Below are 72,089 nucleotides of genomic sequence, written 5' to 3' on the forward strand. Positions count from 1 at the left end.
TCCATCTTCTGAGCCCCCTGTGAGTGAGGTTATCAAACCTGTAGAAGTTACACCTTCTAGGAAGATTAGAGTTGATCTTCAAGAGTCTAAACCTAAGACTTCTAATCCTTCTAAGGGCAAGTTGCATGATAGACCTACATGGGTTTGTCATTTTTGTGGAAAGTCTGGGCACATTCGTCCAAACTGTTTCAAGTTGCAAGCTGCTAAGCGAGCAAATAAACCAAAAGTACATGTGCCTCAAGCACAAGATCCTATGGTACTTATTGGTGACTTGGTAAAGACTTTAAACCTTTATTCCAATCCTAGAGTTACTTAGAATTCTAATTTGAATAATAACTCCAATGCTAGAGTTGCATTTAAAAAGCTTTAGATGCAAAAGGCTCGATCTAATTGAGTCTTTCTAACATGGTCCTTATGCTTCATCGCTCATTTCTTTGTGACCATTTTTCTTTGTTTTTTTTGTTTTCTTTGCTTTTCTAGGATTTGCATTGCACAATATTCATGCATTTCATTCTAGGTTCTTTTTGTTATTTTTTAAAAAAATCAAAAAAAAAAAAAAAGGAAAAGGGAAGCAACATGTGTTTTGCATTATTTTTCTTGGATTTGAAATCAAGGTTGGGCATATTATCTTTACATAACATGTTTATGTACCTTGTTTAGCCGAGATGAACTTATTTTATTGCACTTTACTAGTTTGAGCTTTGTAGTGCATGTTGTGTGGGAAGATGTTTATAGTTTTTTATCACATGATCTTGATCTTGAAATCACATGCCTTTGATTGTCGGACTTAAATTTAATGAGAAATGCATAAATAACCATCTTACCACTATTTACTAGCCAATTATGAACACCTTAGTGCATATTGTAAGATTTTGTGCTCGAGAAAGTGTAGCACATGCACAAAAAGAACATAAAGTGTAGTCTCGGTTTAAATGATAAAATTAGTGTGTACATTATTGGACCATAATTAAATCAATCAAATAAAATTGGTGTGTACATTATCCTAGCTAATTCTTAATAAGTTTCTGATCAAATAAAATTGGTGTGTATATTATGAGGCAATTTCAAGAAACTTACATGATTGCAAGCTTTTATTTTAGGAGATGTGGGAGTTATATGATGTAACTCTGGATAGTCTCTTTTAAATGTATGTGATGGATTTTGTAGAAATTTTGCTTGAATTCTATTCACATATCACCTCACATGTATCTCAAGCTTTTGCTAGTTGCACACAATACACAAGCTCCTCTTTGCTAAATTTTGTACATGTTATTGTGTGTGATCTTGGTTTGGCCAACGAAGTTTTGAAATTCCTTGAGTTGTATGCAAAACATGTTTGTTGTTTGGAAGTTTAAGGATAATTGATGGAAACTCTAAATTTTGGGAAAACTAGGATCAAAACAAGTGTTTTTGAAAAGCATTTCATCTCATACTCATGCATTTTATTCATAAAATTCAATGCTTTGAGGATTTTTTGCATAAAATTGTTTTGATTTTCAAAATTTTGTTTTTTCCAAAATTTCGATCGATCAAACCTGTTTTTCGATCGATTGAAATTGCGATTAAAATTTTGGTCAGCCTCTGTCTGTTTCGATCGGTGCTCGATTGGTGCTAGATTAATCGAAAGTTGTATAGAGAGTTTTTATAAAAACCTTTGTTTCTCACGTGTTCAAACACTTTTTCAAACTTTTTAAACCTTTCTCTCTCTATCCGATCGGTCAAGGCTTCCAATCAAGATTTTTGTCGTTTTCCTCCGATCTTTTTGCAATGTTTTTCTCTTCCAAGGCTGGTAAGACCATATTACCCTTCCTTTTTCATTTATTTTCATGTTTCATGCATTTTTGTCATGCATTTTGGGCATATTTCGAACCTAAGTTAATAACCCAAAAGAAATCCCTTATCCCCATCTAATTTTAAATGGAGGAATTTCAAGGATATTTAGAACTCGATAGATTTCGGCAACATGACGGGAAATTGGAATTTTTGATGATTCAAGCGATTTCTTTGGAAATTGATCAATGGGTTTTTGTTGTGAGATGATATACAACTGTTCTTGGTGAATTAATTTGATCAATTTGGTGGTTTGTGAAAAATTGGAAATTCTAAGGCTTGAAATTACCTGTTTTGGGGATTTTGTTCAATTGGATTTAATTGGATGAAATTGGCTTGTTGGATTGATTAATTTGATCATTATAATATATTTTCTATCTTGTTTAATGATCAATTGGTCAATTTCTTGAAAATTGTACAAGTGGTTTTTCAAAATTTTGGGTTTTTGATATAAACTCTATGCTCAAGCCAATTTTGTGTTTTTAAAGTTAAATTGAACTTATTTTCATTGCATTAGATCATGCATCATCTAATTATATTGTTCATGCATCATATATATTGTTATTTTTCTATATTGTTTTGTGCTAACTTGCAACCTGCCCTTGGTCTTTTGTTTTCTTCTCTTTTGTTTTTTTTGTCTGTGTGTCTTGTCCTATCCTTAGAACCATGCCTAGGAAAATTAGAGCCAATAGGAAAGCCTTCTCTTCTTCTACACCTTCTTTTGAGTGTGATAGGTTTTTGAGTGAGAAAAATCAAGAAACGTATGAGACCTTGAACCTTTTTAGGAACATTTGGGCTGAGAGAAAGGTTATTCTAGATGAGGTTGATCCTGAGATTAGGAAAAACTTTGAGCGTAGGGGTTGGTTACCATTGTAGGATATTTCTCATTCCCCTCCGACTACCTTGATTAGAGAGTTCTACTCGAACCTCTCGATCCACTCTTATGATTCCAACACTCTTGGTAGAAGTTGGATACTGGGTCACGAGTACACCATTACTCCTTCAGTAGTGGTTGCTGCTCTTGAGGTGCTAGTGGTCTAGCATCCTGTGTATCCTTACAATGAGTCTCCTCCTCTTGATGACATCATGTCATACAACACTGGTACTTCTATCCAGTGGAGTTCTTATCCTCGTATCACGTCTGCTGAGTTGACTGAGATTCATTATCTTTTCTTCAAGATTGTTTGTCATTCTTTGTGGCCTATCTCTCATTTGCACACAATTCCTATCGCGAGATGTGCATTTTTGTATGCCCTTGTTACCGATGCTCCTATAAGTTTTCCTCATCTTTTCATTCGTTCCTTGATTGAGGTTCATCAGAGTAGTTCTATTTCTCATGCTCTTTTCTTCCCTATTTTTATTCATTGGATTCTTTAACATTTAGGTCTAGAGAACTTTCCCGCGTCTGAGCTTGTTCATATAATCGCTCCTATAGGTGCCACATTTCTTAGACAGAGGGATGCTCAGATGAGAGCAAGCTCTAAACGTCCTAGAATTGAGTCTTCTAGTGTCCCACCTCCTCCTCCTCCCTCCTCTACAGGTGATACTTCTGCTGAGGCGTCTGTCGATCCGACTGCTACTGCTGCTGATGTTCCTCCACCTTCTACTTTAGATGATTCCGACATTCGTAGTATGTTAGAGACTGTCATGACCGTTCAAGCGGCTCATGGTCAGATTTTGGTGGACATGCTTGATGAGCTTCGTGCTTTGTGAGAGGATTTGGAGAGTATTAGACCGCCACCTCCTTTTGATGATGAGTGAGTGCCCTTTGGTAATTCGTCACAAAAAGGGGGAGTACATATGTTGTAGAGAGGTGTTTTTGATGTTAGGGGGAGATAGTTTTTTGTTGCTTTGGAGCTATGATTTGATGTTAGGGGGAGATAGTTTTTTTTATGCTTTGGAGCTATGGAGTTTTGGATTGTATCTAGGTGCTTCATTCTGTATTTACATTTTTTATGGCTCATGATGTATTGTGTATGGGTTATCCATGATAGGGGGAGATACTTTGTTTTTATATGTTTCTTGTTTCACATTGTTTATTGATTTATATTTATGAGGTTATTCATGATATATGTCTTTATTGTGTGTTATGTAAAATCAAGAAGTTATATTTGTGTTACTTTTATTTTCCACACGTGTTCATGTGTTTGTTAAGTGTTACAGAAATATACAGGTTGATTCAGTCGTGCTGCTGTCTACGCTTGCAACTGATGGATAGTAGTTAGATTGAATTTATTTTATTGGGCTATGTTTTTGTATTGGGCTGTTTTTTTGTAACTTTGAGCATTTTGTTTAAGTTTGTGTTTTGTCACGGATTGCCAAATGAGGAGTTTGTTGGGTTCTAAGATTTTAACTTTAAATATATTAGAACTTCAATTTGTAATGTTGGTAAACCATGATCAAAATGTTTAGTCTTATTTTAGACTTGCTCAAAGTATGTTTAAGTTGTAAAATTGGAATCGAGTGTTCTGCAGGATTTACTGTGTAAATCTGCTTGGCTCGATCGATCGAAAATTAGACTCGATCGATCAAAGCTCATGCAGATTATTTTTTTGCAGAATTTTCCAACTCAGCCCAAGTCCATTTTAAGTGTAGGGTTTTATGTTTTGCCCTAGGTATAAAATGGAAAACCCTAGCCACGTTTTAGTAATGCTCTTTATGCTGTGTGCGTGAATCTTTTGTGAGATCTAGAGGTGTTTGCCTTCACATACACTTAGGGTTATCAAGGTCTAGATTGATGCCAAGATCTTGCTGATCAATTCAGTTGCAGATTCAAGAGTTTAAAGATATACAAGCGGGAGTGCTTGTGCTTGCTAGGAATTCAAGAAAGAAGTAATCCATGGACTCGGAGCTGTCACGTGGTCGTGGTAGTAAGTTTCCTACTCAAGGTAGCAATATGATGTTAGTGGTCTAAGTCGCTATTATGTAAACTTCAATTCTTTCATAGTGAATTCAGTTTACCTTGAGGATAGTTAGGTTAAATCCTCCCCAGGTTTTTTACCGGTTTGATTTTCCTAGGTTATCATATTGTTGTGTTCTTTATTTTCTGCACTTTACAATGATATGATTTATACATGTTAACCTAAATCTGCATAATTTATCTAAGTTAATCACTTGGCTAAATAACTAGGTTAATCTAGTTGTGTTTAAGGGGTCTAAAAACGTACAAACGTGACTAGTTTTGTGAATCTGTGAGACCAATTTTTAAGTCATTAGTGAGACCAATTGACCAAAGTCTTTGGTCTGATTATTTTAGTTCTATCAAAAATTTTGTCTTTGTGACTTTGTCACTCTGTGTGCTGTGGCTAATATTAGTAATATATATGAACTTGTGAACTTTGTCTTTGTCACTTTGTATGATATGACTAATATTAGTAATATATATAAACTTGTGCTTGTCTGTTTGTGATTATTTTGGTTTTAGATTTTTTTTTTGTTGAGAAGTCCCTTTTTTTTAGTTGGTGTATAGAACTACGAAATATGGAAATAATGAAACACTTTTTTTTTTTTTTTAATTTGTAGATCATGAGTAAGTCCACTACCATATTAAATTTTTTCAAAAGAAAAAATCTATATAATTCTGAAGCCATAGCTGATGATTTTCTAATGGACTCTATGATTTTGTACATTGAGAAGGAGATAGCTGCAAAATTTAGTACATAATCAATCATAGATGACTTTTGAGACTTAAAAGAGTGTCGAGTTCCATTTTGATAAATGTGTTGAAATGTTTAAAAAACACTTATTTTGTATATTATACTTTATCGACATTTTTATAATATCAAATGTTTAAGAAACACTTACTTTATATGTAGTATTTTGTTAAATATGAAATAGATGTTAGTTTTTATCTTCATAAAAAAAAATGTTTTAAGCTTTGCCCCCCCCCCCCCCAGGTTCAAATCCTGGTTCCGTCCCTATACTTGGAGTTGGAGATGTCATTAAGAGGGATTAAATTGTTTAGATTTTAAACAAAAGAAAAAAAAATTTTCAAAGTGGACTAAGAAGTTTTTATTTTTATTTTTATTTTTATTTTTTTGGATGAGTTTGTTTTGAAGATATGGATTAGTAGGAGAGTGTCTTATTTTGTAGACATTTTAAGTGGAATTGGAGATATATTTTTACTGGATTATCCCCAAGTTTTATCCCTGTTAAACGTAGAGTTTATGGATATTTCTGAACCACATAAAAGTCCAGTCTAAAAAGAGGAATCCTATTATATAGTATAGATAGATAGATGATAACATTGTATTAATACCTTAAAACTACATTAGGTTCTCAACTTAAATGCTTAATATCTTTCCAAAGTTTTCCTTCAATCTTTTTTCCCCTACAACTCGTTTTCATGAGCTAGATTCGGTTCCCACTTGAGTATTTAATTAAAATTCAAGTATGCAATTATTTTTATGAAATTCTAATGTTAAGATGAAGAGTGTGCATCAACGAAATTCAATCCAACACAACACCTCAAGCTGAGTTTCATATGTTGGTGGGTTGGGTTGGGGTGGAATTTTATTTTTGAGCCTTGGGTTTGGTCAGGTTTGAGTTGTTAGTTATTTGACTTTTTCAAACCATCTTACCCAGCATGTCTCATCATGTATATATGTTTAATTTATTATGCTTATTTTGATTTTTTAATTTGATTGATTTTAAATATTTTAAGAATTAGTTTTAATGAATTTGAAAATTTAATTTAAGTATATTATATGAAATGTAATAATTTGGCTTCTTTTTTAGACTACAAGTACTTGTAAGAATCTAGTGTGGATGATTTGTTATGGGATTATTAGTGGAATGTTAATGGAAGAGATAGATATGCTGGGAAAATAAATATTTTAGAATATTTTGTGAAATGAAGTGCGAGATATAATATATCGTTAAAGTGGATAATTAAAATTTTAATAAATATGAAACTTTTTGGAAAAGTAATTAGTAAAAAAGTCAGAGTTAACTATGACTTTTTGCAAATTAAAACGTAACTTTCTAAACATCATGCAATGCATGCACATAGTAATGATGCAAACATGACTTGGTTCTACTTCTAGTCAAAAAATACGCCATGTTACGGGTGTATGTTTTTCTCCACTCACAACTTAATTAGTAAAAAAGTCATAGTTAACTATGACTTTTTGCAAATTAAAACGTAACTTTCTAAACATCATGCAATGCATTCACGCAGCAATGATGCGAACATGACTTGGTTCTATACTTCTAGTCAAGGAGGAAAGTACACCATGTTACGAGTGTATGTTTTTCTTCTCTCACAGATGATGGGACCCACCTGCTGTGGGTTCCACCAGCTTGTGAAAGGAAGGAAGCATACAGGGTATACTTCATCCTAGTCAAGTGCTCTATGTACTAGATCCAATACCATGCGAACACATATCCAATCATTATCATGTGACAGTTTTATATTGGCTCAAGTACTCCTACCCAAGTCTTGGTCTTATTTTTAAAAGTCCATACCTTTACTATTTCTAGTTTACGGTGAACCTAGAAATCACGCCAACAATTTTTTTCAAAAAGTCATGCTTTTCAATGTTAACTAGTTACTAACTCGTGCTATGCATGGGAACCTAACTATATATGAGATAAACTAAAATAATTTTATAAAATTTTAAATTGATTAAGAAACTACACCATTGCATGATTTACTCTTATATGATTTCAATTTTTGTTACAATTTGATGAAGAAGTCATTACTTGAATGTGCAATGGTTTACAAAAAATTTGTTAGGCAGTTTTAGATATTAAAAAAAAAAAAAAACTCAAAATTTCAGATATCAAAATTTTTGAAAGACTAAAAAATATTAAAGAATCAGATGATTCACTGCTTAGAAATTATTGAAGCAAAACAAAATATATATGACTAAAGAATAGAGAAACATAAGAGAAAAATGGGTTACATTCAAAAGAATAATCCATGGCTATAACTATTAAAAGGAATCAAAAGATTTAGAGCCTACAAATTATAGATAATGTGTGTGTATGTGTGTATGTGACTACACAAATTCAGATGTTAAAACTTCAAAAAATGCCAAAAAAGATATACAATTAAGGAATAAGTTATTAAAACAATTCAAAAAAGATATGACTATTCAAAAAAGAAATAGATGATAAAGAAAAAAGTACACTAACCCATAAAGCAATAAGTTTTAAATTTTATCGGGTCTAAACTTTAAACGAACCCTATCAGCATGTGGCCCACGCTAAAAAATGTTGAACCGGAGCCCACATTGAAATAATGAAAACCATACCTCCTCTTAATATATTGCATATAAGCTTTATGCTCAAGAAATTAACATACTTTCATACCGTGATGTGAAGCAAAGACATATGCAATAGCAACAACTTTAAATTTCAATTATTACAAGTTTTTTTATCTTGTAAAAAACGGCTAAAGAGAGTTTGGTGGTTCATGTCAGAAAATTACTTTTTAAAAAATACATGAAAAACCAAAAAATTAAAAAAAAATAATAAAGTAAAGGAGAAGAAAATAACAGAAGAAGAGCTCATACATTTACTCAGCTCAAAAAAAAATATTGAGGTTTGCACTGCTTTTATAGTGTTTATGATTAACCTCGCAAATTTGGAGATTGATTATCAACGTTTGAGTTTGAGTTTAAGTTCAACTTGTTAGAGAAATAGAGTTTCATTCCTTCTTAAATTTGAACTAAACAAAAATAATTTTATTAAAAAAAATGATAATGATGTGACAAGCTTTGGAGAGATCAATAAAAAGTTAAAGGCTTCGGTTTTATATATATATACACACACACACTAGCCGCTAACTTATGCGATGCATAGAAAAGCTATTAAATATGAGTTTTAATAATTTTTGTTAATTTGTTTTGCCATTGACAATTTTTTTTTAAATTGTGGTAGTTTAAAAAATTATTTCAAATATTCATTTCATTATGGTTAGCTGAAATGCTTATAAATAGGAGATGAAATTAATGATATAGTATATGTAGCAATTATGCAAGATACCATTCAAACATGAACATTTATAAAAAATAAATAAACAAATTGTGATCAATTGAAATACAAAATATAGCTAAAGAAGTTTCAGTCACTCAAACTCCTCATTTGTACTCATTTGCTATATAGAATAAGTATATATACTTATTCTCCAAATTTGACATTAAAAAAGGGCATTATCCAGAGCCTATAGGCTATAACTAACGCCATGGCCACTCTATACGCAAGTCTAGTATAATTGAAACATTTTTTCAAGACTCACCGATTGAAAAACTTACAAACTCTTTTCAAGAACATGCATTAAATATGTAACAATTAAAGAGTTTCCTTAAGCTCGAAAAATTCACACCTGTTGAGTTTTAAATGAAGCTCTTGTAATGCTAAAAGCAAAGCCAAAAAACATAATGTAATTAATAGCCTCCAACTCAAATATTCCTTTTTTTGTCAATTCTTATCTAACTAATGTTATTTCTAAAAAAGTTCAAGCTGTGTGAATGAAGATCATATTAAGCATGACACAAATTATGAGCAGCCAAAGAAAAAAAATTAATAATTCTACAAATTCCATCAGTAAAATTCTACCAAACACAACACAAAAAATTCTACTAGTTTTAATACAAATCAAACTTATATTCACATAGTCCTTAGATTAAAGACTATCTAGCAAATATAAAACAAAAGAATTAATCCATCTTAGTAAATCATATCATCTTAGTATATGCATAGGGCATAGATACTGCCTAGTTCTGATTTAGTTCCAAAGGCAAAGAAGCAGATTGGAAAATAAAAATTAGTCCTAGCCCTTTTCCAATTTGGCCCCAACATTTTCTTAAACACTTTGAATGTGATCCAAGGATAAGCTAAAATCTAAACCATATCAGCTATATCACAAGATCAAAGTGAATCCTCTACAGAGATGATTTTTATGCCTCTAAGCAAAATCAATTTTCATCAAACGACTATTGCTATACAAAAGTCCTGCCAAATACTCTTCGCCCTCCCAAATCACTCTTTAAGACCAATATATCCAATCACTTAAATCTTCCCTTACCTGTGACCACTAAAACACTTTGTCCCTTTCACAAACCCTTTCACAGGTCCTTTTTTTTTTTTTTAATGTGAGCTAAAAATAAGAATAATAGTGCAATTGTAACTGATGTAATATATATAAAACAAAAAAGTTCAAAATAACAACAATGCTTAGCAGAAGCAACAGCTTAAGGAAAGATGTTGAAAAAAGTTTATTAATAATAAAATGTCTTACAAAGTATTTCCCACATTTGTTTTTATTCAATACAGTATGCATATGTTGCCACACCTCTCACCTGAGCTTAAGGAAAACAGTAGAATACCAAAAGAAAGACTCTACAACATTAACGGTTGCTCGGATTAGAAGAATCTTAGGCAAGCAAGGAGACTGCTCCGGTGAAAGAGAGTCTAGAGTTTTGGATGGCTATACGTTTGTAGGGTTTTCAATTTATGAATTCATAGATGAAATTTTGTAGTCAAGTTTGGGTTTTCAAAACTTAGCATGTATTTAGTTAAAAAAAATTATATAAATTAAAATGAGGTGAAAAATTATGGAAGCAACAGAGCTTATGTGTCAATATATTATAAAGTCAACAAAAATTCAAAGGCTTCAGTTTTATATAATATATAGATTAAGGTAAATTGCAAGTTACACCCCTAAAGTTTAGGAGTGTTTCAATTTTATATTCCGAAATTTCAGAATTTGGATTTTACACCCTAACATTTCAAAATTTAGATTTTATCCCCTAAAATTTAGGAGTATTTGGATTTTACTCCCTAAAATTTGAGGGTGTTTGGATTTTATATTATAAAGTTTCAGAATTTGGATGTATAAAATCCAAATACCCCCAAACTTTAGAGGCTAAAATTCAAATTCTAAAACGTCAAGTGTAAAATCTAAACATCCCTAAATTTCACGGGGTAAATTTCAAATTCTGAAACTTCAAGATATACGTAAAATCCAAACAATCCTAGACTTTAGGGCTATAATTTATAATTTACCATTTTAACTATTACTTTTTCACAGTGAACGTTGATTTCTAAAAGTAATTATAAATTTTTTTTTTTTAAATCTTTATATACATATCAATAAATTGATATTGATATTCCTCGGACTGATCACAGAAAGTCTATGCAAATTACTAATTCTAATTTCTAAAAGCCATTACCTAAACATAAGTGAACAAAAGTTAACATTTGAAATTTTCAAAAGCTCATATATTGATTGGATATTTAAAAAAAAGTGCTGGGTAAAACAACCTCAAAAACAACCTCTATGAGAATAATGATAATGAAAAATGACTTGCACAACAGATTGAAAGATAATAATGACTAAAAAAGACATTTATTGATTTAAAAATAGGTTTCCCGAGATACAAAAGATAGGATCAAAAAGACTAAAAACTCTTAGACATATTCTCTTGCTACAAATTTCTCTCTCTTGTTATTCTCTAAACCTTTTCTCTCAATTTTTCTGAACCCCATTTCTTATTGCACTTTTCCTCCTTTTAAAGCCATTTCCCTTCCCTCTCTTCCCAGCTGGCCTGTTTCTAGCTAGATTTGGGGGATACTTGTCCCATCACCCCTTTATTCTGCCACTCTTTGATCATGAAAACCGATTTTTGGGGGTGTTTCCACTGTTCTGACTAGTCAATCAGTATTTAATGTGGCAAAGATTAGGTATATATCCTCATTAATGCGGAAGTGACTGCTTTGGTGGTCTTTATCCCTTCTTTGCGCTTCTCGAGGTGAGTTTGATGGAAGGTGGCACCTCGATTCTCGCCCGGGGGGGTTGGTTATCCGTGGTCCTTTCGTTATCCATCATAAGGAGGACTCAGTGCATTACCTCGGCAACAGACCTCAGTAATTGTAGTTAGTTCGGGCTTTCATGGAAATGATCCCGAGAGGTTCCCCTGTGACTACCAGATTACTTCATCCTTATCCATGTCTTTGGGCTGGACGTACCCTTTCAACCATGATCTTATTGGGCTTTTGGCTCTTGGTCCAAGCTCAGATTCATCCCCCCACATATAATATTAATGTAGGGTTATATTAACGAGTGTCCTTAGGACAATTTTTAATAACACCACTTTCATAGGAAATATAAAACAATTGTTAGAAAAATTAATATTGCTTAACATTTTCTAATAAAATGCTTTTAAAAATTATTCTTAAACCAATGCCCTTAGGGCATTTGTCAACATTTCACATTAATATAAAAGCAACATACTATTTTTAACACTAACAAACCAAACATATCCTAATACATAGCATACCAAAGTTTAATACAATTCATTATATATCCTAAAATATAAAGGACCAAACTTAATTACAGTATTTTAGGTGTAATACATTAGGCTCTTCAATTAAATTCAAACACATAGTTGCATTGACCAATAAAACCTATTTGGATTAGGAATTTTAGTGTTATTAGAATTTGATAGGCCAAAAATGTATTGACCCATTGTGATGGATTAAGTTGATTAGTTAGTTAAGTTATTAATTAATCAAATTAACATGCAAAGCGCGTGGTAGCACAAACAAATCACCAATTAAACTAAGTATGTAGCGGAAATTAAATGACACGGTGATTTGTTTACGAATAGGGAAAACCTACACGGCAAAAACTCCACCGGGTGATTTTAAGGTCACCACTCCTGAAATTCTACTATTATCACAACAAGCGGTTACAAGTAAAGGAATCTCAAGTACCTGACCAACCTACAGTTGAACCCTTACCCCAATACCCAATTGGACTTGTTCTGTAGTGACAATTTCTCCTTTCAATGAACGGCTCCCAAGTACGTGACTAACCAATTGCGCGGATCCCAGTACGCGACTTCAATCACCAATTAGAGAAGATTGTTGGCTGCAAAGTTCTTCAATTCATCCACACGATGAAGATCAAGAAGATGCTTGGTTACAAAACCCTACGGTGCACATTACACAGCAACTTCTTCACAAGAGAGATGAACTAGGGCAAGAACTTTGTCTCTGGTCACAACTTGCTTGAACAAGGATTTTTCAATGCTTGTGCAACTTGTGAATACTTTTACGGCCCTTAAAATAATCATTTTATATGTCTAGGGTTAGGAGAAAAGAAGGCTCAAAGACACATCCACGGATTCTAAGAAAATCATATCAGGATTCTGAAATTCGTAATCCTCAACAGATAGAAGCTGTCGAGCACCTGTCGAAAAGCTGTCGAGCCTCGGGGCTGGAACAGCTCTTTAAACCTCGACACATGCTAGCTATCGAGCTTTAATGAACTTGCACTTTTCAGCTTGTTTCTTGGACAGACTTGATGACTTCAACACTTGATCTTGAAACACAGTTTCTTGAAGCATAAAACTCATCCTAAATCTACCCAATTATAAGTAAAGTGTGTTTTGTCAAAGGATTAACCAATTACATAAAAGAATGACATATGTTCTAAACAAGTGAAATACATATGTCCTAACAGAATCCTTTAGAGTTCTAGGCTATCTAAACAACCTTAATTTGAGTTTAATTGGGAATTAAAGTCTTGAGACTAAAGAGATAAGTTTTAGTGAGTCTTAAACTCCAACCCAAGTAGGAAACATACTTAATGTGTAAAGCTGATTTTATTTAATAATACTAACTAGAGTGAGATTGGTCTTCCTAGACTGAATTTGAGTGTTATTTTAGAAGTGTGTATATATATACTGGATCTTTTTAAGTCAATCACGTGAAAGGTAGAGAGAGACTACAAGATTCCGAAAAAAAAGGAAGAGAGAGAGAGAGAGAGAGAGAGAGAAGTCAGTGCTTAGCGTGTAAAGGTTTAGGAGCAAAGAATTAGAGTTTCTCTACATTGAAAAGAATAGAATAACGTGGTACTACTAGAACAGCCAACAAGTTCATATTGTACTGAGGTAAAAATGTAACTATATATGCTTTATTGGAATCATTAAACGCATCTTTGACTTAAGATTTATCATCTCATAGTCGCATGAAAGTCTTAGAAATTAAATTGATATATTCAAGGGAAAATAGGCTATCATGAAAGTATCTATATAAGCGTACATTAGTTTATTGATTTTGAAAGAGATCCTAATATATATGTGGAGTAGTATCACCATTCATCATAAGTTAAGTCTATATAGACATCCATAGGTGGTGTTCAATGGTATATTTATAGGTATAATAGATTGTGGTACTAGGGATTACACTACAATTATATAAAATATAGTATAGACATGATGTATATTAGAAAGCTATGTTAGATTTAATATTGCGAAATCTTCACAATGGCTAAGGAAAAGTTTTATAAGAGGACTTTTTGGTTATTCGAAACTTGCCCTTATTGAGTTATTTGATCCTTAATTAAGTTCTAGTTGATATTATTCTGGACAACTAAAGTGAAGCTTGGTTTAGTCACTAGAGGTAAGTGAACTTTAGAACATGACGTATCTTAAGACGTGTATATTTATATATATTCTTTGGTAAAAATATATTAATATATATACATATTTGCAGAAGTGAAGTTTCAAAAACTTATATCATTGTCAATGCTTTATACACATACCTCTTGTGTGTTATTTTGAAATTGTATATGTTAAGAATGATTCAAAACTATATTTTTGAGAAAGTATTCATTATATGATATATGATTTGTATTGAAAATATTGTAAAAAGAAAGAATGTTTTCAAATAGTCAACTAGACAGTCTGCAACCTTTGTCAACACAGGGTTAAGTGTTGGTCTTCGGCCGATGTAGTGTTATTGTGGTATGGTGCAATGTTATTGTTTGCTCTTTAGAGCCAGTGTTGCCTCTTTGAGGTTAATGTTATTGTTCCTCATGGGAATCATCCATCCAATGTTTAGCAGCTTATGTCTTTGTCTGGCTAATGTTTAATATTTTCCATATCAAACTATTATTTTATCGTTATTGACCTTTATAAGTGGAAAAATTGTTTATTACAATAATATATTATTTCTACCTAATTAGTGTATTTTGACTAACTAAAGTGGTTACGATTTTATTTACTGATTATAGTATTATAGTTAAATGTTTTCTTCCAAACAATTTTATAGAATATATTATATTATTGTTAAAACTATTTGTAAATATTTTGTAAAAATTATATTTTGCCAATGATACTATTGTTTTGTTTAGAAAGACATCATCATGCTGTGTAGTCTCTTATTGAGTTTCTAGCTAACCCCCCCCCCCCCCCCCCTCCTTTCTCCACCCTTTCAGATTAGAGCAATGGAATATCTTTCGGTGGTAGATCATTGGAGCCATAGATTGAAGACTTCTTTTGGAGCTTTGTTAGTTGATGGACTATTTTATTATTTTTTCTTAAGATATTGAGTTTAGTATTTATGAAAATATTTGAGATTGTATTTGGAGACTTTATTCTTAAAGTTTTAGTTTGATAGATTTTATAAAAAATACAGGTCGTGCATCTAAATTCTTGATATGGGTTTGGGGTGTTACAAAGGCAATCGATGATGGTGAATCTTCTGGTTTGATCGTCTCTCTCAACTGAACTCTTGGTTTCTTCCTCCTCTCAACTAGTTCAGTCCTTGCTAATTTTGTATTTTTAAAGTTCACATGAGATGCATGTGAGCATTGCATTTGTGATTTTAACAAGAGATTAACAGATGTGTTGATTTGGTAGTTATGTGAAGTTTATGGAGTAAATTGACCAAAATTAAAGTTTTGTGGGTGTTTTTTTTATACAAGATAGAAACTTTACTCTAGCCTAATCTAAGTGTATATGTGTGTGAAACTCCATCCAAGAGACTTAAACTCCAGCTCTTGTCCCCCACACCCCACAAGCACTTATACTTATAGAGTGAACATTGTACCAAGAGTGTATGATGGTAGTTTAGTGGGTGATGAACATGTAGGGAAATTACCATGAAATTCTCAACCTGTGAGAACAAAATATAGAGAAAAACACACGCCAAAGAAAAATAATCACACGCACAAGACAGTATTTAAGTAGTTCAACAATTTACCTACATTCACAGAGTTGCAGAAATTTTACTATTATCAGGAAAAAATACAAAGTGCAACTACAGTCTTTCTCACTTTAAAAAATGACAACCACAAACCCTAATCACAAAAATAGCGTTTTCTACATCCTGCGCATAGGATTCACAATGAGCGCTCCGGCTTGGGCCTGTTGGCCCAAGCCTCCACTCCATGGACTAAGCCTCAGAAAATCTTCCATTAAAAACCACACAACATTATTCGGGTCAGGTCAGGTCGTCAACCGGATCAAACACAACTAGGCTCCACAAAGCTCAACAGAACACTATCTTAAAGTTAAGGGAGTGTGTGAGCATTTTTTTCTCCTTTTATTTGAGAACCAAATCATGGTTCTTCCATACCCACTATTGATGGCATCAAGGCCTTAACAATATACATACATACATACATACATACATACATACATACATACATACATACATACATACATACATACATATATATATATATATATATATATTTCTTCTACACCAGCCCCAAAAAAGCTCAAACTTGACCCTCTGTCTACCCTTCATCTTTAATTGTTTCTTTAAGGAAATTGACTCTTCCATAATCCCAAAGGCACCTTACCCATCATTTGGTTTCTTAATGAACTTCTAGACTTTTTGTGATTTTGTAATTTTTTGATTTTGTCATTTTTTATAATTATTTTGCTAGTTTATCCCGATTTAACTTCATACCCTTATATCTATTTTGCTAGTACTAAATGATAAAATTAATAATGGCTCAAAATATTGAATTTTCAAAGAGAAAAACATGCCCCAACATACTATATTAACACAATCAATCATTAACATAAACATAAACATAAATATAAATATAGACATAATCTTGATATATCTTTTGGTTCTGATGAACTCTTAGAATTCAGAGTCAAATGGCACCAATGATATCACCAAAAATGAGACATCTAATATGGCATGATGGCCAACAATGGTGAAACTACTCATGATTGCTTCCTATGATCCTCTAAAGGCTTAAAGAGACAATGAGGAGCAAGAAAAGTCTAATACCAATGAAGGAAAACATTGTTCTCAAGTTCTCATCAATCAAATCAAAGTTTTAGACACTAACCTCTTAGTTTCCATAGAAAACCCTCGCCAAAACTTTGTGCAGCTAAAGTGAATGAACTAAATTCCTTCCCACAACTCTTTTTGCCCCACACAACTTTAAAAAGATAGTTAAATTAATTCTATATGTATAAGATATGGCTAGAAAATTGTAACATTCTCAATGCCAAATAATTTGCTACACCTTAGAGGAGTGAAAATATTAATTGACAAAAATTATTATTGCGTTCTCATCATATACCCACTAGTTTTAGACAATAATTGCCTTAAAAGAATATGTTTTCAAAAAAAAAATTTAATTACAACTATATTTGCATTTTAATAGGTGTGATTTAGGCAGTACTTTATTAAAGGGGGAGAAAGATTAATGAGCAATTTCAAGGAAGAAGGCAATGTAAAATTATGAAAGGTATACCAATTTCAATTTATGTATCCGTGTTGTAGTTAGTGACCCTTGTAACAAGTAAAAAAAAATCATATTAATTTATATTTGATTATCTATGTTTAATGTATTTTACTAAATAATTTATGTGTTATTGCTAATTCATGCTGACCCAACTTCACACCCTTATATTTCTTTTGCTCCAGCTCTAATTTTTGTTATTTTAGCTCATTTGGAAAGCTTATTTTAAGGATCACATGATAGGATCAATAATCACTAACATGCCACAACATAAATATATTGAGATTATATAAACAAAAACATGCCGCAACATACTATTTTCATACAATCAATCATTAAAATAAACATAAACATAATAATATATACATAAACATGCAATATTTTTTCTAATATACCTGTCTAAAAAATGTATCATCGGTTCCCATAGACTCCTTGAATTGATGGGAGTTAAGTGGTGCTAGTGGAATCACTGAATAGTTGCTAATAGTGAGAAAGCTAATATGTAATGGGCAACAATGATGAAGCTATGCATGCTTGCTTCCTATGATCTTCTAAAGGCTTAAAGAAACAAGGAGCATGAAAGCACTGGTATCAATATAGCAAAATATTGTTCTCATGTTCTCATACATCAAAATCAAATCTCACTTACTTCTTGATTTCAATAGGAAACCCTAGCCAAAACCTTGTGCTAAAGTGCATAAACCAATTTCCTTCCCACAATTCTTCCAGCCCCTGCACGATTTCAGTGGCACTTCAGAGATAATTTAATTTTATTCCATATGTATAACTATGTATCCGACAACTACAACAATTTTTCCTCCTTATAAAGCACAAGGTGAATTCCACAAAGCTGAGATGCCAACTAACTTACCTCCCTTTTGAGACCTTACGTGTTTGCATTTAAATGTTTCCACAAATTTCCCAACAAAAGCTTCCTATTCCTCCTTGGCCATTAATTGCTTCCAAGATTCAAGCTGTTTTGCAGCATCTTCCGAAGGATACAAGAGTCTTAAGACATTGTATGCATCTGTGACTCTATTATGATAATAGCTTTAAGGATATAGTCAATATTTTAAATGATCTATCACACTTACATTAGTTATGCAGGTATGATATGAACATATAATTTTGAGAGCTCTTTCTTACATTGCAGTCATTGACTCTCATGAACAGCTCTATAAAATGATTATAGCCATGATGATGACCAAGTAGCCATTTTTGGCGTGGTCTCGATGCATGGTTGAATAATGAATACCAGTGAGATTCTTCCAGGATGAAACTAATATAAGGAAAAGGAAGGAGTCTTACTACAACATAAAAGAGGGAATCTATTTGTAACAGTACCATATACTATTTTTTTTTTGAGAAGCAAACTTATAAATAAATAAAAAAATGGCAAAAATAATAATAAATTAACAAATTGCTACGCCAAAGTTGAATATGGTGTTCCTTTAAGGTGGATTTTAACTTCGTTTGTAATACCAGCAGTTTATTAGTAGACGACAAATTGTTACATATATATATATATATATATATATATATATATATATATATATATATATATATATTTTTTTTTTTTAAAAACCTCACACATCATCTTCTTTTTTAAAACTACATATCCCTTCCTTAAATGGGAAGCCGCTCGTAATTTCATAAACAATAAAATCTCATTTCTTCTTCTAACACTCAAATTTTGAGGGACACTTTCCACAAGCCTTCTTCAAACATGGACGGAGCTATATATAGACTTGGGGGCAATGGCCTTCCCCCAAATTTTAAATATATATATATATATATATATATTAGTATATTAGTAGGTACAAAATTTAGCAGTTTTTTATTTTTATATTTAAAATTATACTTTACCCCCTCCCTAACAATGTCATCAATTTTTTAAGAGTAATGTTATAACTACAAACTTTTCCATAACATTTTTAGAAATTATTAAAATAGCAAATTTTTACTGGTTCGCACACTTACATCATTTTTTACTTATCAATAACAACTCACCACATTAGCAATTTGTAAAATTTATGTAGTTTTAGCATTTTTCACCTTTTAAAGGCTATAAAAAAAATTAATAGATTAAATCTAAAACAAAATATACGAGCTCAAAAAAATTAGTCTAACAACAAAAATTACCAATAATAAAGCTAAAACAAATTAAGCTCAATCAACGTATTTTACTCAAAACAAACAACCTAAACCTTTAAAATGTTTTAAACAAAAATCCTTAGTGGTTAAACTGTAGAGTCAAAGGCCGGAACCGACACACATAGCGAATAATAGAACCACCCCTCCTAACTCCAAATCTTAACTCCGTCCCTGTCTTCAAATACATTATGGATTCTTAGTGTAGCTCAATATTTTAACCAGTAAGTATTTCTTAAAGATTACGAGAAGCAGCCTTAATGTCGATTGGCTTTGGACAAAATTTTAACATTGGCGTGATGAAACTTTTTTTAAATGGACCTCTAAGGCAATTAAACATCTTTGATAGCTAACAAAAAAGTTAATGTTGACCTCGATTCTTTAAGCAAAGCATTTTTTTTTTTAAATCCAAAATTATAGGCAAAAAATAATGTGAAAGGAGAAAGCATGGAAGACAAAGATTACTACAATCCAACACTATTGGATAAGAAGTTCTTGCGCATGTATTTGACATCGATGATTGTGACCAAAGACGATTTATAATCAAATTACCGTCTAACATTACAGTCTGTTCATAATCATACGCAGAGTTCAAGGCAAAATGTGTAGATAAAGAAAAAGTGCGCAACATACATGAGCTTAATAATGAAACGTGCTATATATATATATATATATATATATATATAAATTTTGAAGGTGCATTAAAAATGTTTAGTTGCTCGAGACATCAGTTTTATAAATTTTGAAGAGATCCGTGCATGTGATGCCCAGTTTCAGTAGCAGTATATATTTATTGTGACAAAGTCTAGATAGTGTGTGATTCTTGTATTATTTATTGTCTTATGCTGATTCTAGGTCAAGGGTAGCTTGGATTATATGATGTAATGTCACTGCTTGAACAACGATACCTTGGACTGTTCGATAAATGAAAACTTTAATAATTATAAGCAATTTACATCACATGTTATTTAGACCCCACATGATTTTGATTATAAGAAAAAAAGCCCACATGATTTTGCATCGATTCTTGTGATAAATAAAGTAAATATTGTTCTATGTGCGATGAGTAATGAGTTGTGTGAATATATAAAATCTATTGTCATTGACGTTTTCACCAAAATTACATAAAAATTATATTTTCTCGTGTAATTTAACTTCACTTTTCTGTTTTTGGTTAAAAATGTTGTAAAATGTTAAAAGTTACAAAGGACTTATAAACGGGCATGACAATAAATGTTATTGGTGTCATGTAAACAACATAAATAAAGAAATTTCTTAATTACTTTTTGTTTTGTTTTTATAAATTGATACATTAATTAATTTGTAAAACTCTTTTTTTCTTAAGAAAGGTAAGTAAGGTTTTATTGATGAACAAATCAAATTGGAATACATCCTTCAAATCATAGGGTAGCTCTTCTACAATTCTACCCAGACATCAGTGTTAACAGGATGAAATTGCTCGTCTTGCGAGGGCATGGGTAGGCTTGTTGCCCCCTCTCTTTATATGATGGAAACAAGAATAAAATAAATTGGACCGTAGATGTCGAATCTCCCCAATAATTGCAACCACATTAGTAGTTACAAAATCTTGCAAAATACAAAAAGTAGTTCATTTTACACATTTTGATCAAGAAAACACTCATATCAATGGGTGTAAAATTGTGCATAAATGCTACAGTAACCGTGCATGTATACACGGTTATTGTAGTTTTGCATTTAATATTTTACTATTTTTTTCTCTCTCCTTCACCTCACTCTCTCTTTTTCTCTCTGGTGCTTCTCACTCTCACCTCTCTCTCTTTTTATCTCTAGTCCCTCACTCTCACTCATTGATCTTCGAAGCAAGCCGCCGTTGATGAACGAAGAAGCAAGCCCCCACTGATCTTCGAAGCAAGCTCAGTCTCGCCACGCCACCACTAATCGCCACCAAAGCTTTGTTTGATCAGTGGGTTTTAGGGTTTTGATCCTTTTTAATTCTTTGTTTGATAAGTTTTGGGATTTTCCAGTTTAATCAGTGGGTTTTGGGGTTTTGATCTTTTTAATTCTTTGTTTGATCAGTGGGTTTGGGGGTGATGGTGGCTGATGCTAATGCTTGATGATGGTGGGTTGATGATGGTGGCTAGGTGGGTTGATGGTGGGTGCGTATTAATCGTTGATGGTGGATTGGGTTGTGATGGGTCTGTGAGAGGGTTCTTAGAGAAAAGTGTGAAGATGAATATTTTATTGAATATATGTGTAAAATAAACAAACTGATATAGGTGTTTTGTAAAAATAGAAGTGTAAAATAGAAAAAAGTAAGTTTTATTTTGCAAAATTTACAAAAATTTTGCATCCACTAATGCGGATGCTTAACACGGCCAAATAAGGTTAAGCTCGCTCCCTAATTATTTATAGCCTGAATAACCCAAAGGCTATTCCCTCAAACACCACCTGGAAAAGACAGATCTTGAACAAAAGTTAAAGCGCATCTACAAGCCAAAGCTTCAGCCATCTCCTATACAATTAACACCTCGAATTTTCTGACTGATTGTAAAACTCTTTGTAATAAAATTTGTATTAATTCTAGCATAGTAAAAAAATGTAAGAGTAATCATTTTGTCAAGAAAAAAAGATATACGTTCTCCTATACGATTAACACCTTTGTCCCCATTCTTCATGTAGCAAGAAATTGAAACAAGATCGAACAAGAGCGGATAATTTCCATTTTAAAGTTGCTTACAATATATGAGTTGTCTATTTTGATAATAAGAACATATAGTTAAGGCCAACCAAGTTGCATATAGTGACATCAAAGGATGTCCTACAACAGTTTGGAATTTAGACAGTCAGATCAAAAAAGTCTACAATTTTAGATTAAATGCCCTAAAATCTGAAACGCGCTTTTTGAAACTAAAAAATTAAAATTTGCGTTTAGTAAAGTTTTAAAAGTTACTTTTTAAAAAAAAAAAAAACTACATTTTCATTTGTGAAAGAAAAGCCCAAATCACGAAAGCAACAAGGAGCTCTATTGCAAAAAAGTGCTGAAGCGCGTTTCATGTTACCGTTGAAAGTTGCGCAAATTTCCCAAATTGCCCACTAGTTATTTTTAAAAACCCAATTTTATCCCTTCACTTATAATACAATTTTACACGGTGAAAGTGAGCACCACAAATCAAAGATTGTAGCAGCAGCCCTAAAGAACCAGAGCAGATCACATATTCACAAACAAGCTTGATCAATGGTGCAGCCCCATGCCAGGTTCCTCTCCTCTGTGAAAATTGATAAACTGAGGAGGTGAATGAAACAAACGATGAAGAAGATCTGAAGATGACAAGGGAGAAACAAGAACTTGAGAGCTCTAGCAGCATGGCAAGGGGAAAGATTTTAAAAAAGAAAAAAGAAAAAAAAAAAGGAAGATGAAGATGAAGATGAAGATGAAGAGAAAAGACAACGACGAGAGGAAATGGAATAAAGAGAATGTGGTCAGATATATGTGGTGGGGCGTTAAGAGTGAAAAAGGAAGCTTCCTTGTAAAATAATATTATTAAAATAATACCAATAATATATTTTTTATTATTATTGAGGAGTTTTTTTTTTTTTTTGAGTAAGTATTATGAATAGTTGATTTAAGTATGTATACATTGTCATTTTTGATAATCTACCACTCAAACCACTATTTTTATAAGTTTTAGCCAAACCTTCAATTTTTTCAAAAAATACTTTTTAACAACTTTTACCAAATACTCAGTTTTTTCAAAAAGTCCAGTTTCATACCGCACTTTTTAAAACTCCCACTTTTTCAAAAAGTACAATATCAAAAAACTGAACTAAACTCACCCTAAGCTTCTGCAAAGACAGGTACAAATTAAGAACGTGAATATAGTGATGCTATAAAGCAAAAGAGTGATGTCATTTTTGCATTCAATTGAGACATCTAGTAATTATTTATATAATTCAGTTCGATGTAGTAAATATCCGATGTGTATTTAGTAAATAGCCGTAAATTAACATCAACTCATATAATCTGGAGTATCACATGTATTACTTGGAAAAAAAAAGTGTGAAAAAGTCATCTACAACGCACACAAAAATAAAGATAGATTAAGGAAGCTGAAGCTCATAGTAGCTTGAGATTGCCTATGATATATATACATATATGGGTTCAACTGTCCAAATTACACTTAGTATAACTTAAATAAAGTTACACATTTTTTAAATAATTGATTGTCATTAAATTTAATGGTTAAAAAGACACTTGTGCCATGTCATTACTTTTTAGAAATGAATGAGTAAGAATAGTAAATGATTATTAAGCCTCTCCACCCCATCTCTTTCATGAGTTTCATCTCTCTCTCTCTCTCTCTCTCTTGCTTGGAACTCTCCAAGCTCACATCGTTCTGTAATCTATTCTACCAAAGGGCAAAGGTTATTCCAACAACAATGACTTAATTTACAAAATGCAACTCAGAAATAACACAATTTGTAAAAATTGAGTTAGATGCATGAAGATTGAAGCAAAACACAGGGAGAGAGAGAGAGAGAGAGAGAGAGAGAGAGAGAGAGAGAGAGAGAGAGAGAGAGAGAGAGAGAGAGAGAGAGAGAGAGAGAGAGAGAGAGAGAGAGAGAGAGAGAGAGAGTTTTTCAAATGGATGGATCCATGGAGGTCTAGCAAATATGAGAGAGAGAGAGAGAGAGAGAGGTACAAGAAGAAGAAGACAACGATTAATGGAGGAAAGAATTTAATAGTACCACTGTCCCAGTTTGTTTGTCCTCTATTTCGTAAAAATTGAGTTAGATGCATGAAGATTGAAGCAAAACACAGGTAGAGAGAGAGAGAGAGAGAGAGAGAGAGAGAGAGAGAGAGAGAGAGAGAGAGAGAGAGAGAGAGAGAGTTTTTCAAATGGAGGGATCCATGGAGGTCTAGCAAATATGAGAGAGAGAGAAAGAGAGAGAGGTACAAGAAGAAGAAGACAACGATTAATGGAGGAAAGAATTTAATAGTACCACTGTCCCAGTTTGTTTGTCCTCTATTTCATTTTGGAATGTCTCAAAATATTATCTAGTTTCTAAAAATAAAAATTATAAGTTTACTAATGTTCCTATTATACCATACTTTATTTTCAAAACTATTTAAAAAAAAAAACTAACTAATATTTTAAAAAAATCAATTTAATTAGGACACCTTTTTAGTTGACTCATTAAGAATAACTTTTTTTAAAAAGGATTTTGCTAATGTGTTCTCTTATGGCACACAATAATTAATCATTTATAGAAATATTTTTTTGAAAATTGAAAAAGTGTTGACAGCTTTTTCAATTTTCAAGAAAATGTTTCTAAAAATAGATAGCTTAAATAATGTTAATGAATTTATTTAAGGGTAATTTTGTAAACTTATACATTTTTATAAGATAGCCAAGACAATAAATGATGTTCCCTTAAAAAATTTGATTTTCCAAATAGGACAAACAAATTGGGACGGAGGGAGTAATTGTTTTTTTATTTTATTTTTATACATACAAGATAGAAATTCTACTCTAGCATATACATATATGTGTAAAGCTCCCTTTTAGAGACTTGAACTCCGGCCCTTATCTCCACAAGCACTTATACTTAATGACTTTTTTAATATTATATCTGACGTGGCACTAGTGATTCTTTAACTATTAGATCTAATGAGAATCAACAATTTAAAAAATGTGTAACTCTTAGGGTGTTGCAGCAGGTGTAACTTGGTGTGTGTATATATTCCACTTGCTAGGAAAGCTCATGACTTTCATGACTACTTATATTCTTAAGGAAACCAATAGGAGATTGAGATATAATATATTCTTTTTCATTTTTATTTCCCACTTGCTTTGATACGCACAGGATTCTCATGATTATATACTTTCTGTGTCTATATCAAAGATAACTTTGTCTTGACTAATCCTCTGGGCTACCATAAACAAGGGATGTGCTAGTGTCATATGAGTCACAGTTTTGGTGAAGTTAGAATGGAGGTTGAAAGGATTTTCATTGCTTGGAGTGTGGCTTTCTTGCTTTTGAGTGTGTTAGGTGAAGAAATGACAGGTTTATCACATTGTGATTTTCCAGCAATCTACAACTTTGGAGACTCAAATTCAGATACTGGTGGGATATCAGCAGCATTCTATCCAGCAGGGCAACCGTCTGGTGAGACTTTTTTCCATGAACCAACTGGAAGAGGCTCCGATGGGCGGCTTATAATAGACTTTATTGGTAAAATGCATAACAACTTGTTCTCTGTCCAACAAGCACATATCTAAAATAGTTTTCCCATCGAAGTTCACGGAAAAAAAAGAAGTTGGTTATGTTTTTATGCAGCCAAGCGCCTTAGACTGCCATACTTGAGTGCCTATCTAGATTCCATTGGAGCAAGTTTCAGGCATGGTGCAAATTTTGCCACAGGAGGATCAACAATTAGGCAGCTTAATGAGTCCTTCTTTTTTACTGGAGCAAGCCCTTTCTCTCTAGATATCCAGATTGTGCAATTTGACCAGTTCAAGACCCGCACCAGCAAGCTCTACAACAAAGGTAATACCAAATCACCCAAAAAGAAATCGTTTCTCACCAACTTACAACGTCCTCTACTTTTGTTTATGACATGCAGCCAAGAAAAACTCCCACAGAAGAAATCTCCCAAGGCCTCAGGACTTCTCAGATGCTCTCTACACATTTGACATTGGACAAAATGATATTGCTGCTGGTATTCGAAAATCGAGCAGTGAAAATTTTGGAGCAGTACTCCCAGACATAATTGACCAGTTAGCTTCAGCAGTTAAAGTAAGTAAAACAAAAAAAAGTCAATCTCAAGTGAAATTAACAAGATTGGGACTCTAATCTAACATGTTCACTGTGGTTGTGGCTCAAAATCAACTTTATCTCTTTCAGCATCTGCATGAACAAGGGGCAAGGAACTTTTGGATACATAATACAGGTCCCATTGGCTGCTTGCCAGTGACCCAACACAACTACCACCATCCAATGCCTGGCATTCTTGACCAGCACGGATGTCTTATAGCTCAAAATGACATGGCTATAGAGTTTAATAGGCAACTGAAGAGAAGAGTGACCAAACTGAGGACACAGCTACCTGGAGCTGCATTAACATATGTGGATATTTTTGCAGCGAAGTATAAACTAATCAGCAATCCGAAGGAGCAAGGTAATACTTGTTGACAAAGAAACTTATGGTGTGATTAGTGAAATAGTAAAGTCACATATTGAATAGGGAAATTTCTATTGCACACATTCACTTACACAAATAGTGTACACAGTTTTTTGAACTAAAATTGTGACTTGAAGTCACGATGTCCAACTTGAAAAAGAAATCACAATATTACTGTGCAAAAATGGTAAGTGTGTGAAATAGATATTGCTCTATTAATATCACTACATAACTGGGTCCAAACATCCAATCATTTAAGTTTCTTGGTTTAGCGGTATCACAACATGTCAAGGGGTTAATTAAACTCTCACAAACTCAAAATCCTAATAGTTTCAATTTAAACTCTTTTATTTTTTAAAGCTACCATGAGACTGCTCTTGCCCTGACCTTTGTTAAACCAACGTGATATCTGCTACTTGTCACATGCAAAATGAAGTACCACCAAGATCCTATGGTGGGGAAAAAAAAAATGAAATAACAGTTGTCCTTTGCAGGATTTGTTGATGCAAGGAGCATTTGCTGTGGTTATCACGAGGATTCCAACCATGTGTGGTGTGGGCATAGGGATAAAATAAATGGTACTGAAATATATGCGGGGTCTTGTGAAGACCCTTCCAAGTATATTAGCTGGGATGGTGTGCACTACACTGAGGCTGCAAATCATTGGATTGCTTATCATATCCTCAATGGTTCTTTCACGGACCCTCCAGTGCCAATCACACATGCTTGTCATAATTAGCGTCTGTCTGTGTGATGGAAATTTATGTGTATCCAATTTTTAAATAGGAAGAGATATAGCAATCCAAAGATGTAATCTTTAATGCATTTTCCAACTACGAATATGTTAAAACTCCTCTCTTAAAAGTGTGAGAGTGAGCTCTTTCATTTAGCCCATATTTTTATGTATTTAACATTTCATAAAACCATTTGGTGTCCTTGCTTTATATGATATATTAAAGTAGAGCAAGGCTCATGACATGGCACATCAGAATTCTTCCTCTTCCTCCACCTGCCTCGTGAACAATTCTTAACTTCAGCCAAACCTTAAACAAGCAACTTAGTTAAAAATGAAGAATTTCTAACCTAGGTTCAACAAGATCAGCTAGGCATGAGCACTTGATGGAATGTTCACTTCTCAGTCAACAGAGCAGATCATGCAGATCCACTGCTATCTACTCATGGTTATATCTAGAGATTTAAAGGTTTAGCTGACACCATGGCCGGCAGCTGCTGCTGGTCAACCTCTCAACGATTTTGAAATCGCATCCTCTCTACGAACCCTAGTACACCTCATCACTGGTCACCAAGACCCATGTTCAAAAGACAAAGGGTCAAAATGATCGAGGTCAGTGCCAAAACCTGACATCGATAAGGGTCATAATAATAGAATAGTAACCCATTTTAGTTCGATAAGTTTCTAATCCATCTTGATAAAACACAAACCCGTTATGTTTGCCAAGTTTACCCATTTCCCAATCTTGAACTTATTTTTACCTTCCATGAAATGAAATTGTGAGAGGTGGGGTTAAACTAGGAAGGCCGCGGAAGTAAAGATGTATCGTCAACTAACCATAATTGTTTTGAAATCGATTTGTCCTTGTAGACATTGATGATAAAGTCAGTTTGGGTTTTTTGGGAATACAAGTTTAATTTTCTAAGCAGTGACTAAATAAAATTATATAAAAAAAAAAAAAAGTCATATCTCCTTGTCATGTTTTAGGGGTTTTATACTTGCAAATTACACCTACTTCACTGTCCCAAATCGAGCTTAAAAGCCCAACTTTTCTTTAATTGATTTAATATTTGTCCTAAGTTAGAGGTTTTCAAGAGATAATTGGATAGCTCAATGTTTAAACTTGCTTTTAAAGAGAGACAGATCGTCTACCATTAAATGCAATAAGAAGTTGTTGGGGGCACAATTAATGCACAAATAAATGACTACTATCTTGCACGATTGATGTTTCTTTTTAGGCTAGGAGTCCAACGATGAAATAAGACCGATAGAATAAACTTTCTATAAGAGATTTAAATACATGAAATATGTTGATTTTAACTATTAGTGAAATCATTTACACATTTTATATGTATAGTACACCAATATCAATCAATATCAAAATATATCATTTTCCTGACCTGTTACTAGAAAGGAATTGTGAGTGGCAGCATGATTTTTCTATCTGAAAAAATCCAACGAGGTTATGTAGGATCAGCATCCCACAAGGCTCTTGAAAGGCAGCATTGGATATTGAGAATTTCTATGCAATGGACTTGGGCTGCAAATGAGAACTTCCTGTTCATCTATTGGAAGATGTCAGCTTTGAACATCAATAGTGGGATAGGTTTCATGGCCCAAACTTGATGTTATTTGTGTTTGGGTCTTGGGCTACTAGGACTACTCAGAAATCAGGAAACAGAATGCAGCCCACTTCAGAGGAGAACGTTATCACGTTATTAACGTCTCTGCAATGCATGACCGCTAATTACGCAGAATAAAGATCCTTTTTTCTATATGTGTTTTTTGCTTGACCACTTTATTGCAGATAGCGACAACCATCGTCCAGTTTCATTAAATACTAAAATATAAGATACGAGACACAAAAGCCCCATCGGCATCACCGACTTCTCTTTCTTCAAGGTACTTCTAGATAGCCACATGATTATGATCCTTTGGTCCTCACAATTATAGACATGTGTTGCCCTATGCTTTTATTCACTTGTGCTGTCCTCCACACTTCTTAATTTGTCAATTGTCACCACCCTTTTCCCAAATCTTCTCTCTTTTCTTTTTTTTCCTTTCATGCTTAAATTAAATGTGAAGGACACGAGCTTTGTCTATACTGAACACATTAAGATAAAGACACATGTTTTATCTTGATCTTAATATCTCTTATACATTGATGTACTTCCAACTCTCAAGTATCAAAACACAGAAAGATGAACTATCTTCAATGTACTCTCCACTACCGACTGAAGATAGTTGTTTATCACCACAAAAATAAATAAATAAAAAGAAAAGAAGAAGAAGATGGCCACATCCATCCCCAATCTTGGATCTTGGTATAATGTTGTTCAGAATCCACATAACATTAGGCAGGGAAGGAATTATTAAAGGAACAAAGGAAATTTTTATTTTTATTTTTTATTTAGTGTATATAACTATATATAGAAAATTGGAGTATAAGATTGTTAGGTATTGTTCCAAAATTAGAAGTTAACGAACTCAATTTTGTGACTGGTGTCTCTTCCTCAAACAAAATACTTCTTTCAGATAACAAATTCCTAAGATAATTGACTTGTTTGGTGTGTTTTGGGGGGTTTTTTTTTTAAATTTAACTGACCATGTGTTGCGACTTTGATTATTTATTCTTATGATACAAAATTAAAATCCTAGAACTTTATAATAGTAATGCTATCTTGTTATTGTCTAGCTCATCCTAATCAATTCGTTTATTTTGTTTTTAATTGCAAACACAATCAAAATAAACATACTGCATAATGATTTTTATTTTTGTTCAAATTCCAAAATTAGCCTCTCCAAAATAAATTAGAGATAAAATGACATTTTATGACCCTTCACAAATCTCACAAAATGTAAGATTTTATGTACGACTTTTTTTCCCTTATTCTACCTTTTAGTGTTTGGTTTGTTTTTAATTCTTATTTTACATTGGTGATTTCTTTTTCTCTTTCTTTTCAATCTTTGGACCCTTTGGTGATATCATGGTTCCATTCCTCCCTAACGTTAGGCTTTAAAGAATAAAAAGAGATGCTTTTTTTCTTTTCTTTTCTTTTTTTATCTATGGTAAAGAATAGAGATGCTTTTTTTGTTTCTAGTAGTACAACACCTTTTATGTATCAATTCTCCTTCACACAAAAACCAAAACATATAAGGAAGAATATGAGTAGTGAATGACAGCATCGGCAAGTGAAATTGACAAAGTTTGACCAGCAAAATTGACTGCTATAAAACAAGTAATAAATTCCTATATTAAAAAAATTATAAAACTTTTATATATTTACATTATAGTTACAATATAAATTTACATCATATATTTACATTATAAAAACACAAAAAAAAAAAAAAAAACTGTCCATATTGCAACAGTAAAAATACAATTTTCCTCTAAATTAATTAAATATATAAAGAGAGTAGCAGTAAATCGGTATGCACATTAATGTCAATAATATCTGCTTCCTTTTGCCCCATATACACCAAGATTAAGTAGGTAGATAACATTAAAACCAGGCCTCTGGTTCTTGCTGGTCCCTATAGATTAGAGTGTTCTAGCATGAAGTACTTTTGTGCTGCACCAATGGAGTTTGGGAGACTATTATTAACTGGGTTCATGGTTTTGTGTGTTCTGGGTGTGGGAGGTAAAGAACTGCAAGGCTCAGCACCTTGTGTGTTTCCAGCAATCTACAACTTTGGAGACTCAAATTCAGACACTGGAGGCATATCAGCAGCATTTGAACCCATTCCAGCACCATATGGTGATGCATTCTTTCATAAGCCTGCTGGAAGGGACTCAGATGGCCGGGTCCTCATAGACTTCATAGGTACATACATTTCTATATCACTCTACTTGTCTGTAGTAAAAGCATACATTCATGATAGTTGTCTAATAGAGTAAAATATTTATGCAGCTGAGCACCTGAAATTGCCATACTTGAGTGCATACTTGAATTCACTTGGAACCAATTACCAGCATGGTGCAAATTTTGCCACTGGTGGATCAACTATTAGAAGGCAAAATGAAACTATATTTGAGTATGGCATTAGTCCATTCTCTCTTGATATCCAGATTGTGCAATTCCTGCAGTTCAAAGCACGCACCTATGCTCTCTATAACCAAGGTCATTCCCATTAAAAGAAAAAAGTACTAATTGTTGCGTGTTTGGATGAGTTTATTTTCATCAGCTTATTTAGTTTAATTATTATGATTTCTAGCCAAGACACCCTCTGAAAGAAGCAAGCTTCCTAGACCCCAGGACTTCTCCAAGGCTCTTTACACATTTGATATCGGTCAGAATGATCTTTCTGTTGGTTTTCGAAAGATGAACTTCGACCAACTTCGTGCAGCAATGCCAGACATTGTCAATCAGTTAGCCACAGCAGTCCAAGTAAGTAACAAGATTACTAGCATTGCTTGAAATAAGAAATTTGATATTAGAGATAGTGGTTCATATTCTGAAGAGAAGGCAACACTGATATCTAGTTTAAAGCCTAATAATGCAGCTTTATTTTACTTTTGTATTGCCTAGGCGGAATTATAGGTTGGGGAATGATAAAGGTATATTGGGATAATTAATGTGAAGTAAATACATTTTAAATCCTTTATTTTCTGATAGTGATTTTTGTCCGCTGCTTACTTCCCTGGATATAAGCACATTGTCAAACCACGTAAATATCTGTCTTGACTCTCTTTTCTCTCTATTTTCACTAACATTGCCATGATCTGAAACTTTGAACAATTGTGAGGTTAATCAAGCATATCTTTGATATGAAACTACTGTAATGGACTACTTTCAGCGCATATATCAACAAGGGGGGCGGAAATTTTGGATTCACAACACAGGGCCTATTGGATGCTTGCCAGTGAACTTTTTTTACAATCATAATCCAGCGCCTGGCTATCTTGACCAGCATGGCTGTCTCAAGGGTCAAAATGACATGGCTGTAGAGTTCAACAAGCAACTCAAGGACAGAGTGATCAAACTAAGGGCAGAGCTCCCAGAAGCAGCAATAACATATGTGGATCTATATGCTGCAAAATATGGACTAATCAGCAATGCAAAGAATGAAGGTATTTATTATATTATAATCCTATTCACATCACTTAATCAATTTCACGTGCCTCTTAAGGTTTACCATTACATTCTTTTGAGCTTACAATTTATGTTACTCTTAAGATGTGGAACATTTTACTACTATACTCCAGAAAAGAATACATGTGGCCAATTTTGATTAGTCTGTTGTGAATCCATATCCGACTCCAAAATTTTGGGACTATGGCTTAGTAGTTATTGTTGTTTTTGATTTGAAAAGAAATACACCTCTTGACTAAAGTAATATCAAAAGAAGTCAAAGCCAGGGGGAAAAGAGCACAAAAACTCAAAAAGTATAATGTCTGTTTGTAATTCTGGCCTTTTTCTTCCTTGTGAAAAGACAGCATTTGGGTTTTTACATTAAGGCAATTGTTACAATCATGTCAAAGAAAAGTGCCAATATAACGGCTATTACTGATACTGTGAATCTGGGACAATTTCTTTTACACAAGTTACTTCTTTTCAGGATTTGCCGATCCCCTGAAGGTCTGCTGTGGGTATCATGTGAATTATGATCATGTCTGGTGTGGGACAAAAGCACTTGTAAATGGAAGTGCGGTGTTTGGTGCTTCTTGTGCTAATCCTTCACAGTATGTTAGCTGGGATGGTGTACACTACTCTCAGGCTGCTAGTCAGTGGTTTGCTAATCATATACTCAATGGTTCACTGTCAGATCCACCAATTCCAATTACCCAAGCATGTCAAAAGCATTAGTGTGATCACAACCATATGTCATATGTGTTAGATTGGGCAATGGAAAGGTATAATAGTAAAAACATTGAGAATTAGTACTGGGTGTATCAGAAGAATAACATTGAGTCTTGAGAAGTTTAATCTCTAGCAGAATTGTAACATTTGTCTCAGTTGCCCATCAAAAATTAAAAGCAAAGGGTATGAAATGGCCAGCTGATTCGTCATACTTCTCTAGTTTGCATGTTTTTTTTCCCCATTATCATGCTTAAGATTGCATAAATGCTGAAACTAGTCTCAAAATTGCATAAGTTTTGTTATTGTGATAATGTTAAGTTGTCAAGAAGCCTTCTGTTACAGGAGGCTTCTTGACAACTTAAGTCCTGTTTATTGATTTTTCTTTTCTTTTCTTTTCTTTTTTAACTGGAAAAATAAGAAGTTACACTGTATCTTGCTGCATAATGAGGAATACAGTAGGTAGCATTCAGGGAATTTGTAGGGGTGGAATGGAGATTCATGGTAAGAATGCACAACAAAGGAAGTATATGCTCAACATTAAGTCAATTTGAATAAGCAAAAAAATTATCTAGCATAGCCATAGTTGAATAAGAAAAAAAAAAAACACTATCAGAGCAGCCATAATTTGAATAAGCATCATTTGTTTTGATTATCGTCCTACTGTTAACCGGTCTTTGTTGTCTCTGTTGCTTATGTTCTAGCCATTAGTGACCAATATGTTTCATTTCCCTACGGGTATAATGTCTGTTACTTCAGATGTCTTTCACCTAACAGACCTTTCCCCTTGCGGAGAAGTGCTACATCCCAACCTCCATGTAGAGATGGTAACTATAAATCAAACGCTGACCCTTCTGATTTGGCCTACACCCTCTTTATGACTTGACAAATGCAGAACACTAATCTAGCTCCCCAGGGCCCAGTATCATTACTCATGAGTAAGTTTCATTTTACTTCTACTGGATATGTCAATTTATAGTGTGTAGTACAACAAAAAGAGCTACTCAATGATATCTTCTTTTGCTAAAGCCTTAGCTTAAGGTCACAGGCTAGCCTTGGCTCTTTTTCCACTTGTATTGATCCCTCTTTTCCCTTACTTGCGATAGCTATTCTAAATCCATTCAAGGACCATTATGGTTTTTGCAGCTTTGGGTGTATGCCTATGTTCCATCCTTTGCCCCTATTTCCTAAAACTTAATCTAGAAGTTCCACATTCATGTGGCCAATACTTTATGGAAGCCAGATATGATTCCTCTATCCCTACCTTTGTAAGATGGTTCTATACTTTTGCAGAACATAAAAGGACCAACCTTCAGCTTACCCCATTTACCCTCAGGAAGTTCGGGTCAGAATGCTACCGACTTTTTAGTACAGGGAGTAAGTGTTTAGATACAGAAGTTATGTGGGCAAGTTTCCTGGCTTCAATAGATTTGCTCGTGTTTAACAGAAGTAGAATTGGACTCAAAGGTCTATACCCCAACAATTTCTGCCAGGCAATTTGGCTTAACCCAAGCCACTCCAACTCCTCCTTTAATGCTGCTTGGCACACACGAGTGGCATATCAAGCTTAGGTTGGAGAACAGTTGGCTTTATCACAAGAGAAGGATCTGAAAGGCATTGATTTTCAATGATTAATGGAGTTTCCAGAATCTACTAAACTCTTCGATATCTAGTGGTCTACATATATGGAAGTTTTCAATAAGACATTTATTTGGAACACTCTGAAGGCTATTCAACTGCCATTTGATCCTGCTGAGGATGAAAAATGATTAGTTGACTTGACAGGTTCAGGTATCTATCCTGCATAATATGAATCTTATCCTAGTCAATGTCTTTATACTCTTCATCACATTGTCTATATCTTTCCTATATATTCAAATAAGATTCACCCAATTGCTATTTGCTAGTGTTTCTACCAAAATTGTGTTGTTACCTAAACCACTCCAACAAGTCCCTCTACAAGAATCAATGGGAGTGAAGAAGAAGCTAATGGCAGATGCTTTTCCAAAAGCTAAGGCTAGGTCTAAGTGCAGTCACGAGACTAGTCTAAAGCCAACATATATCTGAAAATTAAAAGAGCAAATCAAGCTATTGATCCCAAAAATTGGAGATGGAGTTTATAGCATCATTGTAAGATAATGGATCTCCACTATTGGATACCAAAGCAAAGCAAACCTAACCATACTTTCAGATTCATATCTTTGTTGTGCTGTATGAACTTGTTTCTATCTGCCTCTAGCAATTTGAATAAGGCTCTTATTTCTGCTGCTAGTGCTTCCATAGTCACCTTTATCAGTAGATGAACTATTTGCATCAAACTCTACCCTTTACTTCATTCTAATTCAACATGGAGATCTTTATCATATAAGGCATCTCTTCTAGTAACCTTTTCCTTCGAGATTGGATTTCAAAACCTGTGACCTCTAAACTTTCTCAAACCAAGAAATTTGCACTTTCTTGACTTTAAATGCAGTTTTATATGTTGTCCACTTTACACATGCACATGATCTTAAAAAATAAAAATAAAAAAACATATATTTTCAAACTCTACTAATCCACTGGTTTGTTTGACCAAACCTCTGGAGAAATTTTGAAATCGATGGTTTGTGATTGAGATGTTGACAATGAATGCTAGACCAAGGCCTAGGCCTAAGGCTCCCATTACTAAAAACGTCTTTATCCCTTTTATAAAAGGCTCCACCGTCCACCCCTATTATAAGAAGGCCCAAAATTTTATGATTGTAATGGTTTTGCATTATTTTTCCTATCCCAAACAATGCCTCCAAAATATTAGATTAAAAAAAACCCAACACAATTTTTTTTTTTTTTAGAAGAAAAAACCCAACAAAATTGAATCCCTAAATTGTTTGGAAAAAAAAAATTATAACTCTGTCGAATCATTAATGATAACTAGTAAGTTACTCGTGCAATGCACGGATAATATTGTAATATTTTATATAAGATGATTTTAGAGAATGTTGTATATGTATTATAGTATAATTGTTATAAAACTTTATTAGTAATGAGTTCATCAAAAAATAAACAGTAATTATAAATTGCATACACGTATTCATTATAATTATTCAATTGAAGTAATGAAAAAAAAAATTGGAGAAAAATTATAGACTAAAATTTCTTATAGAATGTGTCTTTCTCTCTCCTTAATTCTAAAACAAAATACACATCTCAAACACCCACGGTTAATCACATCGTTTACAAAACCCACAAATTTACAACATCCGATGTTGACATTGAAATCGTAATCACCATTGTCGCTCAATATAAAACGCAAACCCTCCTTCCTTGGTTGTAGGCAACTCAAACGGGGTAGGAGTAGATGAAGCAACAATGTTAGAGTTAGGTAAGTGTCATCGAAAAATTGAAGGTAAATGATATCATTTTTTGTCTATGTATATTTGCATACACATATTCATTATAATTATTCAATTGAAGTAATGAAAAAAAAAATTTGGAGAAAAATTATAGAATAAAATTTCTTATAGAATCTTTCTTTCTCTCTCCTTAATTCTAAAACAAAATACACATCTCAAACACCCACGATTAATCACATCGTTTACAAAACCCACAAATTTACAACATCTGACGTTGACATTGAAATCGTAATCGCCATTGTCATTCAATATAAAATGCAAACCCTCCTTCCTTGGTTGTAGGCCAACTCAAACGGGGGAGTAGATGACGCAACAATGTTAGAGTTAGAAAGTTTCGTCGAAAGATTGAAGGTAAATGACATCATTTTTTGTCTATGTGTATTTGACATGGGATAGCATGAAGGCAATAGGTAGGTATATATAAAGGGCTAGAAGTGCAAGAGGTGAAAAGAGTGAATTAAAATGCAAAGTGTTTTGTGTGTATGTGTGAGAGATGAAATGTCTTCAAACATTGAACCAAATAATACAAAGAATATCTTTTTTTAATTAGAAAATTTTTAAAACATTGAACCAAATAAAACCAAGAGTCAATAATTAATTTGTTCTTATCTCTGATGTGAGTTAAGGTATTTCAATTCTCTTCATAGAGTGCGCCACATGGCAGAACCTCATACTCTCCCGTATGAGGTCTCTGCTTTTATGTATATATATTGATTGATATATTGATGATTAATTTCTCTTAACATCGTGAGGCTTTAATTTTTGTAAATCAATTTCCTATATAGTAAATTGTCAACATTAGCAACCTAATCTCCCACATGTCCACACACCAAAAAATATCTCTCTCAATTTCCTTTACAAAGTGACACAATTGGTTAGTTTCACATCAACAACATAATAAATAAGTTCCTAATTTTTTTTAGTGATACAGTAGTTAGTACAAATTTTACTATATATGTCTTATAAATTTATAAAATATCTAAAATTTGAAGTATAGCATTTATTGTTGCTGCACTCCTATTAAGCTACTTCAATGTAGCATTTTGGTCGATTCAGTCCATTTCAGACTAATTCAATCCACTTTGGTACCATTCAGTCCAGTTCACTCTATTTCGGTCCAATTCTGTATATTTCGGTCTACTTTAGTGTTCAGTATATTTCGGTCCAATTCGGTTAATTTCGTTCTACTTTGGTCAAATTCAGTTCATTTCGGTCCAGTTCGGTCATTTTATCCACTTCAGTCTACTTTGGTCCAATTCGATCCATTTTGAACAACTAATACATCCATCGATAAACAATACATGTATAAAAATTTCTATTAAAAAATTAGGATATGACACAAGTAAATAACATATTAACTAATTAATAAATATGTTAGTAAGATAATATAATATGAGTTTGACATTAGTGTGGGTTAAGTTGTGACCATGGTTAGAACTATAGGGTTGTTTGGTAGCAGATTTCAAGTATCATTGTTCAAAAAGATGTGAAAACTATGATTTAAAAGGTTTTGTGAAAATACGAGTTTAAAGTATTCATAATGCAAAAAATGTGTTTAGTACCATGTTTCAAATAATATATTTTAGGGGAAATTACACCTTGCCCACTTGTGGTTTGCCCAAAAAACACTTTGCCTACTTGCAGTTTAAAAATTGACTCTTTACCCACTTAAGGTTAACTCTGTTTGTCTTCTGTTACCCACCTCTGTTAAAAATAGGGGTAATAGTTTTGTTACCCTTTTATGTCTCTCTCCTCTCAAAACATAAAAAACTAAATTATCAAGGGAAAAGAATATCTAAAAGCTAGGTTTTGTAAAAATTAAAACCTAACTTTTACATCTTCTTTTCATGTATCAACTTTTAAATCTTCTATTTAACACATTAAAAATTGAAATTATGCATCTTTATGGTGATGTTTTCCTGTTCCCAAAGTACAAATCCTTATTTGCTACTGCCCTTGGTTTTGGTAGCCAATTGTTCACTCTGTAAGGATCTTTATATATATTGTTTAGATTCATGAAGCTTAGTTTATCACATCACTGTCCTAAATGCCCTCTTCATTCTTTGTTTGTATTTCTAGCATTGTCTTCATTTTTATGCTTACATTGGTTGGTGTATTTTATCCATACAACCGAGGAGCTTTGTTTACTGCACTGGTAGTTATATATGCACTCATGTTTGGGATTGCAGGATACACATAATCCTCTTTCTATTGTTAGCTTGAAGGAAAGAACTGGGTTAGTCTAGATGAATTCTTTCTGTGAATTTAGCTTAGGCCGTGGTGCTTCTTAGAGTAAGACCTGGTGAACTTAATTGATTTTTTTTTTTTTCCATTCTTTTGGTTTAGGTGAGGAAACACATAATTTCAATTTTTAATGTGTTAAAATAGAAGATCTAAAAGTTGATTCATGAAAAGATGTAAAAGTTAAGTTTTAATTTTTACAAAACCTAGTTTTTAGATCTTCTTTTCCCTTTATTTTTTAGTTTTTATATTTTGAGAGGAGAGAGACATAAAATGGTAAAAAAAAAAATACAAATTTACCCATGTTTTTAACAGAGGTGGGTAACAGAAGATAATTGGAGCTAACATCAGGTGGGTAAAGTGCCAATTTTTAAACCACAAGTAGGCAAAATGTTTTTCGGGCAAATCACAGGTAGACAAAATGTAATTTTCCCAAAAAAAAATAAAAAAGATTATTTAGAGACTAAGGATAATGTCATACATACACCTTTTTCTTCTGTTATTGATGCTATAGAATTTCAACCTATGAAGTCTATTTCAAAATAATAGTCTTTTATCATCGTCCAAGATATCAATTAGTTTTTGGTGTATGCGGGGTTCGAACCACGTATCTCTTATTTGACAACAAAAATCTTTAACAAATGAAATTAAGCAATAGTAAACTTGTGAATTTGGTACTATAACTTGATTATTTTTTACATTTTATTTGCACTGCAGGAAGGCCACGAAAATGCTCCACCAATTCACAATGCGCATACAATGAACACTATGATGACAAGTCATATACAGTTGGATATTTCAGCAAAGAGAGGCTAACCATAACATCAGATGTGGTGAGCAATTTCATATTTGGTTGTGGCCAAACCAATGAAGGCCTCTTTGGAGGCATTGATGGGTTGCTAGGCCTCGGTCGCGGCCAAGTTTCCCTTGTACAACAAGCCGCACAAAAGTACAAGAAGTTTTTCTCATATTGTCTTCCTTCCACAATTAGCTCAACAGGATATCTTACTTTGGGAAAAAGCAGTGAACTTTCGAGTTCACTAAAGTTCACACTTATGGTAATGCTTTCTCTAGGGCAATCATTCTGTGGCCTCAACTTGATTGGAAAAAGTGTGGGTGGGCTAAAATTATCGATTCCCACATCGGGTTTTTCAACTATGGGTACTATAATTGACTCTGGGACAGGCGGTACACATTTGCCTCCTACAGCATACAACGCATTGCGAACAACATTTCGAAAAATGATGCATAATTGTCCCATGACATGCTCAAGTATGCCACTATTTGATACATGCTATGACCTTAGCAAGAGCCAATCTGTTTCAATTACGCGCATAAACTTTTTTTTTTTTCAATGGTGATGTGAGCGTGGATTTGGAGAAAGTGGGAGTACTTGTCATGTTGAGCCAAACAAAAGCTCATTTGGCCTTTTCTGGAAATAGTAATCCAAGCGACGTTGCCATTTTTGGGAATGAACAACAGAAAGAATTAGAGGTGGTGTATGATGTTGTTGGAGGGAGAATTAAGTTTCGTCCTGGTGGTTGTAGCTCATGGACTTATAGTAATATAATAAAGTGAGCCAGTAATAGAGTAATGAGAAGGAATTTTGTATCAAATAATACTATATTAGGGATATCAAAATTCAGTAAATGTGAAACATGTCAACAAAAAATACTCACTAATAAATGAAAGATATGTGTTAATGGATAATTATTTTTGTACACATGTCTCTTGTTTATTGAATTTTAATACGGATAACGCAGTACCATTTTATATAAGCTGCTTTTTCAAAAGGAATAAATCTTGTGCCAAATAAAATAGCACAACAAATGTCATAACTCGCCCATGTGGCGAGTTATGATTGGTGAAGGGGTGGTAGTGGGTCTATGTGGGGACACCCCTCCACCAACTACAACTCGCCACATGAACGAGTTGTGACATTTGTTGTGCCATTTTATGAGGCACTAAACTTATTCTTTCCAAAGAGAGAGAACTTAAATATTAGCTCGTAGTGAAAATTACTATGGATTAGGATATAATAAATAAATCCATTGATAAAACCAATGGAAATGTTAAATGAAGGTCATTGGAGATAATTAACTCGGATGTACCGTAATTACCAAAAGTTCTTTTTGGACCTTTTGAAATAAGGATAGTGATTTAGAAATTTGAAAAATCCTAGTTAAATTCTCAATGTTTGTTTAAAATAAAAGTTGAGTGAGATTAGGGGAAATGAAATCTATGTCAGAACTCCTCAAGATCCTCTTCATTTATATAATGAAATTTTAGTCTTAATATGGGTAAAAGTGAATATGGTGGTAAGTTTTTTTTTTTTACTGAGGTTGTGTTAAGTTATTTAAAATTTTATTTCACCATAGAATGAATAATGATAACTGATTTTAGGTTAGAATATACTAGTAACTTAGCTTAAAATTCTTAAAATCCCAATGATTCATGTTTAAATGAATTATTTAATTATTGTTATGTCACTAAAATCTTACATGGATAAAAGAAAATAGTTCTAATAAATATTTGTTTATAAATGTTGGGGGAAATTACAGTAAACTCACATGTGGTTTGGTCCGTTTGCACTTTGCCTACCAGTGATTTAAAACTTAACACTTTGCCAATTTGAGATTACATTTGTTATGGCTCTGTTACTCACCTCAGTTAAAAATAATGGTAAGTATGTAATTTTACTCTCTTTTTATGTCTCTCTCCTCCCAAAACAAAAAATTATACTAAAAAACAAGAGAAAGAAGATCTAAAGGTTAGGGTTTTGTTGTAAAAATTATGAACAAACATCAACTTTTTTTCCATATCATTAGCCTATTCCAGTTTCTGAGTAGCAAACCTTGAGTCTACGAGGGATTCCTAAATTCACGAGATAAACTAGAATCCACCAAAGAAAAGTTTAAGAAAACTCTGTAATTTTATTAATAATATATATTTTGCCTCTGACGGCTACAAAACATATAAATACTGAGAAAAAACGTTTGAACCCCTAATTTACACTAATTACACGATTAAATGACAAAATACCGAAATTTACCAAAAATGAAAAAATTGGGTTAAATGCATAATCATAAAATACTGACCTTAAAGGTCATTCCAAAACAAGTGAAACCTTATTCTAACTTTTGAGTAAAAATTTATTAAGGAAACATAAATTACTATAAATGGCAAAATCGCAGTTTTCAGACCCTAAATGAAGGATATCGCCATTTTCAAGAAATACCTCGTGACATTTTTAAAACTATTGCTTAGAAGGCCGTTTTGCTTTAGCCTACCAAATTTCATGCGATTCTAACTCTGTTGCTCAAATGATTTTTACTAGTGCTTTTTTGCCTTGTGCAATTTGAAGCGCACTTGAAAGTTGAGAATGGTCATGACGGTCTATTCTACATCAAAAATTGACTACAAGTTGACTAAAAATTGAAACTAATAGGGACCAAAATGATGGCTACCAAAGATGTAGTAGGTACAAAATTGACAATAACTCTAAAATATAAGGATCAAAATGGTATTTTTACATAAAATTTATTACAAACTAATATGTCACCAATTACCAAAAGAATAATTTAAACATTTATTTACGGGAATTGTTAACAAACATTTAGAAACATTTTATGAAAAAATGATAAAGCAATTAACATGACCCTTAATTTATCAAGCGATTCAAATCCACCAATTATATTAATCATCATGTCAATTTATAAGTTTTATATCGTTAAAATTTCTTGAACCTTTTGATATTTTCCTTGAAAAGTCATACATGCTTGTATCCAAGAGATAATGTCACATAGAAAGGAACAAAGCGAGAACACGCGTGGGTGACTCTATGAGTGCCAGCCAGCCGAAGTAATGGATGTACTCTTTTGTATGGCTAAACATAATGACCTTACTCAAAAGAAACAGAACAAAAACAAAATTAAAATAATGCCAATGATGACTTGACTTGACTGAGTTATGGCTTAATGGATGTCGTTCACAAACGCAAATGTCAGGCGGCGGATTTAAGGTATTCATATAAAACAATCTGACTTTGTACAAAAGGAAAAAAACAATTATGGCATAATTATTTTTAAACTAGCATATGTTTCGGCTACCATAAAAATTATATATATATATATATATATTGAATACCCTAACTTGAAAATCCAAAATTTTGGGTTCAACCAAAATAATTTTCACACCCAAATATAATTCTTAACCCTTAAAAATGCAAATAACAACAATAAAAAATTAGTCCAATAAGATTAGACCAGCAAACGAAAACAAATAAACAAAATATTCAACAAAAAATTTATTAAAAAAAATAGTACCAAGAGAGATATTGTGGCCATGATTTCTCCTTAGTGGCACTACCTGCAACTTTGCCTCTCTGTCTCTCTCTCTCATCATTTTTAGACTCACTTTATTACTCTCATTTCAGTATTCTCAATTCTTACTTTTTCTCTCATCAATCCCTTTTTGCTCTTTCATTTTGTTAATAAAAGAAAATTATAAAACTTCATATATTTGCATGTTTTTTTTTTTGTTGTGATATCGATATATTCAAGTTTGCTTTTTGTTAGATTTTTTTATAATTAAAGTTTCTTAATGACTACCAAAAAAATTCCTAAAGCTACCACTATGTAATTATATTATTTTGTTAAAAACATGTCTTGGCACCCCTTCTCCAACCATTTTTTTCCCATATTTTTTTAATTAAGATAGGAGACATTTGAAAAGTCAAATTCTCCCTCATAAAAACACAGTTTTTGATTTCTAGATTTTGGTCTTATCTTTAGTATAATCCTACCACCACACACCCTTGGTGCAATGGTCTCTCTACAAGTATAAGTGCTTGTGGGCTGTAGAAGGTAAGGGTCAAGGTTCAAGTCTCCAAGAAAGAGATTCACACATATATACACTTAGATTAAGCTAGATTGGAATTTTATCTTGTATAAAAGAAATAAATAAATAAAATTATAATCCTCAAATTTTTATGACTTTCATTTTGATCCTTGTATTTCTCTAAACCTGTTGTCGTTCCTACCATCATATTATTATTATTATTTAAATGTTATTTTTAAACTAGCAGTGTAGTCCATTAGCCATTTTGGCATTTTCTGTAAGCAAGATAACAACAATGACTAGAATGATAGCAAATTTAAAAATATAAAGACCAAAATGAACGCTATGAAAACTTGAGGACATGTTTTAGCCCAGAAATTATTTTCTGTGATTATGGGCAAATTGAAGAATGCTACAGACAAAACAATTTTTATAATATTTTTCACAATTATTGAACTGACGAGTTTTTATTAATTCTCATATGAGCTCACCACTGATATGACTTTTTTATATACCAATAATAACTTGTCACCTTAAAGATTGTAAAAAAATTTATGAATTTTTTTTTTTTTTGTTCTTCTAGGTATATCCGGGCCGGCTGTTAAAGATGCATTGATGTTATGTAAAATAAATTGGAGGTCAGTGCATATTTGCAATAAAAGTAAAAAACTTGGCTTACAGACCAAGTATGATTGGGCTTGGACTTGGGTCTTGACTGTTGTGCTTGAATATCTATAAAAACTAAAAAGTGAAAATTATATGTCCACAATATCTAAAGGTTGGCTAACCCTTATGTATTTCTACGTATTTCTTTCTCTCTCTTTCTTTATTATTTTTTTTAAAATTTTTGTCTTTAATGATAAAAAAGTTGAAACTTAATTTCTTATTTCAAATCATTAGATTGAGTTAAGATGAGATTCTAATTATCTTGATTTTATCATTTATGTGCAAATGAGATGCTATAATATTTTAGAAGGTTATTGAGTTCAAGGTTGAGAGTTGAGAGTTGAGAGTTGAGAGTTGAGAGGAATCAGGCTAACTGGAAAAGGTGAAGATATTTTTATTTTTTTGTGTTTCTTTGCTTCAAAAAAAACTGTATTGGTCAATTTAATATGCATTATGTGATTATAAACTTTTAATGCATTTGAGATTTGCTTAACGTTTGTTATGTGGACTATTGGAGACCACATGTTGGTGACTGTGCAGGTACCATATTGAGATAATGACAGAAACAAAAACACGAAAATATAAAGATTGTGAAGATAACCATATATTCTAAATACCAAATTTACATTGAGGATGATTTATTTATTTATTTATTAAATAAGTTTAACATGAGAAAGCCTAAATATATAGGCTTAGAGTTTTTTTTTTTTTTTTAATCTAAGGTAGAATTCACTTTAACATAATCTAAAAAGCAAGACTTAAGTATAGTACGTAGGTGCTATTCTTTAAGTTTCTCTCTTAAGATTCTGTCATGTGACTTTTTTATCATAAATGGAAGTATATTTTTTTTTAAAGTTAAATAGTCACATGACAGAATCTTAAGAGGGAAACTTAAGAAACAACATCTAAGGTATTTTACATAAGTTTCGTCCTAATCTAAATGTATATGTGTATGAAGTTTTCTCCTAAAAACTTGAACCTTAGCTCTTACCTTCTCTCCTCTCACCCCCAAGGGTGCAGCTATAGCAAGGCCAAAAAATTTTAAAATTATTTTATATTATGTGTAAGTATTAAAAATCTTTAAATATTTATCTACAAAAATAGAAGTTGGCCCCCCCAAATGTTTGAGTTAATCCAATGATGCTCTTAAAAACCAATAGAATTTGTCAATTAGTCTAGTAGTTATTGGTCCAATGATGCTCTTACCTTCCCTCCTCTCACTCCCGGGGTGGAGCTATAGCTGGCTCCTCCAAAATTTTAAAAAATTATTTTATATTATGTGTAAGTATTAAAAATCTTTAAATATTTAGTTACAAAAATAGAAGTTGGCTCCCCCAAATATTTGAGTTAATCCAATGATGCTTTTAAAAGCCAATAGAATTTGTTAATTGGTCTAGTAGTTATTGAGATAATGTAGTTTTTGTTTTCTTTAATTCGTTTTTTTATACATGTTAAATATTAAACTAGACAACTTTTGTATAGTATTAGAGTTAAAAAAATGATAAGTTCCCTTAAAAAATTATCTTGTGAATATATATATATATATGTGTGTGTGTGTGTGTGTGTGTGCGCGCGCACGCGTGAAAGTTGTTAATTTTATATACAATATATTTATAAATTATGATCTACTCTAGTATCATAAAAATATTAATGTTTATATTTGTGTATATGCGTTTACGCATGTGTATGATGATTTATCTTAACTCGAGACTAATATATTAGTAGCAAAATTTGGTCTCCTAAACAAAAAATCCTAGCTTCGCCCCTGCTCACCTCACACAATAACTTATACTTATAGAGTGATTCAAATCTTTACTCTTCACACCCTACAAGTATTTATACTTATATGGTGACCATTACACTAATTTGCACGGTGGTCATAAAGCAGTGTTAAAGTCATATAATTCAGTAAAAAGCCAAATAGTTTAACCGACTAAAACTTAGCAGTAGCAGAATACAAACAGGCGAAACCACTATAAATAGGACTGCAGGAGTACAGGTTTTGAGCAAAAAACTAAACCATGGCTAGTCGCATCTCCTCCCTCCTTATGTGCATCCTCTATATCTATAGTTTCTCTGCTTTTCTATGCCTTCATGCCCATGAAGCAAGAGAGACTGCAGAAAACTACCACCTTCATCATTATCATACTGTTCAAGTCAGCTCTCTAATACCATCAACTACCTGCAACGCTTCTAGCTAAGGTTTAATACACACACTCTCTCTTTCTACAATAATTAAGTTCTCTGATTGTATTATATGATCATCGTCATCATCACCGTTATTATTTATTTATTTATTTATTATTATTATTATTGTTGTTGTTGTTGTTTTCGCTTTTATTGTCACAGAACCTGTAAAACTATAAATTTGGGAGGAATGCAATATAGTCAAGTGGAGAAACCTAGTACAAGAATCGTAACAAAAAGAATGTTCATGGAACAATGCAATAAGTCTAAGGACGTGGCATTTTTTCACAACTTTTGGAATTGATTGTTAAATAAAAAACATTTTTTGCAAGTTCTTTCTCACAATTATTGACATAATTTATTATAATGGATGCATAATAAAAATTGCGTCAATATATAATAGATCCAAATAAAAGTAACATTGTTCCAATAAAAACTCACCAATTTAAAAGTTGTGGAAAAAATTTTTTTATGAAAAATATTAATTTTATCATAGCATTACTCCCAATTAATTTTCTTTATGTTGATAAGATTAAAACATGAGAGAAAAAAATCCTAATCAAAAGAATAAACTCATTACAAGAATTTAAAATAAGATTACTATTTAAAGTACACAATTATGAAATAGAACAATTTGAAATTATTTAGTAGAATAAATCAAAATTCCATAATATCAGATATTGCAAAACACATTAGTATCTCTTCCATCAAAAGCTACATGCGGATCTTAGGTTTTTTCTGATTAAATAACGAAGCCTTTGTAAAAAAAAAAAAAACCTTTCATACGTTCTTAATATATTCTTTTTAGATATTAAAACCATTCTCTTTCTTGTAGATCATAAAAAGAATCGATTTGAGAGAGAAAGAGAGACATGTAATAAGGTATAAACAGAATCTGTTTATTTAATCCATCTAATTATTATAGAAAAAGTTTAAATGAAATTATTTTTTCTTTCCCCCTCGTATTAGAGAAAGTGCGGTTATACAATAAAAATTTGATATATGTGGTGTCGTATGTGCTATCAGTTTTGCATGCAACATGTCCATATATAACAAAATTAGTAGTATGTATTCAATCTACCAACTCAATAAATTAAACTTGACCCGATTCAACCTATTTTTGATACATAATATTGGTTTTTTGTGATATGATGGATTGGATGGATTGTAATTTTTTTTTTTTAAAGCTTGTTTGGGTCAGGTATGGGTTGAATTTTATTTTTTATACAAGTAACTAGACACTAACCATGCTATTAATAATTTTTTGAAAATTTATTTATTTCGTTTATTTTGGATTTTGTGACTTTGTTTAAATTTATTTGTTTGATTTAGTTTAGTATTTTGAGTATTAGTTTTGATAAAATTGTAATATTATTTTTCAATTTTATAAATTATATTCATTTGCTCAATAATGGGTTTAATGGTTGAATGAAAACCCACTTTTTTTAATTAGATAGAACAAAATAGCTGACAACCCAACCTAACCTAACTCGAATCTATGGGTGACCCTACAGGAGGGGTTGGAATTAGTTTTCAAAACTATCATAGGTTAAGTTCGGTTATAATTTCTCAATCTAAAAGATGTGGAATTGGGTTGAAAATACATCAAATCCAATCCATACAAACCCTTAAATATATATAACTCTTTTTTCTTTTCATTTTTCACCACATATAGGCATATCACATATGTTAATTTTTATTATGATGCCTCAAATTGATTGGATATTAATTGAGTGTGTGTTGTATGAGTATATGATGAGTCTCACGTCGAGCATATATTGAGGTAATCTAGACGTTATTAACAAATATTACATCTTTGACCAACATATATAATAGCTATTAGCAAGGAGCATTCTCCAAACATAATACACAATCCTTTCTCATCTAGAAATTTTAAAAAAATTTGGTATATAATGTGAAATATTATATAATTTTGAGTTTTTTTTTTTTTTTTGGACTGTTGCACGTACTCACTATAAATATTTTTGTGGGGACAATTATTAGAATTTTATTATTATAAAAAATAGAATTATTTTCAATTTAAAAACCTATTGTAGATAAATAAACATGCCTTTCTAAATGCTACCTTAAAACAAAACCAATGAGATTTTTTTTTTCCCCTTTTTTGCTTCCTTTAAATGTAGTCTTCAAAAAAATTTTTTTGAAAAGACTACGTTCCTTATTACTTTTCCATAAGAAGACAAGGCCCGGCCCCTCCCCAAGATATTCCATGGAGATTTGAAGTGCTCGATCTGCGATGATACCAAATCTTGGGCTTCCAAGTTCTTTTAGATGGATCCAAGAGAAGTCATTAGGGCTGTTATGTGCTAGCCAGATGGTCTTTGTAGTCTGCCATGTCAGGGTTGTTTTGCTGTAATGTGCGTTTGACATCAGTTTTTTCTTTCAACTTTTAGCTTTAAGGTACAAAATTACAATTATTTAAAACTCTTTTTCTTCGAAATACAAATATATTTCAATACACTTTTTTTTTTCTTTTTTTTCTTTTTTTTATACAAGATAGAATTTCTATTCTAACATAATCTAAGTGTATATATGTGTGAAGCTTCATCCTGGAGACTTGAACCCCGACCCTTACCCCCCACACCCCACAAGCATTTATATTTGTAAAGGGACCACCACACCAAAGGGGAGCGGTGGTATTTCAATACACTTTTAACAAAACTAATTAGCAAAAAGTTAAATAAGCTAACGTGAAACATACACTAAGAACAAGAGAGGGAAAAAGAAAAATAACGAAAGAGATGAATTAGATTCTAATTACATTTCAATTTTGTGTTCGGTAATTACCGATTAATTTAATGCTAATTGTCTTTATAATTTAAATGGACTTCAAATATTTGTGACAAATTTCATCATCTCTAATTTTGTGTAAAGTGTCTTGTCATGTAGATTCATGAATCTAAACTTAAAAAATATAAAAATAGTTAGGAGCCTTATAATTTAATTAGTTAGCACATTATGGTATTACTATTTCCAAAACATTCGAGATTCAAATCTCACATCTCCTATTTTAACTATCAAATTATCAAAAAATATATATACCAAATTTCTATGTAAAATTTTAATTGCGTAATAATTTTAACTTTTTTAAAACTTTTTTATATAAAAGAAAGTGGTGTCCTAACATTTAACTAAACTATTTTAAGGCCATCTAAAACCATTTTCAGGAAACATTTATTTAATACTTTGACCAAAAAAAAAGAGAGAGAAAGAAGAAGAAAGAAAAGCCATATTTATGACATTTATTTTCAAGAAATACAATGCTTATTTAGAAAATTAATAAAAATAATTTCTTGGACAGTAAGGTATCTAATTGATTAAATACAAGTTCAGCAAAAAAAAAATGATTAAATGCAAGAATTGTTTTGTTTTGATCCTCATTATATCCAATATTCATTTATGAATGTACTGTTCGAAATTCAAATTGATGATCCATTTTAAGTTCAGGTCCTAAAAGGGAGGCATCCTTAACAGTGATACACAAATATGGCCCATGCTTTCAAAGCAACAAAGACCAATTATTGGTTCTTAATCACACTGAATTCCTCCTTCAAGACCAATCCAGAGTGAACTCAATCCACTCCAAGTTCTCTAAGAACTCAGATGGCAACAAATTAAGAGAATTTCAAGCCACCACCCTTCCAGCTAAATCTGGTGGCACCATCGGTACAGGTAACTACATTGTCACCGTGGGCCTTGGCACTCCCAAAACAAATCAAACACTCGCATTTGACACTGGTAGCGACCTTACCTGGGCACAGTGTAAACCATGCGCTAAACAGTGCTATCAGCAAGTAGACCCAATCTTTGATCCATCTAAATCCACATCCTACACCAACGTTTCATGTCCTACACCCTTGTGCTTTCAACTCACTTCTGCCACAGGTAAACCATATAAATATAATCTCATTCAACAAAATAGAAAGGATTTTGGTACTATCACTACCTATTTTGGTAAATCAATTAAATATTTCATTTTTAACAAATTTTGCTTATTAAAATAATTTTCCTGTGATGTATTCTCTATCTAGCTAGTCAACATAACACTAACAGAATGATGCATTTAGAATCTCCAAAGTTTGGTGATTTTGACCTAAATTGGACGAAATTTCTTTTTAGGGGGGGGGGGGTGTTGGGGAGTTTGGTTTCGCTTCATTTCATGAAATATTATTAAGTAACTAGATATGTAGACTCGTCTAGTAAAATTAATAGTGTACTAAGCATTGCCCTTTTGCAAAAAGTAAATTGGAGAACTTCTTACCCAATAATTGAAAAAACACAAATTATTTAGAGACTAGGTAGAGTCACACATACACTTTTTTGAATTTTAACTTGTAAAGTTTGTTCTATAATAATAATTTTTTATCATCAAGTCTAAGATACCAATTAGTTTTTGATGTATTTGGGATTCGAATCCCAGATCTCTTATTTGACGACAAAAATTTTTACCAAATGAGCTTAAGCAATAGTAAACTTGTTAATTTGATACTATAATTTTGAAATTTTATTCATGCTGCAGGAAGCCCACGACAATGCTCCTCCAATTCAAAGTGCATATATGTTGTGCGATATGGTGACCGTTCATTTACAATTGGATATTTCAGCACAGAGAGGCTAACTATAACATCAGATGTGGTGGACAATTTCATATTCGGTTGTGGCCAAGACAACGAAGGCCTCTTTAAAGGATTTGCAGGGCTGCTAGGCCTTGGTCGCGGCCAAGTTTCCCTTGTTCAACAAGCTGCTCAAAAGTACAAGAAGTTTTTCTCCTATTGTCTTCCTTCCACAATTAGCTCAATGGGATACCTTACTTTGGGAAAAGGCAGAGAAGTTTCGAATTCCTCAAAGTTCACACCTTTGTTAACGCTTTCTCAAGGGCCATCATTCTATGGCCTCAACTTGAGTGGAATAAGTGTTGGTGGACAAAGATTATCAATTCCCACATCGGTTTTTTCGACTGCTGGTACTATAATTGACTCTGGGACAGTCATTACACGTTTGCCTCCTACGAGGTGGTATATTGTGTACCCGGCATATATGCCGGGTACACAATATCATTTTCGGCCTCCTACAGCATACAATGCATTGCGAACATCATTTCGAGAAAAAATGCGTAATTATCCGATGACAAGCTCAAGTTCTTCGCTATTTGATACATGCTATGACCTTAGCAAGAACCAATCTGTTTCGATTCCAAGCATAAGCTTTTTTTTCGGTGGTGGTGTGAGCATGGATTTGAACAAAGTGGGTATACTCTATGTATTGAGCCAAACAGAAGCTTGTTTAGCCTTTGCTGGAAATAGTAATCCAAGCAACATTGCCATTTTCGGGAATGAACAACAAAAAGGATTAGAGGTGGTGTATGATGTTGTCGGAGGGAAGATTGGGTTTCGTCCCGGTGGGTGTAGCTAATGGAGTAATAGTAATAGGGTCATGCTAATTAACGAGTATCAGGACATTCGTTAGCATTTCTCATAGTAATAATATATATAATAAAGTGAGCGAGTGACAAAGAAAACCTTTGTGTTAGCTCGTGGTGAGAATTATTATGGATTGAGATATAATAAATAAATCCATTGATTTTATCAATGGAAATGTTAATGAAGGTCATTGGACATGATTAACTTGAATGTACTGTAATTATCAAATGTTTCTCTTAGACCTTTTGAGGATGAATAATGCTTGTGTTACATAAAGTGGCACAACTTGTACCACAACTCACCTACGTGACGAGTTGTGAATGATAGAGAGGTGATGGTAGGTCCATGTGGGGTCACCTCTCTACCACTTACAACTCGCTGCATAGGCGAGTTGTGGTACAGATTGTGTCATTTTATGTGACATTTTATGTGACACTAGCACAACTTTTTGAGAATTTGTGATTTAGAAATTAGAAACATCCCAGTAAAATCCTCCATGTTTAAAATAAAATTTGAGCGAAATTAGAGGAAATCTATGTCAGAACTCCTCAAGTTCCTCTTCATTTATATAATGAAATTTTAGTTTTAATACATGTAAAAGTGAATATGGTGGTAAGTTCTTTTTTGACTGAAATGGTGTTAGGTTATTTAAAATCTTATTTTACCATAGAATGAATAATGATAACTGGTTTTAGGTTAGAATATACTAGTAACCCCAACGTAAAATTCTTAAAATCCCAAATGATTCATGTTTAAATGAATTATTTAATTATTGTTGTCCCTAAGATCTTACATGGATAAAAGAAAATAGTTCTAATAAATTTTTGTTTATAAATGTTGAATACAACAATCAGAGTAAGGCCAAATGCATCTATATGCCAGATACAATGAATAATAAAACAAATAAAGTAGTTGCCACCATCTCTGCTTTCATTTTAATGAATTTTTAGTGATGGTATTCTAATAGGCATTGAATATTATGCTAAATTAACATAGAATTTTAGAGAATCATGAAAGTAAGATCATATTGTGCTAGCTCTTTAAAAGAATGAAATGTATTTATGTTTTTTTTACCATATTCCAAACTGTTATGGTCACCACGACCACGTCCTTTTCCGCATTTGCCTCGAGGGTCTATGGTGGTCGAGAAAATAGAACAATGCGCACACAGTAAAATTACTTAACACAATGGGTTTGTTTCGAGGACAACCCAACCTCCGCAATGTTTTGGCTTAAAATTCACATGCCCATTCTTTATTCATTCATATATATAGGCTTACATCAAAACATTATAAACTACTATTGCTAAAAGATAACAACGATAACAAATGGCTTATCACAAAGTTCAAACAACCAAAGGACAAACCCAACAATCCCAAGCGATAAATGATAAACCCAACAATCCTAAGTGATAAACCTCACTAGATGAAGTAGTTTATTTGATAAGATAATCCTAAGAGATAGATGATAAAAGAGATAATTATAAAGTGGAGGTCCCAAGCAAGTCATGCCACTTTAAGCTTATCCTGTTGATGGTCCCGAGTTAACTCACTGAGTTGACTGCAAACTTGGCTCACTACCCATGCATGGGCTAAGTGCGGTGTTACGTAACACAAACTTTTATTTTTTAATAATTCGATAGTTACAACAAAGAGGAGGCAGGATTTAAATCCTAATTCTTTTCCTATATAAAAGAGAGCATACAATGCTACTCTTGGCATACTCCCCAATTCCCATTATACTTATGTTGTAAATTTGGATTTTGATAGGCCAAAAACATATTGACTCCTTGTGATGGATTAAATTGATTAATTAGCCAAGTTTATTAATTAATCAAATTAACATGCAAACGCGAGGCAGCACAAATAAATCACCAATAAACTAAGGTATGCAGCGGAAAATAAATGACACAGTAATTTGTTTACGAATGGGGAAAACCTACACGGCAAAAACCCCACTGGATGATTTTAAGGTCACCACTCCTGAAACTCCACTATTATCACAACAAGCGGTTACAAGTAAAGGAATATCAAGTACCTTACCAACCTACAGTTGAACCCTTACCCCAATATCCAATTGGTCTTGTTCAGTAGTGACAGTTTCTCCTTTCAATGCACGGTTCCCAAGTACGTGACTAATCAATTGCGTGGATCCCAATACGCGACTTCAATCACCAACTAGAGAAGATTTGTTGGCTACAAAGTTCTTCAATTCATCCACACGATGAAGATCAAGAAGATGCTTGGTTACAAAACCCTACGGTGCAAAGACACAGCAACTTCTTAACAAGAGAGATGAACTAGGGCAAGAACTTCGTTTAAAGTTACAATTTGCATGAATAAGGAATTCTCAATGCTTGTGCAACTTGCCACACTTTGACGGCCCTTAAAATAATCCTTTTATATGTCTAGGGTTAGGAGAAAAGAAGACCCAAAGACACATCCACGGATTAGAGTTAAAACAGAACTAGGAATCTGTTTTTCTTAAATCTCGACAGCTACAAGTGTCGAGGTGCTATCGAGCTTCGGGGCTAGAACAGCTTCTTAAAGCTTGATAGATGCAGCTGTCGAGCCAGCTGTCGAGCTTTAATAAAGAGCACTTCTCAACTTGTTTCTTGGACAGACTTGCATGGCTTTAACACTTGATCTTGAAACCTTATTTCTTGAAGTATTAACCTCATCCTAAATCTACCCAATTACAAGTAAAGTGCGTTTTGATAAATGATTAGCCAATTACATAAATAATGAATGACATATGTTCTAAACAAGTGAAACACATATGTCCTAACAGATTTCACATGTGAGGTGAGGGGGAAATGGATTCTAAGAAAAAGTTAAAGAGATATTCCTAGTTTCCTTTAATTCTCAACAATCATCCAATTAATGATGGATAACCTGAGATAAGAAAACAAAGAGAAATGCCTACGAATTAAACTATACCCAGAATCAACCAATTTAATTAGGATACTCCGGTGGCAAATTCAGAGATAATTCTTTCAATAGAAAATTTGATAAAGTGTAAGCTTTCAATCTTCCATACATGTGCACTAGTACTACGGGCTCCCTGCTATTTATAAGAGACCTCTAGGTTGTATTATGAGGATTTCTTCCCCCCAAATCTTTAGGTCATGTTGTCCTTCTCGTACATTTTTTTTTTTTTTGAATAAAAAAGAAGAGGTCTCTGGTGTGAGCTCATCGACCCCACGCCACGTGACAATAATGGGCAATACTACATGTACCACACGAGCTGTTGAGGTTATCGCTCGAATCAAGGCGAAAATGAGCAAATGCCCATTTCGCGCAAAAAAAAATGGGCAAATGCCCCCTTTCCCAAACTAATTAGGGAAATGCCACTCTTTTGAAACTCGATTTTCTCAAAATTGAGTTTTAAAAAAAATATATATATATATTGGAGCCCTGTAGCGACGTTTTAAGGACCTATAGCAGCTTTTTGTAACTCGAGCTCCATGAACTCGAGTTCCATGCAATTTTTTTTTTTTTACCTATAACTCGATTTCATGAAACTCAAGCTCCAAAACGCCGCTATAGACTCCTTTAAACGTTGCTATAGGACTTAACTCAATTTTGAGAAAATCGAGTTTAAAAAGGACATTTCCCTAATTAGTTTGGGAAATTGGGCATAATGTTTTTTTTTTTTTTTTGCGCGAAAAGGTCATTTGCCCATTTTGGCTCTCGAATCACTCCTCTCTTTGTGCTGAAACAAGGACTCCTACCATCAAGTCACACCACTATGTGGTTGTCCTTCTCCTTGAGATGAATGGGACAGCCCAATCCATTTTGATTATGGGTTCTTATTAATATTGACCTCCCAATCCCACAACATGTGAATGAAATATGATTGGCTAATTAATGGAAGTTTTTCTCTAAACTATTATACGATTTAATTTCTTTTTCCTATAAAATTTAATACCCAATTAGTGTTACAAAGCTGTTAATTTTCAATTATGAGAATAGATAATAATTTTGAGAAGCAATTGTTTTGCCGTACAAAATTCAGTCACGTATAAGAACTCAAATCATTCACGAAATTGATAAAGATAAATTATAACGCCATTGAAAAAGCCATAGGATTTTTTTTTTTTTTTTTTTGGGTAGAAAAAGCCATAGGATTAGGAATCCTATGGAACAGGCTTAAAACTCATGAATGTGGATGTGGCATACCAAGCATAAGAATTACATTCAGATTATGATTCCACTTTTAGAAGTTCATTTCAACATTATCAGAGTTCTAATTTCTTTTGAATAAAAAGAGCAAAGCTAAATTGCTTCTATTGGCAAAATACAATGAAAACCAACAAAAAAACAAAAGGGCAAATAAAGTAACTTCAAAGTTCAAACTGCCAGTGATCTACTTTGGTCACATTTGGTCTACTTCGGTCCAATTTGGTCCAATCAGTCAATTTTGGTCCCCTTCAATCAATTTTAGACTAATTGGGCCTTAAATTGATTTTTTTTTTTGTAAGTTGCCTTTTCAAGTTTAGCTCAAAAATTCTTTTTTTTTTCTTAATTTTTGGGTTGAAAAGTATGAAGTTATATTTGGGCTAAAACCTTTAGTTTTGAGTTAAAAAAAAAACAAACAAACAAACAAAATAGACATTAAAAACTAGAAATATGAGCCCAAAAAATGCAATTAAAATTTGGGCAGTCCATTGAAACCCGTACCCGACCAACCTGAGGCAAATCGATCAATTCGTACCTGAAACTGGCCGACCCGACACCGATGACGATTGGAAACGGGTCTCAACCTCCAGAAATCAAGACCGACGAGTCGGTTGGCTGGTTTGCTCTTCAAAATCCGATTCCAACCAATCCGACCGCCTATATATCGGAACACTCACCAATTTTCTCAGGTATGAGGATTTTCGATCATTTCTCGACAAATTCGTTGGGATCTCGTCAAGATCTCGACAGATCCATTGAGATCCGGTGAGATCTCTTCAAGATTTGATAAGTACAAGCTGAAATCTTGCTCGATCCGGCCATGTTTTGGCTAGATCTAGCTCCGGCCAGATTTTAGCCAGTTCCGGCCTGATTTCGGCATTTTTCGTCTTCTCCGCCGCCGACCGACGACCGACCGATCCGGACCCGATATCCGAGTTGCCCAAATTGACTCATCTTACGGTCGGCGGAGGGTCTGAATGTTGGAGATCCAACGTGGTCGGGTCGGTTCCGGGTTGGGCACAAACCCAACCCGGACCGACCCGTGGACAGGCCTAATTAAAATTATAAATATTCAAAAGTCTTATCCAATCCACATTGGTTCTATTTGACCTATTCTTTCTGATTCGGTCCATACGGTCCTAATCTGTCCTATTTAGACCATTCTATCCACTAAAGTTACCATAACTTTTGAGTAGAGTTTGTAGTGTTAGAACCTATTTCCCTCTCCCTTGTGTGTGAGTGTGTTTGTTCCTCAAAAAAAAAAAAATCTATTCGGTCCGTTTAATCTTATTTAGTCCACTTTGGTCATATTCAGTCCATTTAGTGCATTGGCCTTATTTGGTCCACATTGGTCCTATTATGTCCAATTTGGTCTTATTTAGCCTACATCGATCCTATTTGGTCCATTATCGATCCTATTCGGTCCATTCTGTCCACTTCGGTCCTATTTGGTCCACTTGGTCCTATTCGGTCTATTTTGTCCACTTTGGCTCTATTCGGTCCATTCTATCCACTTCGGTCCTATTCAGTCCACATTGGTCTTGTTCAGTCCAGTATGTCCACTTCGATCCTATTTGGTCCCTTTTTATCCATTTTGTCCACTTCATTCTTATTCGGTCCCCTTCAGTCCTATTCAGTCGATCTTGTTTCTATTTCGTTCTATTCTATCCATTTGGTCCACTTTGTTCCATTTGGTCCAATTCGGTCCGTTTGACCACTTTGATCCGTTTCGGTCCACTTAAATCTATTTGTGTGCACTTACAAAATGGGAAAAGACATATTTGGGTTGAAAGAAAAATTAGTTTTCTTTACAATCAATACAATTTCTATCTTTTATCTTATAAATAAATAAATAAATAAGCTAGTTTCGTGCCTAACTTTTGGGTTCTTTCAAGATCCAACTCTCAACTTCGAGTAGGCTTTAGCCTATTATTTTGATTTGGATTTATTCCCACATAATGGAAGGGAAAAAGAAAAAGAATTAAGAACCATGTCTCTTTCTTTGGAGCTCTTTTGGGTAATATGGAACAGTGGACAATTAGCCCTCTAATTAGACATTTATTGTGGCCGATTTTTTTATATATTATTTTTCTAAGAGTAATATTACAACTACAAACTATTTTACAACATTTTTACTAAATGTTGATGTGGCCAACATCTTATTGTTTTTCACCTAAGCCCACCATTAATATCATTTTTTCATTTATTAATAATCACTCACCACATCAGCAGTTTGTAAAATGGTTTGTATCTCTAGCATTATTCTTTTTCTAATGCAAACCTTTTGAAAACTAATCTTTTAAGCCATGTCTTCCCGCATTAAATCTCAATTCCAAATTTGAATCACATTTTGAATTTGGTCATTCATAACCGTAATAGATTAGAAATTTGACTAAAGTAGATTACTATTGGGCAAGTCAAACCTAAATCCATTAGTTAATGAGAAAATTAAGCAATCTAAATATATTCTAATAATTTAAACTTATCCTAAATAAGTTTAATTCCCCATATTCAATGTTGTCTTTCTACTTCCTTTTAATGCAATCCCCAAATTATTTGATTCAATTTCTCCCATTAAACCTGTCTCCCCTTGACTTATATGTGATAGGCCAAGAATGTATTGACTCCTTGTGATAAATTAACCAATTAATTAGCCAAGTGAATTAATTAAGTCAATTTAACATGCAATACGCTTAGTAGCGCAAACAAATCACCAAATAACTAAATGCAGCGGAAATTAAATTTGACACGGGTAATTTGTTTACGAATGGGAAAAACCACCGAGGCAAAACCCCACCGGGTGAATTTAAGGTCACTACTTCCGAAAATCCATTATTAACAAAACAAGCGATTACAAGTAAAGGAATCACTGTACCTTATACCAACCTACAGTTGAACCCTTACCCCAATACTCAATTGGACTTGTTCTGTAGTGACAATTTCTCATTTTCAATGCACGGCTCCCAGCACGTGACTAACCAATAGATGTGCAGATCCTAGTATGCAACTTAATCACTAACTTGAAAAAGATGTTGGCTGTAAAGTTCTTTAGTTCATCAACACGATAAAGATCACGAAACTCCTTGGTCACAAAATTCAACGACGTACAAACGCAGCAACTTCTTCAAGAGAAAGATGAACTGGGGAAAATTCTGTCTCCGGTCACAATTTGCATGAAAAACACTTTACTTCACACTCGTGCAACTATGAAACCTTTGGCAGCCTTTAAAATAATCATTATATATGTTTAGGGTTATGAGAAAAGAAAGCCTAAACACATACTCACTGATTGGAATGAAATCAGAACTAAAAATCTGATTTCATAAATCTCGATAAATAGCTTATCTATCAAGTAGCTGTCGAGCATCAGGCTAAAGCTGTCTTTTAAACCTCGATAGATTCTATCTGTCGAGCTTTAAAATCCAACACTTCTTTACTTGATTTCAGGACAGATTTGCATGGCTTTGACACTTGAACTTGAAACATTGTTCCTTGAAGTATTAAACACATCCTAAATCTAACCAATTACAAGTAAAGTGTGTTTTGTCAAAGGATTAGCCAATTCTATATTGACATATGTTTCTAACATGATCCACATATGTCCTAACAATATGTATATAAATAATTAAATATAATTGTTTTGTTTTGTATTGTTTTATTTTTCGGTACATTTTGATGCTTGCTTTTTAATGCATCTTTTGTGTATGTCAAACAACTCAAACCTTGTTGAAAAATCAAAAGAAAAACCTTCTAGGTTAGAAAACCTAATTTGATTACTTGATTAAGGCTAAAGTCAAGAATGTAGTAATTGGTCCTTGATAAATTTCTTTTTTAGAGATGCTACATCCACAAAATTTTCACAACAAATCATAAATGATTAGTTGTTATTGATTCAAATTTGAACCTAACACTAAGATTACTTTTTTGTCCCAACAATAATAACCAGTAACAACCTGTCACTTAAGATTTGTTGTAAAAATGTTGTGGACATATCATTTCTCTTTTTCTTTTTCTTTTTTGGAGAAAAAAGGTCCTTGATAATTAATTGAGAAGTATAATGTCCACAATATTTTAAAGTCGTGAAATTTCAACTTGTCTAAACATGCATCTTACATGGTAATAATTACCAAAAAAATAAAAATAAAAATAAAAAATCATTTTGACCAACATCAGTTAAAAGCCAAGTAGTTTAATTGACTAATGTTTCCTCTCAACAAAAAAAACAAAAAAAAAACAAAAAACAAAAAAAACCTAGCAGTAGCAGGATACGAATCCACTTGCCAGGCGTCGGCCGAAGCCGAACCACTATAAATAGGACTGCAGGAGTACACGGTTTTAAGCAAAAAGCTAATCCATGGCTAGTCGCATCTCCTCCTTCCTAAGGTGTATCCTCTATATCTATAGTATCTCTGCTCTTCTATGCCTTCATGTCCATGAAGCAAGAGAGACTACAGAAAGCTACCACCTTCCTCATACTCATACTGTTCAACTCAGCTCTCTAACACCATCAACTACTTGTAGTGTTTCTACCAAAGGTTTAATACAATCTCTCTCCCTCTCTCAAACAATTGAGTTCTCATGACTGTATTATTTGATCATGGTCATCATCCCTGTCGTTATTATCTCCATCTTTTTATTTTATTTTATTTTATTGTAATTGTCGTTGATCCTCCTACAAAGCATAAAACTAGGGATTCAGATCCTCTAGAGTTCTTAGGGTACTCTACCAGTAGAGTTCATTAAATCCTAACCACTTTTTAATGATTTAATGGTTTAGATTCTGCCATGTCAGCATTTCATTAATAATATTCTTGAAATAATAAAATAATGTTGTAAACAAAACAATTAAGATGATTGTTAATGAAATGCTGACATGGCAAAATCTAGACCATTAAATCATTAAAGAGTTGTTAGGATTTAATAAACTCTACTTGGTAGAGTACCCTAGGAACTCTAGGGGATCTGAATCCTAAAACTAGAGGGAAAAAAGGGAGGGAAAATTTTATGCTTTAATTGTCACAGCACCTTTAAAACTATAAATTATATTTCAATTGGAGAAACCGAATAGAAGAATAGTAACAAAAAGAATGTTCATGGAACAATGCAATAAGTTTAAGGACATGCCATTTCACAACTTTTGGTATTGATTATTTAGAAATCTTTAAAAAAAAATTGCAAATTTCTTTTCACACAATTATTGACATAAATTGTTGTAATTGATGCATAATAAAATTTGCATCAATAATAAATCCAAGTAAAAGTGATTAGTTCCAATCAAATACTCTATTAATTTAAAAGTTGTGAAAAAAATAATTATGAAAAAAGTTTGTCATAGCATTACTCCCAAACAATGGCAGAAGTAGGAGAGTGTCATAGCGTGCGATGAGGCCTTTTTTTTTTCTAGTGTCATAGTTTTGCTTTTTTTATAAAAAAAAATTGGATATGTTTATTTTGAAAACATAGATTAGTAGGAGAGTGTCCTATTTTATAGGCATTTTAAGTGGAGTTTGAGATATATTTTTATAGAGTTGTCTTCAAGTTTTTTCTCGGTTAAACGTAAGATTTATGGGTATTTTTGAATCACATAAAAGTCCATTTTAAAGAGGGAAATCCTCTTTTTATATACACACACAAATCTAATGAAGAAATTCATTACAAGAATTTTAAATTTTAAATAAGAGTACTATTTAAAGCGCACAACTATGAAATAGAACCATTTGAAATTATTTAGTAGAATAAATTAAATTAAATTCCATAATATCAAATATTGTAAAAACATACTCCCTTTGTCTCAATTTGTTTGTCCCATTTTAAAAGTCAAACTTTTTAAAGGAATATCATTTATTGTCTTGTCTGTCTTATAAAAATGTATAATGTGCAGGCCAAAAATATGTAGTTAACGTTTTTGGGCTCACAATCTATTTGTTTTGTGGGCTTTGAGTTTCTTACTATGGGTGATCCTTTACTTTGAGACCCACGCAATCAATTAAAACTCTGTAAGCTGCTCCCTTTCTCTAAGTCTCTCTCCCTCTTTTTATGATAGTCTCTCTCTTCTCTCTGTGTTTTTCCTTCAAATTGCCAACCCCCCTTCCTCATTCTTTTCTCCTTTTTATAAACTAAGACTAGTGGAGATGTTATGATTATCCTTGACTATTATTGGAGATGGGGGTCCAATTCCATCGCACCAAAGTGGTCTTAGTGGAGGTTCCGTTGAGGACTATGGTAATGGCATTGAAATTGGTTCCTGCCTCCAAATGATTGCTCGGCGACGATACTCCCCAAAGCAATATTGAACTGCTGGGACCTGGTACCCTCGAGAAGTAGCATCCTCGGGAGGGGAGGTTTGCCGAGTGCCAAGGTACGCTCAGACCGAGGACGTCAGGTGTTGTAACTCAAGATGGGAGCCCATTGCCCAGCAGGCCTGAGGCCCCGTTTTGTACATTATCACAAGGCTGGGGTTTAAGGCCCAATGGGCCCAGGGCCTCTCCCCGTACATATAAGTTTATATAACTACCCTTAAAATAAACTTATCAGCTTTTTTTAAAAAAAGAGTTATTCTTAATGAGGTAACTAAAAAGATGCCCCACTTAGATTGATTTTTTAAATATTTGTTAGTTTTCTTTTCAAATAGTTTTGAAATAAAGTAGGGGTATGATAGGAACATAAGTAAATTAATAACTTTTATTTTTAGAAACCAGACAATATTTTAGGACATCCCAAAATAGAATAGAGGATAAACAAACTAGGATGGACGAACGGAGTATTAATATCTCTTCCGTCAAAAGTTACAAACGAGTTTTAGCTTTTTCTGAAACGAAGCTTCTATGAGTTTTAGTTAGCTTAATTAGTAAATTCTTTTATTGTCCAATAAAAGATTTGGGGTTCGATCTTCATCTACACTAAAAACCAATTGGTGTCTTGGTCTAATGATAAAAAATTATCATTAAAGAGTGATCGTTATAAGTTGAAACTTGAAACTATCTCTAAAAACAATAATAATTAACAAAGCCTCTGTAAGATTTTTTTTTTTTTTTTTTTACCTTTCAAATGTTCTTAATATATTATTTTAAGATTTTAAAAGCCTTGTCTCTTTCTTGTGGATCGGATCATAAAATGAATCTATTTAAGAGAGAGATGTAATAAAGTATAAACAAAATATGTTTTGTTTAATTCATCTAATTATTATAGAAAGCTAATGGAATTCTTTTTTCTTCCCCCTCCCCCCCCCCCCCCCTCAGATTAGAGAAATTACAGTTATGTAATAAAAGTTTGATATACGTGGTCGTAAGAACACAAAAATCAAACAGTACAAACCCACTTAGAACAGTAAGGTTTGTACAGTTTAACCAGGCCCAAATCAATATATTTGTAAGAGAGAGTGGGTTAAACAACAAGGGAGGGCCTAGCCCGAGGATAAAAATAAGGAAGAAAGACTAAAAGTCGTAGATTAGGTATGTAAAATATCCTAATACAAGATTGCTAGAGGAGGCTGCTAATACACAGAAAGATACACTGTTCACTCTCTTCTCTCAATGTTCTTGTTCTAACACTCATTTTTCTGATATTTCTGTTTGACCTCCCCTCTCTGAAATTTCATTCTTTTCTTATATACTCCCTTCTCCTTCACATCTTGACCCCCCATCTTTACCTAACAAAATTCTTATCGTGACACCTGTCCCTTGAAACACCAGCTGAAGGTGGTAGAAGGAGATGCTTAGCTGTGAAGTTCACTATTCAGGTCACTTCCTCATCAATGCAGCTGATAAAACTATTGTCCACCATTTAATGCGGAGGCAACATGCTACTTCTTGCTGAAAACTTCCCCTACCCTTCATGATTCTCTCTCTTTACCCAGTCCTTCCCACCTAGAGCTCCTAAGAATCTCTTGTCTCTTCTTCTCCTCTCCTCGAGTGAATTCCCTGTCCGAGCATATGATGCCCCAACAATAGCACTAATAGTCCAACAATCCCTTCCTCATTCCTCGGGCCCCCACAATAGCCCCCTAAAACTTTGCTGTTAATTCTTAAATAAAAGCAAGGTTTTAGTTATACAACCTAGCCTTATACGTGTCATATGCGTTCCCACATGGTAACATCCTTTCACCTATCTCCAGCAAGCTCCTGATGCTTCGGTATCTATGGTCTCACATTTATGGCGTCAAGTGGCTGCTTGTCCCCCCACGTTCTACAGTATGATGAGGATCCTATGGTCCTCATTTTCTCTCATTTATGTGCGGGAAAGTTACCGCTCATTTTTCACCTCTATATAAGGAGAGCTTGAGGCTGACTTTACCTCATTTATGCATTTGGCAATTCATGTTGAAGCAGCTGCCCGAGGAGAGATTTTTCCATCGCTCGTAGGTGAGTTCAAGTTCACATTATTTTGCACAGATTTACATTTGTTATACCATAAAATTTCATGGGTAGATTTGCTAGGCTAATAAACACTCTCAAAGGCATGGCCACCTTTAGGGCTGAATATAGAATCCTTAACGGTGTTGAACTCCAACACTGTGAATTAGGTGAATGGCTGGTCATGAACAGACCTCCTGGTTCTGTAGTCATTCCGATGATCGCCTTCATAGAAGGTGGGATGGAAATCCTCATGGGAAGGGTCACTAGAGATTTCCTAATGAACTATAGGTTGACCCCCACCCAATGCTCCCCAAAAATTTTTAGGGTTCTCAGGTGTGTAGATATGATAAACCGAAAAATGGGGACTAACCTCACATGGTACGATGTAAGTTGGGCGTACAATTGCCAAAATGGGAAGGAGACTAAATACGACATCAAATATAAAGTCCCTGCCATTAGGTTAATCTCTTGTCTACCTGACTCAAGCAAGGGTATGGACAAAGACTTCATCATCGTCTCTGGAGACTGGTATGATGGACTGCATTGTCCCGTCCAAGAAGGGGAACTAGGTAGGGTTCCCGAGGACCACAGACGTGCATAGGATCTTCACTAATTTCTATAAGGTTTTTTTAAAAAACTGACTTATAACTCTTATTGTTTCTTCATTGGCAAACGAGTACCATACCACCTTGTCCAAGCATCTCATGAACTTTGATGACCTAAACCAAATCCTCAGATCAGAAATTATTCTGAACAAGGACGATCAACTTCGGGCGGTGCACATCATCCTTGGGTTTACACCCCTTTCAAAACGCTTCCAAAGCTCGAAGAATGTCATTAAGGTTAAGGACTCACGATTAGCCTTAATTGACATTGCAGTCACAGGCTACTTGCTATCTAAACCTCCTTTAGCGGGAACTTAAGATGCCCAACTTCCGGCTCCACTCGCAGCCAGACTCCTCTACTCACAAGAGCCTCCCATACCTTCTGACGAAAAAGCCAAGGAGCCCACGCCTGAACCTGTCCAAGAATTAAGGAACAAAGACTTCGAGGTCTTCTACCAACAAGAAGACCCCGAGGACGCTCCTAGCACCTCACACCGCCCCCTGCGCCTCACCCAAGTCAGCTTTGACTAAGAGGGGACTAACATCCCAAAAGGAATGGGATTTGAAGAAAAGACTCCGGACCTCCTTGCTCTGCGAACAACTCATGATGGGGGTGCTTCTCCAATAATCCCGATGGTGCCCCGACCACCAACTCCTGCTCTAATGCGCGCATCTTCTGGCAATGCCACAGAAAGAAAGAGAAAAAGGGGCCAAGGAGGTAAAGGCACGGAAGGTGCCAAGGAAGGAGAAATCACCCACCCCACACAACAGCCCCCAGCCAAGGACACCCAAACAACTAGGGCCCAACAAAAGAAGGGCACCGCCTCTAAGGCTTCAAGAGAATCTGAGGGGGAGCGACCACCCAAGCCTTCTGTTTAGAGACCTTCCTTCACACTAAGCTCAGGTAATCCTGTGATGGATGATGCCAACCTGAGGGACCATCAAAAAGGTAGCTCAGGCCTTGTGGCAGAATGCCTGGAGAAAGCCTTATGCCTGCTTAAGGACATGCAAGAGCTCAGGTCCTTCAGGAAATGCGAAGTTTTCCTATCTCTGAAACGAGACCTAGCAAAGGTACATGATCACCTCCCTTATCTTGTAAAGTAAAATAATACATGTACGAACCCTAACCGGTATCAATCTTGCAGTCTTTCCAAGTTGCCTTCATGGCCAAGGAGTGGGTGGACCATGCTTTGGACCAGGCTAGATAGGCTAAGGGCAAGCTGGCATCAACTGAGAAGGCCCACGTCGAGGTGGACAAGAAGCTCAAGGAGACCCTTGCCCAACTGACCAAGGCTGAGAAGGCTCAGAAGAATGTTGAAGCTGCCCTAAACAGCTTTGAAAAATAAGCTGTAGAGTCCCTAGAAGCTCAGAGAAAGGCCAAGAATAAGCTGGCACTAAACATGGTGGAGCTGAAACAGTTGCATAAGCAACTGGAGGCCAAGGATACCGAGAAGGCTAAGGCCAAGCAAGCGGCCTATAATGCGAGCATGACCAAGACGACAGAAAGTCTAACGCAAAAAGTCTAATTGCCCAGCTCGGGCCCTTTGCCTAAAGGTATGGGTCCAAGCCTGACTGCAGTGGGCCGAATTTTACCCGGTCCAATAAAGAATAGGGTCGGATATGGGTTTTTCTTTAAAAAAACCAGAAACGGGTTCAGGTCAGGTCTGGATTTTATCAAAATAATCCAGAACCCGGCCCGAAACCCGGCCCGGATATGACCCGGTTAGTATGAAATTACTAAAACCCCCCTTATATATATATATATATATATATATATATATATATATATATATATATATCATTGTAAACCCTAATACCCATCCGCCTCTCATAGTCATAATCCCATTTCAATTCATGCCTTAGTTCCTCACCCTTACCCTCAATCTCTCTTCTCTCTGTCACTCACGCAACCACGCACAAAGCACGCAGCCACGCACTCAGCCACGCCTCACTCCGACTGTCACTCACACTCAAGCACGCAGCCACTCACTCACTTTCAAGCATGTAGCCACGCCTTGGCCAAGCTCTTTGCCACTCAGATCTATCCCTGAAGGAGTTGTGGTTTGCAACGTTGAGCACCACATTAGTTTGCAACGACACTAGCAGGTATATCTCCTTTGTCGTTTAAGATTAATTGTTTATATAGTTGCATTTTGTACAAAATGTCTTTTTTAATGTATTGCTTTTGATTGATTACTTTTCTAATAGTTTTGTAGTTGGATACTTAGATTAGACTTGGTTCTGTTATCTTAGCTTGGTGTTGTTCCAAACTTGGTTCTGTTACTTTTCTAATAGTTCTGTTATGCGTTTTTGCCCAAATGTTCTAACTACTACTCCTTGCATAGAATGGCATATGTTTTCTTTCGATAAAGGAGCTTATTCATCCTCTGTTATGTGGCTATTTTGTGAATGCTTAGTACCTTTATGAATGATCTGTTTGATTAATGTTTACTCTTCTTGCATAACTCGAAACTTTTGGTCATATGGTTTTGGTATATGGTAGACATTTGTTGATGTAAAGACTAGAGAGTGTTTAATCTTCTTTGAAATGAAATTCATTACAACAGCTCCTTAATCTTTTTTGTTACATACTTGAATTTGTTGAGTGTTTGGTTGGATTTTGTGTTTATGTGAATTTGAGTTTGTGTGTGTGTGAGGACTATTTTGGTACTGTCTTTATAAAATCAAAATTGTATTTTTATAGTTGCTATTTACAATTTGATGAAGTTTATTTCATTTTTTAATTCATTGGTGTTGTAGGTTGTTCAACTATGTCTGGAGATTGTACACCTTAAACAATTCTTGATGATGGGGAGCCTAATGAAGAGGATGGGAGTTGTGTTACAATTGTGGAGGATTAGACATTTTGTATTAATTTAGTAGCCTTTTTAATTTCTTAGACTTGTTGGATTAATTTGTTGGTTTGTAATTATTCTAAACTTGTGGGATTTATTTTGTAGCTTTTTAATTTCTTGGACTTGTTGGATTTATTTTATTCTTATGTTTAGGTGGTGATTTTAGCTATGATTTTGTTGATTAATGATTAAATGGTTATCTTAGCTAGGTGATTTATTGATTTAAAATCTTAGTTATGATTTATTGATTTATAGAGTATAATTAACCAGTGATTTAATAATTTATGATTAACCTATGATTTGGAATTTTGGATTGATTTGGCTGCCATATAACGTGGCCTAAATGTCAAATTTTGGCATTTGGGCCACGTTTTACCATTCTGGGCTTTAATTCTTATGATTTTTGGTTGGGCCATTATTTAGGCCGCTGCTTGGGCCTAAACTAAACGGGGCCCAGCAAGATGGGTCTGGGCCCTTGGAAAAAAATTCGTTTAATAATCGGGTCGGGTCTGGGTCGAGGGTCTTGATTCGCGGGTCGGGTCCAGATATGCAAAATCCCAGCCCATTGCCATTCCTACCTCCAGCCCTACACTTGGCCCCCACTCCTTCCCAGCCTTCTTCTAACCCCAGCCTAGCCCTCACTTCTTTCTTGACCCAGCCTGCCACTGCTCCGTCTACCACTTCAGCCAAGGAAAAAGAGAAAGAGGAGCCAGCTCCAGCAAACATTGTAGACGTGGAGATAGAGGAAGTAGCAAAGGTTGCCAATTGAAAAGGAAGAAAAAAGAAAAAGAGCAAGAAAAGAAAGGAAGGAAGGAAAAAGAAGCCTCCACAAAGCTTAGCTTTTGCTTAGAAGTTATTGTTTAGCTGTGTAACTGGGCTTAAGCTTAGTTTGTGCCCCTACTCCTTCTGTTGTAATCCAATTCTTGGGCTTCAATGAAAATAGTTAATATTTATTTCATTTATCTAAGTGTTATTTGTCTACTTACAATTTTGGCTATTTCCTTTTCCTCAAATCATCTGCAACGTACTAACCTTTGATTGACTAAGTCAATTCCCCATGCTTTATTATTTAATTTGACACGAATTTCGAGAAAACTGTTAAACTATCTCTTGAAGTAATGTATTAACACTTAACATAAATTCCAAACAATTCTTACCTCAACCTGATTTTGGAATTCCAAGATAAACCAATTTGTATTGTATCTGTAATCTGAGGAAGTAAGCAAGCTTCACAACTTTACTCTACACTTAGACAATTTCTCACAAATGCCAACTCATCCACAATTTGTGACCCGAGGAGCCAAGCCAACCTCAAATCTTGATAAACACTTTAAAACTTTTTTGCACACATGTTAATTTACCCAAGGCTTGGGCCTCGAGGAATCCAATAAGACCAAGGTTCCGTTTAACACTTAGAGATTTTCCATACAAAGGTTAATTTATCCAAGGCTTGTGACCCGAAGAGTTGAACAAGGCCAAGGTTCTATTTAACACTTAGGGATTTTCCAAACAAAGGTTAATTTACCCAAGGCTTATGACCTGAGGAGTCGAACAAGGCCAAGGTTCTGTTTAACACCTAGAGATTTTCCAAACAAAGGTTACACCACCAATTGCATCCATAATAAAGTGCAAATAAACCAAACATGAATAATAACAAAGTGCATATCATTAAAAATAATAACATCGCAAGTTATTAACATTCCCAGTACGTGGAATTACATTTTCATCCAAGTCTTCTAAGTAATAAGCTCTAATGTCAGCAACTGAAGTTATCTTGCATGGTCCTTTCCAGTTGGGACCCAATTTTCCCCAGGCTGGGTTCTTCGCTATCCCCATCACCTTTCTCAAAACTAAATAACCTGAAGCTAACGGCCCTAAACTCACTCCCTTATCATACCCTTGCTTAATTCTTTGCTAGTAATGTGCCATTTTTATTGCAGCCACTTCTCTCCTTTCCTCAGCCACATCCAAGTTGTCCCAAGGTAAACAATTATTTTCCTCAACACTGAACTAATCGGTTCTTAGGGTCGAGAACCTAGATTCAAGAGGAATTACCGCTTCTTCCCCATAAGTCATTGAAAAATGAGTCTCCCCATTTAATCTTCGGGGCGTGGTACGATAAGTCCACATCACGTGAGGCAATTCATCTACCCATTTCCCTTTCGCATCATCTAACCTTTTTTTCAATCCAGGCACAATGACTTTAGTAGTAGCCTCAGCCTGGCCATTTCCTTGAGGATAAGCAAGTGTTAAATACATGTTCCTGATCCCCAACTCCCCACAATATCTTCAGAAGGATTTACTATCAAATTGAAGACCATTATCCGAGATCAGTGTGTGTGGGACTCCAAACCTAGTGATGATATTCCTTCAAATAAACCTCCTGGCATCCACATTCATGATGTTAGTAAGTGGTTCAGTTTCTACCCACTTAGTAAAATAGTCCGTCTTGATGAGGAGCCATCTTCGGTTCCCTATAGCTCGGGGAAATGGTCCCACTATATCCAAGCCCCATTGAGCAAATGGCCAAGGGCTGGAAAGTGGATTTAGGATTCCCCCTGGTTGATGAATATTTGGGGCAAATCTCTAACACTGGTCACACTTTCTCACATAATGTTAAGAGGCTCTCTGCATGCTCGGCCACCAATATCCTTGGGTGAGGGCTCTATGGGCCAAAGATCTCCTTCCAGTATGACTCCCACATATTCCATCATGCAATTCTTCTAACAAGGGCTCCACTGCCTCTAGATGCACACACAATAAATATGGCCCTTAGTAATAACGTTTATACAACTTTTGTTCTTCAAATAGCCAATAACAGGAAGCCTTCCTATGCACCTTTTTGGCTTTCCCCTTGTCTTCGAGCAACAAACCTTGCTTCAAAAAGGTTACCAAGGGGTCCATCCAGCTCAGCCCAACTTGGATGCTATGTACCCTGGCCAAGGGCTTCTTTGTAAGACTGGAGCTAATCATGCCTTCAACAATAACAATCAGAGGAATGTTTGACCCCAAAGCAGTTGCCAGCATAGCCAAAGAGTCTGCATGGGAGTTTTGCCCTCTTGGAATTTGCTTTAAAGTAAAGCACCTGAAATGGGCCCGAGCTTGTTTCACTTTAGTAAGATATCCCTGCATCATTTTATCCTGGGCCTCAAACTCCCCATTTACTTGGCCTACCACCAACCGAGAATCCGAGTATAACTCTACCACTTCCCCTTTTAATTGATTAAGTATTGTCATTCTAGCTAGCAGAGCTTCGTATTCAGCCTCGTTGTTGGTAGCTAGAAAACCCAATCACAATGATTTCTCCACTACCAACTTCTTGGGGGTTATCAACACAATTCCTACCCCTACTCCTTTTCTGTTAGTTGCACCATCAGTGTAAATTCCCAAAAGGGAATAACCAAGGCCGAGGTGGACATAACACCAGTTGCTTTCTCCCCTACACTTGCTGCACCCTCAGTAAATTCTACCACAAAGTCTGCTAGGACTTGCCCTTTTAATGATAATGCGAGGCATATACCTGACATCATAGGCTCCTAGCATGGTTTCCTATTTAGCAATTCTGCCAATATAGTCCAACTTTTGTAAGAGAGCTTGCAAGGGGAGCTGGGTGAGCACCACCACAGTATATGCCTGAAAATAATGGGGAAGCTTCCTAGCAGCATGCACAATAGCCAATACTGCCTTTTCCAAGGGTAAATAGTGTGTCTCAGCCTCTTGCAAGGATTTGCTGACATAGTAGACAGGTCTTTGGATCCCACTCTCATTTTTTATCAAACCAAACTAACAACATAATCTGTGACAGCTAAATACGCATACAGCACTTCCTCCTTCTCAGGCCTAGAAAGAATTGGGGGGCTTAAAAAATACTTCTTAAGTTCCTCAAAGGCCACTACACACTCCTCGATCCAATGAAAGTCCTTCCACTTATGGAGAAGCTGGAGAAATGGACGACACATATCTGCTAATCAAGAGATGAACCTATTCAAAGCAGCTGTCATCCCTGTCAATTTCTACACTTCCTTAGGATTTCGAGGAGGGTGCAAGCTGTTAATGGCCTTAATTCGATCAGGATTGACCTTAATTCCTTAGTGTGTTATCATGTAGCCTAGGAACTTTCCCGAGCTAACCCCAAAAGAACATTTA

General features: G+C 34.0%; 3 protein-coding genes, 1 long non-coding RNA gene and 1 pseudogene across 4 annotated transcripts; all 5 read left to right on the forward strand.

Moving 5' to 3' along the window:
* The first annotated feature begins 25,278 nt into the window (after positions 1 to 25,278).
* On the forward strand, positions 25,279 to 27,574 carry LOC142622400 (GDSL esterase/lipase At5g14450-like). Its single transcript, XM_075795856.1, has 5 exons — positions 25,279 to 25,702; positions 25,808 to 26,017; positions 26,094 to 26,266; positions 26,375 to 26,648; positions 27,146 to 27,574. The coding sequence occupies exons 1-5, from the start codon at positions 25,432 to 25,434 to the stop codon at positions 27,388 to 27,390; spliced, it is 1,173 nt and encodes a 390-aa protein (XP_075651971.1). The 5' UTR covers positions 25,279 to 25,431; the 3' UTR covers positions 27,391 to 27,574.
* A 3,246-nt stretch (positions 27,575 to 30,820) lies between these two features.
* LOC142621583 (GDSL esterase/lipase At5g14450-like) lies at positions 30,821 to 33,396 on the forward strand. The gene is made up of 5 exons (XM_075794879.1): positions 30,821 to 31,208; positions 31,296 to 31,505; positions 31,600 to 31,772; positions 32,182 to 32,455; positions 32,944 to 33,396. Exons 1-5 carry the CDS (start codon positions 30,941 to 30,943, stop codon positions 33,189 to 33,191), a joined length of 1,173 nt encoding a protein of 390 aa, XP_075650994.1. The 5' UTR covers positions 30,821 to 30,940; the 3' UTR covers positions 33,192 to 33,396.
* A 528-nt stretch (positions 33,397 to 33,924) lies between these two features.
* On the forward strand, positions 33,925 to 35,449 carry LOC142621584 (uncharacterized). The gene is made up of 2 exons (XR_012841812.1): positions 33,925 to 34,120; positions 34,476 to 35,449. It is a non-coding gene; the product is annotated as an uncharacterized LOC142621584 (long non-coding RNA).
* Positions 35,450 to 36,929: 1,480 nt separating this feature from the next.
* On the forward strand, positions 36,930 to 40,393 carry LOC142632366 (aspartyl protease family protein At5g10770-like; annotated as a pseudogene).
* Positions 40,394 to 41,111: 718 nt separating this feature from the next.
* Positions 41,112 to 52,115, forward strand: LOC142632374 (aspartyl protease family protein At5g10770-like). Its single transcript, XM_075806799.1, has 3 exons — positions 41,112 to 41,133; positions 49,976 to 50,413; positions 51,048 to 52,115. Exons 1-3 carry the CDS (start codon positions 41,112 to 41,114, stop codon positions 51,938 to 51,940), a joined length of 1,353 nt encoding a protein of 450 aa, XP_075662914.1. The 3' UTR covers positions 51,941 to 52,115.
* Positions 52,116 to 72,089: the final 19,974 nt, after the last annotated feature.

Source organism: Castanea sativa, chromosome 1 (genome assembly GCF_040712315.1).
Source record: "Castanea sativa cultivar Marrone di Chiusa Pesio chromosome 1, ASM4071231v1".
Classification (NCBI taxonomy): Eukaryota; Viridiplantae; Streptophyta; class Magnoliopsida; order Fagales; family Fagaceae; genus Castanea; species Castanea sativa.

What these genes read in the sequence shown, in the direction of transcription:
- LOC142632374 (XM_075806799.1), top strand. Translation starts at nt 41,112, where the DNA reads ATGGGTAAAAGTGAATATGGTG. An exon ending in GGGTAAAAGTGAATATGGTG is followed by an intron (nt 41,134 to 49,975) that starts GTAAGTTTTTTT and finishes TTTTAAGTTCAG; the next exon opens with GTCCTAAAAGGGAGGCATCC. An exon ending in TCAACTCACTTCTGCCACAG is followed by an intron (nt 50,414 to 51,047) that starts GTAAACCATATA and finishes TTCATGCTGCAG; the next exon opens with GAAGCCCACGACAATGCTCC.
- LOC142622400 (XM_075795856.1), top strand. Translation starts at nt 25,432, where the DNA reads ATGAGTCACAGTTTTGGTGAAGTTAGAATGGAGGTTGAAAGGATTTTC. An exon ending in CAGCAAGCTCTACAACAAAG is followed by an intron (nt 26,018 to 26,093) that starts GTAATACCAAAT and finishes TATGACATGCAG; the next exon opens with CCAAGAAAAACTCCCACAGA. An exon ending in CAGCAATCCGAAGGAGCAAG is followed by an intron (nt 26,649 to 27,145) that starts GTAATACTTGTT and finishes TGTCCTTTGCAG; the next exon opens with GATTTGTTGATGCAAGGAGC.
- LOC142621583 (XM_075794879.1), top strand. Translation starts at nt 30,941, where the DNA reads ATGAAGTACTTTTGTGCTGCACCAATGGAGTTTGGGAGACTATTATTA. An exon ending in CTATGCTCTCTATAACCAAG is followed by an intron (nt 31,506 to 31,599) that starts GTCATTCCCATT and finishes TATGATTTCTAG; the next exon opens with CCAAGACACCCTCTGAAAGA. An exon ending in AGTTAGCCACAGCAGTCCAA is followed by an intron (nt 31,773 to 32,181) that starts GTAAGTAACAAG and finishes GACTACTTTCAG; the next exon opens with CGCATATATCAACAAGGGGG.